General features: G+C 40.1%; 2 protein-coding genes across 3 annotated transcripts; both read right to left on the reverse strand.

The window, feature by feature from the left end:
- Positions 1–24,645: 24,645 nt before the first annotated feature.
- Positions 24,646–35,088, reverse strand: LOC131227158 (probable inactive receptor kinase At5g10020). The gene is made up of 3 exons (XM_058222889.1): positions 33,369–35,088; positions 29,136–30,791; positions 24,646–25,591 (listed from the first exon to the last, which is right to left on the reverse strand). Exons 1-3 carry the CDS (start codon positions 34,267–34,269, stop codon positions 25,002–25,004), a joined length of 3,147 nt encoding a protein of 1,048 aa, XP_058078872.1. The 5' UTR covers positions 34,270–35,088; the 3' UTR covers positions 24,646–25,001.
- Positions 35,089–39,450: 4,362 nt separating this feature from the next.
- Positions 39,451–58,847, reverse strand: LOC131226751 (SUN domain-containing protein 1). Of its 2 annotated transcripts, XM_058222451.1 has the most exons (4): positions 58,691–58,821; positions 58,297–58,364; positions 56,631–57,860; positions 39,451–40,111 (listed from the first exon to the last, which is right to left on the reverse strand). In XM_058222451.1, the coding sequence occupies exons 3-4, from the start codon at positions 57,708–57,710 to the stop codon at positions 39,809–39,811; spliced, it is 1,383 nt and encodes a 460-aa protein (XP_058078434.1). In that variant the 5' UTR covers positions 57,711–57,860; positions 58,297–58,364; positions 58,691–58,821; the 3' UTR covers positions 39,451–39,808. The 2 variants fall into 2 exon arrangements, with proteins under 2 accessions (XP_058078434.1, XP_058078433.1); XM_058222450.1 differs by lacking the exon at positions 58,297–58,364 and having other exon boundaries at positions 58,691–58,847.
- Between the last annotated feature and the right edge of the window lie 2,101 nt (positions 58,848–60,948).

Genomic DNA, 60,948 nt, shown 5'->3' on the forward strand with positions numbered 1-60,948 from the left:
TGGGCCCCACTGGCCTACGTCCAACACCTTATTGATCAATGGTCTATATTGCCCTAAGGGTTGGATAGTGTGATCAGGAGTAGGATTGGTGCGCTACAACTATGTCACACACAAGGATTGGTGCGCTACAACTATGTCACACACAGTGTTCTAGTTGAATTGGGATTATCAAATTCATGTGGAGCCTTAGGGAGAGAAGTTTCTATGGGTTCCAAACTCCTCAATCCTCCAAGTTATATAAACAGAGTTGGTCCACAAGCTTACATACGACTGAAGCATTTCATCCCATCATGGTGCTTCTTTAAAGGTGTAAGGCGAGGAAGATTCTGGCCATCTCCTATGGGTATGGCTTCTCAATCAGGTATACCTTTCGTATTCAGTTCATTGATCTTCATACTTGATGCATAACACGATCCTTTACAAATCCGCATAAAGTTTACAATATCAACCATCATGATAGCTTCCATCTTCCTCATTTCATGAACTCAAGTGAATAATAATAATAATAATAGTGAATCTCATGCTATTTTAGTATGTGAAAAGTCCCGAGCATGTAATATCTGATGCCATCAAAGAACTGTGGCAGCAGAAATAGTAATACTAGATCAAAAGTCCTGAGTATGAAATTTCTAATGCGATCAAAGATATGTGGGAGAAGAAATAGTAATGGTAGATCAGGTAGAGCTTTGCTCCAATTTTAAATGATAGAATGTCATGCTTGGTTAGTGCGCGAACTTTTAGTAGAAAATAACTAGTATTTTGAGGGCCTTTAATGGGTTTTTAGTTAATATACTCTAGAGGAGAGTCTGATTCCGAATCTTCGTTTTGTTGGAAAATGTTTCACAAATAATATTGAAACCGAAAACTAAATAAAATAGACACTAGCTGAATCATGTATTTAATAAGCTGTCCTTAAAGTTTGATTCGTCCCCCTCTTAATTGAAATTGAGACTACTGATTTGCCCATGCCCGTGCTCGAGAATGTGGGTTCATGTATTCTAGTCCACTCCATTTCTCCAAGTAAGAATATTCCACACTCAAACATTTATAAATAATAAAAAATCTCCCACTCTATCTGACGTAGGACTAAACAAAAATAAAAATAAAAAAAACTTTCTTTTGATTTTTTTCAAATTCGTTTTAGCAGGAAACGAAAATTTCAAAAATTAATTTTTTTAAAACCAAAATCTCAACACGTTCTACATGCAGGTCAAGATGACATGTTTTTCCGAGCCAAGAAATCGTAATATTGTAGATGCCAATCCTACCTAATCAATGGTCCAAATATCATACATGCACCCCTCGTTAGCAAGGGAAACAAGTACCCCACTCCCATCTCATGAGCGCCCCACCAGCATTGTTCTCCTCATATTAGTCAGTGATCAGCTAGACTCGCCGCAATTCAGACAATCCTTCCTGTCAAAGAGTTCTCAGAATCAGGAGAACAGGTAATAAGCCTCCATGCTGACTTGACCGAGTCAACTCAGGCTCAGTTGAGTCCGATCTCGAACCCCAAAATATGCCCAACTCGGACAAGCCGCCCCCTTTGGGTAAGTCACAACTCGACTCAAGACGGAACGAGTCAATCTGAGTCGCCGAGTCAGAAAAAAAGGTGAAATATCCATTCATATGGTTTTCTTACTAACTTGCAAAGCAACAGGCAACATGCAATAAGTGTTGAATAGAATAACAGAAAAATTCATTATCCTTGGTCAACTAGCTTGAGTGGCCTTCTGATTGCATATGTATTATAGCAAACCTGCATATGTATTATAGTAAACCGTACTCCATGTTGCACCAGTGTCTAGCACCCACTCCAAGTTGTTTATAAGAAAGACTTCTGACATTACAGTTACTACCATGTTAGACTCATTGTCTATTTCTGTAAAATTAGCATGCGGCTTATTTTTATTTTTCTTAAGCCTGCAAGTTTTAATGTGATGCTCAGGCTTTCCACAATTATAGCAAGTTCTCTTTTTCTTGAATTGATTGTTTGCATTCTTCTTTTTGAGCCTACATTCATTTGTGTAATGTTTAAGTTTACCACAGTTAAGACATTTGCCATTTTCTTATTGTTTTTCCGACTTGATTCCATGAGATTCGCCTTTAAATCTATCTCATTTCCATTTTCTTTTTTGTCCATGTTTCTATTGGCCTCATCTATTCGTATGTGTACGATAATAGTTTCCAATGAAACACCGTTATTTTTATGTTTCATTCTATTCTTATATTCTTTCCAGGAGGGCGGTAGCTTTTCTATGAGCGCTCCTGACAGAAACGCTTCATCCAACTTAATTCCTTCAGTTGACAGTCCATGAACTAGATTTTGAAAATCATGAATCTGATTTGTGACGGTTTATCGTCTGTTATTTCATAATGAAGAAAATTAACAATCACATGTTTCTTAGTGCCCGCATCTTTCAGAATATACTTCTTTTCTAAAGCAGTCCATATGTCTTTAGCAGACTCATAAGAAGCATACATGTCATACAGTTCGTTGGATAAAGAGTTTAGAATATAATTTTCACAGTTATTTTCATCTATTACTTTAGTTTGATTTGCTGGATCTATAATAAATGATTCAGACAAAATGTATGAGACTTTAAGGGTGGTCAGTGCGAACATTAGTTTCTGTTTCCACCATTTAAAGTATTATCCAGCGAACAGTTCGATTTTAGCTAACTCAGCAGAAGCATTTACTGTTATGGCCGTCATAGTCTATGTAATTCAACAATTCGATTTTAACATTGTTGGAATATTTGGTTGAATTAAATAAACTATTAAAAATTGAGAACCAAAAAGAAAAAGAAAACTAGAGATAGAAAACTTATATATTTGAATCGAGGCGTGACGTGACTCACTCGGCTTGAAATCGAATTTGCTCCTCTTGGACAGCGTCCCAAGTGTAACAAGTTTCAAGAGCAATCGACATCCAGGATACAACGATTATCACTTGGTCCCAGCGGTGCACTCACTGTATGCGGGCTCAAACAACTTGCAGTTTAACCGAAAGTGTTGGGTTGACTTAACAACAAACTCATAAAAAAATTCTTAAACCAAAATACAGAGAGAATTTTATAAGAGGAGAGGAGAAATGATTTTTCGTACTTTAGAAATAAGAATGAAAGTCCTTTTACAAACTCCGAAGTGGTGCATTAAGCACCCTTTAGAAAGGGTAGGCCCGATGGGTTTAAACCCAACAGATGTGACCAACTGGAATGGACACATCTCTCTGGTTTAAAACAAAAATGCGCAAGTGCGGGTACACTCTTACAAATAAAGTCCTGCGAGTACCCATACACACTCACTCGAGTACACTTGCACCTACGCCCAGCCGAGCCCATCCCGTCCCGTCGCGTCGCGGACGCGCACATGAACATGGACACAGACTCGGCGCGCGTGCACGCGTGTCGTTAATGATATAGATTAGAACTATTGGTTAATATGCCCCTTAAATGGGGCTCAAGCCCCAAGGCAAAAAGCTTATCTTATATACAAGAAGATTTTCTTTGAAAAATTCAATGTGGACAAAAATCACAACTCAAAACATAAAAATTTTCAAATGTGGAGGGAAAACAAAATATTTCAAATTTAAATATAAATTTAATCCACCTACTTTCCTACCGTACATAACTTACATTCTCAAATCAAATTCAGTTGGTGTTGTCTTCATAATCTCATGCATTTTAGCTAGGAGTACTTGATGCGTAATTTCATTACTCACAATAATACATTTTGAGTCCCCACCATCGTATGAGAAATTCTCATTTTTGTATACACACTCCCCATCATAATAGTATAGGATGGGCCGGAGAGTCATAATCTTCTAATATGAGTTAACTTGCAAAAAAAAGTGAACAAAGTATTATTATGCTTAAAAAATAAAAGGGTCTAAGTTGCGGCATCCATTAAGGGTTGAGGCTGACATATATTAAGAGTCGATGTTGTCATATGTTAAGAGTTGAGTTTGGCATGTGCTAAGGGTCTAGGTTGTTTAGGTTGTCATCTATTAGTAGAGGTCAACCTCAACCCCTGGCAGATGACAACCTTGACCCTTAACACTTGCCAACCTAGACCCTTACCACATGCCAACCTCGACATCCCTTAACACATGTTAACACGAACCCCAAACACGTCACACCCTAAACCCTTAACACATCATAACCTTAACCCTTGCCAAGATAAGGTTATTCCTCAAACTGTAGTTCCTTAAGATGATAGTATAATGTCTTGTAAATTTTCATACAGGAAACTCTAATACATACATGAGCGGAGCTGTTAAAGAGTCATACTAGCCCAATTAAAAGCCTAATTACACTAGAATTGACAGATTTAGGATAATTATAATCGAATACCAATTTTTACTACTCGCGAATAGATAGCGTTACGAACTTACCTAATCCATACATTAACTGTCACTCACAAGAAATCTTGAGGTTTAACTTAATCAAATAATGCCCTGATTAACTAAATTAATTCTAGACCATTCGTCCGTGATCCGCTAAACTCAAAACTACAGAAAAACATATGTCTTGTCGGGCTTGATGTCCATCACAGATATTAAGCTAAGATAGTGTCTTATATCGTTCAACTTGGACTCGCCAGCTAAGTGAATGAAATGTGTGAATGCTTTAAGAGATAACTTGAACTTAAGTTAAATGTTCACCACCTACTCTTTGTCGAAGTTGTGGCTTTCGGATCGTTAGATCACGATCGAACTTAAGACACTAACTTAGGTTTTTACCCTGTACATGTCCATATAGTTGTGGCTCTGATCAATGATTAGTGGTCGTTGAACTAAATTGGAACCTTTTCCATTGATTGGTGCGTCTGATTATCGAGGTGGTTGTATCGAAATTTAGATCCCTAAGTGGGTCACTTATCCCATAGCGTAAATTGACGTGTACACCTTCCGGGCGCCCAATGATGAGAAATAACCTCCCATAGGGTTAGCATACTTACCACATGTCCTCTAGCCCTCCTTCCCTTTTAACCGAAGCCCTAACTGCACCCGGATCCTTCATCAGATCTCTTTCATGAACCATTGGAGGTAAGGATTAAACCACACTTTTCGATTTATGCATTTTTAAATTGAGTTTCTTAAATATTATAATAGCATGTGTGTTGATTATGTTTCGGTGATCTTTCCTAAAACCCTAACCTTAGAAGTCCTCTAAGTCAAGCGAACCATCATAAGGTGTAGACCGTTACCCCTAGGTTACCTTTTATCAACCCTTAAGGGTCTTAGTTAATGATTTCTTGTTATAAATAACTTTTCGTGAGATAACATGACTACATTTCATTTATCACTGTAAATCTTGTTATTACTTGCTTCATATATATTCATTTCAAAGTATATTTCATTATTTTTCTTAATTCTATAATTGTTCGAATATCAGGTTAAAAGTACAATCAATTAACACTTCCGAAAAGCATAAGTGACACCCAGAATATCTGGAATCAAGTTCGTGCTTGACCCCTGAAATATGAGGCATTGAAGATAGGGACACTAGAGAATGGAGCGAATAGAACCAGTTAGTCGGAAAATAGAACATAGATCATGGTGTTGGAAGCGATGAAGGAAGCTTCAAAGAAGATGAGTTTTCGAACGAACACCAGAGACTAATGTTGAAGGCCAATGCCAGATACTAACAATGGAGGGAGAGTGGCGGTAGGTCCCGCTAAGGAAGTTTCACAAGTAAGAACCTCCTGCAAAAATTGAAAAGGAAACTCTTGTCCGTGTGTGGCTTTGCCCTATCTAAGGGAACTTTGTATACTATCTATGGGGCCCACCATTGGCTATGTGTGGAATCTACTCTGTCCATTCTCCTCGGAATTTCATGGAAAGCCATCATTAGAAGAATTACCAACAACTGATCATATGAACTATATTACAAGGAAACAATTCGTAGTGAATGAACACCATTATTGGTTGTCTTGTTTTGTAAGCCATATAGAGATTGCATGAGCGTGAGGTTATTGTCTTTCTTAATAAATGGTGGTCCATAAAGAAAATGAACGAATTGGATTTACCTTCCAATGGGTCACAATATACTTGGGCAATGGTGCTAGTTAGAGTTGTACACGAGTCAATCCGAGCCGAGCTTTGCCCAGCTCGACTTAACTCGGCCAGCTAGAGTCCTCAACCCAAGCTCGGCTCGGCTCGGTCATCGAGCTTGGATTGGAAGCTCGGCTCGGCTCAGTCTAGTTCGAGCCGAGTTTAAGTTGAGTTCGAGTGGAAAATGGACAAACACTGCTCGCCACCAGGCCAGTGGTTGGGTGGGGTCTGCTAATCGGACGGACACTGCTGGCCACTCGCCACGCCTCGGCTGGAGGGCGGAGGCAATGTGACTGATGAGATGAGGAGGGGAGTACAGGAGACTCACCTTTCAGTTACCGGTCGTCCAGACATACGCTGAAAAATGGAGAGAGAGGAGAGGAAGGAGAGTAGTCGCCGGTTGGGTGTTGGAGAATGGCAAGAAAGAGAAGAGAGGAGAGTGGTCGCTGGTCGCCGTTTGGGCGCTGAAGGTGAGAGAGCTAAGTGGGATTAGGGTTTTTAGGGTTGGGTGAACAGCCGAGACAAGAGTAGGCGTTGTGGTTAGGTTTCTTTTTTTCTTTCTTCTTTTTAATTTTTATTTTTTTGTTACCTGTTTTGGGCGATCGGGTAGATATTATATGTACCCGGTTAAAAAATCGATCCGAGCCGATCTGAGCAGAACTGAGTCGAGTTCGAGCTCAAGACTGCGTCGAGTCGAGCTAGGTCCACCTCCGACTCGGCTCAAAATGTTTCGAGCTCAATAAAATTGGCTTGACTAGGCTCCAACACAGTTTCGACCCGAGTTGATTTGAGCGAGCTAACGGGCTAGCCCGACTCGTGTACACCTCTAGACTGACTCGTGTACACCTTTAGACTGCTAGTTAGCTTGTCCCCCACACAACAGCTGGACCGGCGCTAGAATCCAGGCAGGGGCATTTTCATCATTTTTTTCACTTTTCTATTAGATGGTCAAAAACAAAAAGTTTCAGAAATAGACGCCAGAAATGTAGAAACGACCTATATTAGTGTCATTTTGATAAAAATCCTTTTTCATAACTACTGCCCGGGGTCTCACCTAATCTGCTTCCTGTCGTATACGTGCATGTGAGGTAGAAAAAGGGAGCTGATTAGATACGGCCGCGGCCTCACCCACCACGACCCGGCCCTAACAGTGGGTTCAACCTTGTTGTATTTACTGTATATCCAGGCCGTCCATCCATTTTGAAAGCTCATTTTAGGACATGAGCATAAAAATGAATCATATCCAAAACTCAAATGGACCACACATAGAAACTAATGGTGATTTAACACCCACCGTTAGAAACTTCCTAAGGCCCACCGTAATATTTATTTGCCATTCAACCGGTTGATAATGTCACAGGTACCTAAATGAAGGGAAAAGACATATATGAGCTTGATTCAAAACTTTTGCAGCATGGTCAATCACCATTGTTTCCTCTGGTGTGGTCCACCTGAGATTTTAACATGCCTCGGTTTTGGGAAAAACGAATGGACGGCGTGGATATACAATACATACGCAAACATGGCCCCCACTGTCACCGTAGTGGGTGAGGGTGGGGCTGCACGTAATCCACTCCCTTGAAAAAGAACGAGTCATGGTGCACAGCACTCATCAATATCAATACCTGTATAAATATTAGCTAAGGCCGTGCTTGGATTTCCAATCCATATCAGCTGAAATAAATAAATTAAGATTAAATAAAGACCATGGTGTAAGCATGGCTGTCTTATACGTGTATGTGGCATAGAAAAGGGAGAGGTGATTAGGTGCGGCCCTGACGGTGGGGTCAACCTTGATGTATTGATTGTATATCCACACCATCCATCTATTTTGCAGCTCACTTTAGGGCAGGAGCCTAAAAATGTAGCATATCAAAATCTCAGGACCACATATAGGAAACAATGGTGATTAAACACCCACCATTAAAAACTTCTTAGGGCCCACTGTAATATTTGTTTGCCATCCAACCTGTTGATAAGGTCACACAGACCTAGATGAAGGGAAAAAGACAAATATCAGCTTAATTCAAATTTTTTGTTGCTTATAAAAAGTTTTTCATGATCAATCACCATTGTTTCCTCACCTGATATTTGAATATGCCCAATTTATTTATTTTTTGGCTAATTTCTTAAAATGAACTGAAAAATAAATGAATGGACGGCGTGGATGTACAATTCATATGCTCAACATGTCCCCCACCGTCACCGAACCAAGGCTCATAGCGTACAGCACCCATCAATATCAATACTTATATAAATAGTAGCTAAGTCATGTTTGGATTTCCAATTCATATCAGCCAAAATAGTTTAAGATTGTATAAAGACTATAATTGCATGTGGCATAGAAAAAGGGAAGCTGATTAGGTGCAGCAAGGCCTCACCCACCACAGTGCTAATCTTGATGCATTTACTGTATATCCATGCCATCCATTTGTTTTGCAGCTTATTTGAGGGCATAGCCCAAAAATGAAGCATATCTAAATCTCAGGTGGACCACACATGGGAAACAATGGTGATTGAACACCCACCATCAAACACTTCCTACGCCCCCCACTGTAAAGTTTATTTGCCATCTAACCTGTTGATAAGGTCACAGAAATCTAGTTGAAGGGGAAAAAAAACAAATACAAGCTTCATTCAAAACTTTTGGGGCCCATGAGAAGTTTTAAATGGTCAATCTCCATTGTTTTCTTTGGTGTAGTTCACCCGAGATTTGGATATACCTTGTATTTGGGCTCATGTCCTAGATAGATCTGGAAAAAATGGATGGACAGTGTGGATACACGATGCACATGTCGACATGGCCCCCACTATCAGAGTGACACCATATTAGGTGAAGCTGGGCCACACCTAATTAGCTCCCTTGAAAAAGAAAGAGTCGTAATACAGGCACGCATCAAAATCAATACTTTATAAATATTAGCTGAGGTGCGATTGGATTTCCAGTCCATATCAATAGAAATAATTTAATATTAAATAAAGACCTAATGATCACAAACACGCTCCCAACTAGGAACAGACAGGACCTCTGAAACACCCTGATCCATAGCTCAAGTGGCAGATTGAGTGAAAGATACCTCGTTTCAACACTCAGGTCTTGGTATCGATCCCTAGTGGTTGTTAACAGTGAAGTGTGAACTGACCTTGTCGTGTAATAACAAGCTAACAAGAGAGAGAGAGAAAGAGAGAGAGACCTCTGATTAGGGGCTACGGTGGACCGCACCCCAGGAAGCAGTGGTGATAATGACACCCATAGTTGAAACCTTACTAGGGCCCACTGTGATAATTAACCTCTGATCAGGGGCTAGGGTGCGGTCTAGGGTTTAGGGTTTAGGGTTTAGGAAGCAATGGTGATAATGACACCCATAGTTGAAACCTTACTAGGGCCCACTATGATAATTAATTACCATCCAACCTGTTTATAAGGTCACTCTATAAACATGGAATGAAGCAAAAACACAAATCTAAGCTGACGAGGGCCTTGCACAAAACCTTAGGATCTAGCCCCTTGAAACAAACCAGAATTATGGAATAATAATGCAATGAACTAAATCAAAACATAAACCACACCACACCAGGGATTTTTACGTGGAAAACTTTCAAAGAGATAAAAACCACGGGACCTCATCCAGATCAACAATCCACTATAAAGCAGAACGTTCCAACCAATCACAAGCACACACCGCTTAGATTAAATCTTCTTCACTCACGCAGGAGTGGATAAACAATAAGAGAAATAAAGAAGACGGAGATATCTCACCGATTACGAGGATGTGGAAGCGCTGAGATATGGTAGATTACCTCTACAAGTATAGCCTCCCTTCCACAAGCTTCCTCTCTCTCTCTCTCTCTCTCTCTCTCTCTCTCTCACTCACTCTCTCTAACACCTTTTGATAGACCTAAGCCCTCTTAGAGTACTTTTAGAAAACCTTAGAAAACCCTGGAATCACCCAATCCCACATACACCCCTTTATATAAGAATAGAAAGAGGTAGAATCCAAATAAGAAACAAAATCTGCAAAATCTGCATTTTCGCAATCGCATCTGTGGAACTCTTCGATGATATCGACGGGGTCTCGATAACAGCTTCGATATCATCTACAGTCCTTCGAAGATATTGAAACAGGACCAAAATTATCCAGCGACCAGGGGTGAAAATTCCAACAATTATCGATGTCATTGAGCCACTTTCGATGACAGCCTCGATATCATCTGAAGGTCTTTCGATGATATCGGAACAGGACAAAAACTGTCCAGTGACCAACTCAGAAAAATCCTACAATTATCGATGATATCGAAATTGGTTCGATTTCATCAAACCCAACAATGAGGAGAAAATCCCCATCAAATCTCCCCCTTTTCAACTCAGGAGGAATCCACCTTCTTCAAGCCAGTCTGGTTTCTACAAAACTCAAACTTGCCCTTGAGCAAAGCCTTGGTCATCATGTCTGACCCATTATCGTCCGTGTGGACCTTCTCAAGCTGTAACACCTTCTGCTCCAAAGTATCCCTGATCTAGTGATATCGAATCTCTATGTGCTTCGACTTGGGGTGCTGACTTGGATTCTTGCTCAAGTGTATAGCACTTTGGTATTGATCCAAAACTTTGAAAACACAAAGGTAAGTACTTAATCACCACTTGAGCATTGGAAAGCATCATTTTTGAGCTTGTATCCTAAAATAACATGGAAAGATGGATGGACGGAGTGCACAAAACCCATACATCGCAGTGACCACTCAGAGCCCCTGCACATTACTATCTAGGGATCAAAGTACATACCAAATGACCCCGTTCCATCTATAGGCTGCATGGACATGACTAATAAGAATTAACCATTGTGGTGCATGTATGGCATCTAAACCGTCCAACCACTACCAGAAAACAAGCCTTTAGCCATGGTTTTTGGCCTTGCTAAATGTTTTATTTAGTCTTGGTTGTAAATTAACCTGGGTTGCTAAGGAACCGAGTTAAAAATCAACTTCTAGCCATGGTTACATATAAACCGAGGTTCAAAATTAACTTTCAGCGTTGGTTGCTAAGAAATTGAGGGCAGAAGTTAGCCTTTAGCTATGGTTGCTAAGGTACTGAGATTAAAAGTTACCTTTTAAGGTCGGTTGCTAAGTAACTGAAGTTAAAAGTCAGCTTTTAGCCATGGTTGTTGGATTAGCTGGAGTGAATGACTGAGCAATATTTGAAGTAGCCAGAGCGACAAATGATGGAGCAAAAAGAGACATTGTAACCTCGTTGGTTGTGACCCTAACTTTAGGCAAATGCAGAGGTTATTCTATGTAAATCACCAGCTACGTTTGCATAGGCTGCCTCAGTATTCACTCATATGGATACACCCTAGGCCCAGGGATCCGATCCAAGAGGGAGAAAAATCAACAATAATTGTATAGTAATACTCATATGTAAGATTCCATTATTTTGTAATTATTTATTTAGATTATTATATTTAGTAAATTGTACTTTTATAGAAAAATCACAAGTAGTTTCTCGATGAATGATTAGATTGAACAAAAATATTGGATGGATCAAAATGAATGATTGAATTGAACATGAATGAATGATTATACAGGTGAAATATGCACAGGTTCATTCAAATAAATATTAAAAACTAATAAATACTTTTAGCCACGGTTTGTAATTAAGGCAAAAATACATTGTTACTCTCTGTTGGTAAGAACTTTTACTAAAGATGGATTTAGCCTGTGTTGACATGACCGAGGCTAAAAACTGGTGTTAGCTTTGATTGTTGATAACCAAGGTTAAAAATTGGATTTAACCTCAAATTTGCTTTGATTACCTTAATCGGGAATGCAACCCTCGTGGTTAAAAGCCTTAGCCTCAATTATTGAAAATCAAGGTTAAAATTTGAATTCAGTCGCGGTTGAAGGCAACCAAGGCTAAAATTTAGATTTAGTCCCCAACTGAGGCTAAAAACTTGATTTAGCATTGGTTCGAAGCAACTGAAGCTAAAAAGGTTCTTCTAGCCTTGGTTGAAGAATAGAGGCTAAAAGGTTTTTCGCCTTGATTGTTAAAAATAGACCCTAAAGCCTTTAACCTCAGGGGTTACAACACCAGTTTGGGTAACCAAGGCTAAAGGCTTTAGCCTTGGTTTTTAACTTTTTGGCCATAGTTTTGAACCTAGACTAAAGGCATGTTTTCATATAATGCCATTATAAACGGTTAGGATCAGGTGGGTCTCATGGCCATTGATCCAACAATAACAACATTCTTGAAACTTTGATATAAAAGTGTAGACACCCCACTGTTAAGGGTCAAATATTGCATATTATCCCTCATTTATATCTTGGTTTTATGAACATGATAATACTTAATGTTCTATTTTACTCATGTTTGTATTACAAGGTGAATTTAAGAGATTGGATTGAAAATGGTGCTAAAAGCATAGATTTGATATTCAAGAATCACCAAAGCAAGGGATAAATCTCAGGAGACCAAGATTAAAGAATTCACATGCCAAAAATCCAAAAAAAACTAAGTGAGGAATGAAGAGAATCAAAGATTTGAAGTGAAGAAAAAGAATCCTGAAATCGTCCTTAAAAAATATATTTTTAAATTCTGAGTCATTTTATAAAATTGCGCAGAGTAAAGTCCATTTTGAGAAACTGTGCAGAGTGAAGTCTATTTTAATAAACTGCGTAAATTTGAGGCAGTTTCTAGAGTTTTTCAACTAGGTGAGAAAGTTGGAGTTCCATAACTATAAATAGGAGTCTCTAGGATGTTCGTAGGCATCTTCTATGGTTTAAGGAGTGGAGCAAAGGGGTAGAGAAGCCGTCGCCAAGAATTTTTTTCTTCTTCCTTAGTTGTTTTCATTCTTTCTTCTAGAGTTTTAGATCCAATCATGTCTATGGTTGGCTAAACCTCTTAGCTAGGGTTAAGAGGTGAAGCTTGTAGCATGATGAGATGTTTTTATTGCTTTGATTCATGTTTATGTTGAACTCAATGGATTCTAATTTGATATTTAAGAAATATTTTCAGTTTTTAATGGTGACTCAAATTACAATAGATTTGCAATAACTTTGAGTATCTTCTTTTCCTAATTTGAGATTGTGAAATTAGTAAGTCTTGTTATTCACCATCGTCCCTTTGGCATGGTAGGGTGATGGAATCCTTTCTAATCTTCACAATTCTCCTACTTTGAAATTATGGGATTGGTAAATCCTGTTATTTGTCATTATCTCCTGGGCATGGTTTGGTGATAGAATCCCTGCCAATTATCATAGTTTTCCTTCATTGAGAATTAGGTCAATGGAAGTTTAGATTTAGTTTTATTGATATATTTTCCAATTTGATAAGATATGACTCCAATTCTAATTGTGTTACTTGAATCAAGCAAGAGGGCTCCCTAATCACTACAAGTGGATCCTTTACACCCTAATTCACACCTTTAAATTCTTAGTTTTAATTACTCTATTCACAATTACTCTCTCAAATACTTAAGAATTAGTTTCACATCTTCTTTTAGCTGTACTTATAGTTAATTTCAGAAATGTACCAGTTTTAGTCCCTGTGGATTCGACCTCAGTCATATCGAGATTATTACTACATCGCAACCCTATACTTGGGGTTGTGAACAAGTTTTTGGCGTCATTGTTGGGAATTAACGGTTGCGTTTTCTGGATTTGATTAATTTTAGAATTAGGTTAAGATCAGGATTTTTCTACTTTCTATTTTTGGGTTAGGATTTTTTAAAATTATTTGAGAAATTAACTTAGCTTTCTATTTCTAGGTTTAGAAACTTTCTTTTTTGTTTTTAGAAACTAATTTACTTTTTAATTCTAGGATAGAAACTTTCCTAATTTGTTTTTAGAAATAAATTTTTTATTTTTTTAGAAACTTTCCTAATCAGTTTTTAGAAACTAATTTCCTTTCTTTTTTTTGTTTTTAGAAACTTACTTTCTATTTTTAGAAACTTTTTTTTTTCTTTAGAAATTAGGTTGCTATTATAATTTTTTTTATAAACTAATTCACTTTCCTTTTTCTTCTGCATAATTGCAAAATAGAAACTTTTAATTTGGTAACTTCTTTTTAATTCTCATTCTTTCTATTTCTAGATTTAGAAACTTTCTTAATTTTTTTTTAGAAACTAATTTTTCTTTTCTATTTTTAGATTTAGAAACTAACTTTTCTTTCTATTTCTATATTTAGAAACTTTCTTAATTTGTTTTATAAACTAGCTTTCTATTTCTAGATTTAGAAACTTTCTTAATTTTTTTTTAAAAATTTATTTCTACATTTAGAAACTTTCTTAATTTTTTTTAGAAACTAATTTGTTCTTAGGACTAATTTGTTTTATTTTTAGGTTTGGATTTTTCTGGATTTTTATTTTTTTTAAGAACTAACATTATTTTCTATTTTGTAGAATCCTAACATAGAACTCTCCAAACCGGTAAACTCCTTCTAACTTCTCCTCTACTTACTTTCCATATTATTATATGATTTTTCTTTTATTCTATTTTAGGATTAGGATTTTACCATGTATATGTAATAATGGGAACGTCAATATGCTGAGGTAGTTTTAGAGAATGCGAGAAATTGTGAAGGGTTGTCAGATGATTATGTTGGAAAACAACCTACGTCTTAAAATTTTTCTGGAAACATCATCGAGAACCAAATGGAATATAATGGTCCACCAGTTAAGAAATCTTGAAGCGATCATATGTGGGAGAATAATTACACCTCATGGATTAAGAAAACAATGCGTGAGTGTTGGAGTTATCATAACTATGGGAGTGAGAATTATTATCATCCATCATACAAGAAGAAAACAATGAGAGATTATATTATAAGTGATAATATGTATCAACAACTATCATATTCTCCTACCTATGACCCGTATGACTATAATCAGTGGAAACATCAATATTGGAAAGATGAACCAGCAATACATCATAGTGACAATTCTCTTAGGTCTTCTACCTTTGAAATCTAATAAAAAAACAATCTAAATGAATTCACTTCAGGGTTACATAGACGATTTTGCTGGCATTAGAAAAATGATAGAAGCGCTCGCATTGCGCCTCGATAAACTAATAGAGGCTAGTTCACCCCAGCCTCAACCCAATCCAATTTTTCATTCCCAACTCCCTACTTATGATTAGTGGAAACATCAAGATTGGGAAGTTGAATCAACAATGCATCATAGTGACAATTCTCTTGGGTCATATACCTCTGAGATCCAACAAAAAATGATCCAAGAGAATTCACTTTTGAATTTCACACAAACTCTAGAGCTCATCCAGCAAAATGCACTCTAAAGATTATAAGAACTTATAAACGATATACAATAGTTAGGTTCATGTGATGCGATTATGGAGAATACTGAAATTGAGAATGAGGAGTTAGATTCTGTTAATGATCATATGGTTCAGAATGAGGAGTTAGATTCTGTTAATGATCATTATGGTTCAGAATGAAGAGTTAGATTCTATTAATAATCATATGGTTCAGAATGAGGAGTTAGATTCTGTTAATGATCATGTGGTTCAATTTTTCGGAGAGTCGATCTCGATTACAGTCCAAAGTAAAGATCAAGAGATGTGGGTATCTTTCAAATATAATGATACTGACACGATTCACTCACTTGATATACTTGGCTTCAATGAGGAGGAAGAGGCTATAGTTTATTCGAGCCTCAACCCAACATAGAAACAGAATGTGAGGAAAGCGATCACATCCTACTTATGAACTACACTGAATTAGAAGATGATGAGTATTGTGATCACAATCATGAGTTTATAGCCCAAATTCTCCAGGAATCGATCTTAAGTTTGGCCCAGGTAAATGACTAAGAGGTACAGGAAGTTGTCGACCATAATGATCTCCTCCACTTATCTGACATGTCTGATTTAAATATGGAGGATGAGCTCTTTCAATTGACCCTTCCAGCTCTTTTGAGGCGTGTGTATACCACTCCCCTGATTTAGATTATAATATGATTAGAGATATGGACAAGTTGCTCGATATGTCTCTGGAATTTGAAACAACCCAGTTAAGGTTATCATCTGAGCTGTTAACCCTTGACAATAAGTGCCTTTAATTAATACTAGCAATAAACAGAATCTTCACATCAATGTGCCTAATGATCCACAATCTGTCTATGCAGGGCAAGGCGAGATGTATTCGGTGACAATTGACTTTCACCAAGGTGAAGAGTAAGAGATCATGTTTCCTTTTATTCTAATAGAAGACGAAAGAATCATTAGGCATATCATCATAGAACTCAATGTAGAAAATGAGTCTCTCTCAACTGACTATCTTAACTCTCTGAAAGATCGCTTAACATATTTTGCAGATTCAAATGATCTCATGATAAAAATAATAATGAATGTCCTGCAAAACAATACTTCGGTGGTTGTTACTGACTGAGAGAACCGTTATTCTGAAGCCCCTCATTCTACAGATCTTGAATGTTTACCATTAAGGGAGGATGAGCTGAAAGTTAAACCAAAGCCTAAAACTTCGGAATATATTGAGACTACATCATCTACTGGAAATTTCTCTAACTTTTATTTACTTATAGTCTCTGATTCACCATGTTGCGCTAACTCTGAAAGTTTCTGTCTCAGGTGAATCATATGTACTTTGGACACATCAGGAGATTCAAAGGAAACTTTATGTTAAGGTCCACAAATTTCTCTGGAAAATCATGCTCCAGGGCATCCAAGCCTATTGCAAAAAAGGCTTTTGGATGATCTTGTTACAAAACCTACCAAGAAATTTATCAAGATACTGGTGAGAGGAGGAACCTTACGGCATGACTAAATAGCTCTCTCATGTTTTCCTAGTTAGGTTTATTGCTTTCAAAGAATTTAGGATTAAGATAGTTTATTTTTCACCGTTTATGATAGTTTGCTTTTTGGTATTTATGAAAGTTTGTTTTCTAATGGTTTAATCCTCATGCTAACCCATCTTCACATTGAGATATTTTGAAAAAAAAAACCCTCAGAATTCCTTCTTCAAGTATTACCTTTCCACCACTTCCATTTTCTTTTCGTTGCCTCATTTGCATTAAATGCTTATCTCTTTTACATTGAGGACAATGTAGATTTTAAGTTGGGAGGTGTGGATTAGGCAGGCTAATCAGTTGTTTTCTTAGTCTTTAGGCAAAATTGTGAATTTTTTTTGAAATTTCCACAAATTTAAGTGATCTCGGAGTTAATACATGAATTAGAATTACAAGATACTTAATGTTGATGCCTTATGTCTATTAGATTTTAATCACTTGGGAGATCTCAAAATTAAGTTAAGTCATTGATCATCGATTAGAAATTTTAAACATTGATTGAGTCATGATCTCACATGTCACATCTTACTTATACATTAAAGTGTCTGTTTGATATTGAATTGTGAACTTGATGATTATTACGCATGGAAGGAACCAACCTGGCGAATTTGTCCATCGTGTTCAATAAGAAGAATTGAAAAGAAAGAAAAAGAAAATACCCAGCTAAAAAAATAGTTGTCGTCGAAAAGGGCTACCTATTAAAGATCTTTAAAAATATTGACATAGTGTGGAAGTCATCGAGAGAAAAATCAAAATTTGGAGGAATAAAAGAGAGAATTAAAAGATGAACTGTAAGGCAAATTTCGGTTTAGGTTTTGATTGTCCCGAATGCTCTTTTAACTATCAATGTTATCATGAAAGTGAAGAACTGAACCTTGGATTGTGATAAGTTTAGACTTCACTATACACCCATGGAACTTAATGTTTAGAATTGTTCTAATTGGAAGATTAATGCTTTGAACTTGATTATGAAACTTATCGAGTGCTAGAGTTTAGGAGAAGGTAATGCACAACATACGTATTTTAGAATTCTATTATTTGAATTGTTTTTTTTTAACCACTTGAGCTTATATAAATTATCTTGTGGTTTTCGAAATATTTTTCGCATACTTTGCTTGGGACTAGTAAAATGCTGGTTGAGGATTATCTTGAGTGTCAAATATTACATATTATCCCTCATTTATATTTTGGTTTTATGAACATGATAATGCTTAATATTCTATTTTACTCACGTTTGTATTGCAAGGTGAATTTAAGAGCTTAGATTGAAAAGGGTACTGAAAGCATGGATTTGATGCTCCAGAATCACCAAGGCAATGGATAGATTTAAGGAGACCAAGATTGAAGAATTCACATGCCAAAGATACAAGAAAATCAAGTGAGGAATGAAAAAAATCAAAGATTTGAAGTGAAGAAAAGGAATCTTGAAATCATCCTGAAAAAGAATATTATGAGACTCTAGGTCATTTTGTGAAATTGTGCAGAGTGAAGTCTATTTTGAAAAACTGTGCAGAGTGAAGTCTATTTTAGTAAACTGGGTAAATTTGAGGCGATTTCTATAGTTTTCCAACTATGTGCGAAAGTTGGAGTTCCACAACTATAAATAGGACTCTCTAGGATGTTCCTAGGCATCTTCTATGGTTTAAGGAGTGGAGCAAAGGGGTAGAGAAGCCGTCGCCAAGAGCTTTTCTTCTTCTTCCTTAGTTGTTTTCATGCTTTCTTCTAGAGTTTTAGATCCAATCATGTCTACGGTTGGCTAAACCTCTTAGCTAGGGCTAAGAGGTGAAGCTTGTAGCATGATGAGATGTTTCTATTATTTTGATTTATGTTTATGTTGAACTCCATAGATTCTAATTTGATATTTAAGGAATACTTTTAGTTTTTAATGGTTTATTGTGACTCAAATTACAATAGATTTGTAATAACTTTGAGTATCTTTTTGTTCTGATTTGAGATTGTGAAATTAGTAAGTCTTGTTATTCACCATCGTCCCTTGGGTATGGTAGGGTGATGAAATCCTTTCTAATCTTCACAATTCTCCTACTTTGAGATTATGGGATTAGTAAATCCTGTTATTTGTCATTGTCTCCTGGGCATGGTTTGGTGATGGAATCTCTGCCAATTATCATAGTTTTCCTTCATTGAGAATTAGGTCAGTGGAAGTTCAGATTTGGTTTTATTGATATATTTTTCAATTTGATAGGATATGACTTCAATTCTAATTGTGTTACTTGAATCAAGCAAGAGAGCTCCCTGATCACTACAAGTGGATCCTTGACACCTTAATTCCTGCCTTTAAATTCTTAGTTTTAAATACTCTATTCACAATTACTCTCTCAAATACTTCAGAATTAGTTTCATATCTTTTTTTTTAGTTCTACTTCTAGTTAATTTCAGAAACGTACAAGTTTCAGTCCCTATGGATTCGACCTCGGTCTTATTGAGATTATTATTACATCGCGACCCTACACTTAGGGTTGTGAACACCCACCCAAGCTAACAACTTGATAAAGCATGTATGATCCTTAGGAACTAAACCTAAACCCCACACCCAACCTAAAACCGTAGCCACTTCCTAAATCCTAGCCGAACCTGAGTCATTCCATTACCCTAAACCCTAACTTAACTCGAGCCATCACCCAAGCCAAAGCATGCCCAACCTTTACCCAAAATCAACCTGTCTTTATAGCCATTTTCGAGCCATTTTTAAGCCAAATATCCAAAACAGCCTTTGGGCCGCTCTCAAGGCCCAAAATAAGCTCACTGGCTAAACTGGGAGGCAACCATGTGGAAGCGGTAATTGAATTACTACCAACAGTAATCCGATTACCGCCCCCTCTCGAAAAATGTGCATGGAGCCAGCTGGCTGAGTTTCGAACCAGAACAATCAGAGGCGGTAATCCGATAGATGTGCCCGGAGCTGCAGCTGCTTATCTCCTTGAAAGTCAACTCTGTCTGGACCTCTTTGCTAAAATTCTTACTATTTACCATTCTACCATACCCTATAAACCTAAAAGAAAGTGTCATGTGGCATCCTCCTTCCCTCCACCAATCCCAAGTCGCCACATCATCATTTACCTTTCAAAGTCCCTAAAATTACCTAAAGACCATCCCAGAAGGCTGTAAATACCCTTCACTTCTCCTCATTTTACCAAACAACTATAATCACCAACAATCACCAATTAACAAAGAGAAGGAGAGTGAGAGAAAGAGCAAGAGCGAGCAAGTGAGAGTGAGGAGTGCTTGAATCTTCAACCTCCCATCCTTCTAGCCTCCTCAGCCATCACTTAGCCTTCAGCCCGACTTAGATCAACCATTTTCAACCATGGTGTACCTAAACATCCAAACATTTTCAAGTGCAAGTCAATGATCACACATTCGTCATTAGTATTCATATTGCATCATTACTTTCCTTCTCAACCCCCTTAATTCTCTAGGTTACCATTGAATGTATGCTTTGTGACTTACTGGAACTCCGAATCCTGTAACATCAGAAGTTCATGGTAGCCTAGTCCTTTTTAAATAATATTTTAGCATCATCACATCCATTCTAAAAACTCATCTAGACATTTTCCGGACGTATGCTCTGCGGCTTGCTGGAATTCCGAACTTTGTCATGCCAGAAATCCGAGTCTGCCTAGTCTCATTTCAATCTTATCATCATATCCCTTAAGACGATCTTACCACATGAAGTAGAGACTGTACATCCGTACAGGCAGAGAAGGTGCCAACACCTTAAAGTAACCGAGGTTCGTTACTCAGAATCCCAGGTTGCAAATCAAGAGTCAACTTAAAGTAAGAGAGTCTCTGGATTTTCTAGCTTTACATATTCTACAGGTTCTAACCCACTGCGGGATTTTGAGTTAAGTGGCTAGTGGCGACTCTAAGTCTACTGCATCATCAATCCAAATTAGTCCACACAACCCCAAAACAAATATAAATCAGCGTGGAGCCGATTTCCAACGTTCACAAAGAGGTAAACCATCCGAACTGGATTTCGTGCATTTGTTGGGTGGGTAAAACTTGGAAATTATAGTATCACAAAACCTTATGAACTAGATCTCCCAAGTCAAGGTATTCATAGAGGTATGACCTTGATAAGGAGGAAAAGAATGGAAAAGAAACAAAAAAAAATAAAAATGGAAATGATAATGATTGTTTCCATTAGCATATTGAAAAAATGGATTCGTTTTTGTTTCAATTATACATGTTTTACAAGCGAAAATTTTCAATTTATTACACAACAATCACCTTGCATCATTTGCCAGAGAATTATAATATGAAAAAGTCTAATTATTACTTTTTCAAATCATAATTTTCTTTACAAATTAATTGAGAATTGTCAAAGGAAATTGGTTTCTTTTATTTTCTTTTCCTACTTATTAAACAGGCCCTAAACCTCCTACTAAGGTTTCTCATAAGAAACTAAGAAATCTCATGGTCGAGGCAGTCTCACCTAGACTCAAAGCAAACACTTAATAGATCCTTAACCACCTCATTCTAGCTCAAATAAGAAACCTAGCTAAGCTAAGTCTTTCTTAACTTCCCTAATTAGAAATTACTAATGCTAAGTAAAATGTAATTTCTAAGCTATTTATATCTCTACAAACTAATTCCCTAAATCGCCTTGTGTAAACAAGAACATATAGACTGCCTTTTCTAGAATTGGGTTGAATCATATAGCATATTGGCACCCTAAATTCAAGGCAAAAAGTTCAATACCAATTTTTTATATGAGGATGTTTGTGAGTTGACCTTAAATCACGAATCAACGCATGGAACCCACCATGATGTTCTAGTGACATCCACTCCGTCCATCAATTAAGTCCCTTATTTTTCTCCTTGGTGCCCAAAAATCATGTGGGCCACATGACGAGGATCAGTTGGTATGTGAATGCCCACCATTAAGAACCTTCCACATTGTATGTGGGGCCCATTGTGTTTTTTATATACCATATAATCCATTCAGAGGATGCATCCAACTGAGACAAACCATTCCAAAACTTTGGCCACAACATGTGATTGTAAAAGTTTTAGTCATGATTTTACATGGTGTGGCCCACTTGAACTTTGGATCAACCCGAGCTTTCGGATCCAAGGAGAATAGGAGGAGGCACATGATGGACAGATTGGATATAACAAAAACATTATAGTGGGCTACACACTATGATTCGGATTACGATATATGACTTATATCGTTCAAAGGACAAGCTAGATAGACAAATATCAATCTCTAAGTTTTATCTTTTTACTCCCGTTTTTGCTTGATATCTTAGAGAACCTCTTCCCATTTACAAGGGAGAGGAAGGATGGGGAGTTTGGATGATACCAAAAGTCTTATCCTTATCTCATCATCTAAATCTTCATTTAAAGTTGAATTTGTAATTCAACTTCAAACGAACCATATGAACCCATCAACTCAATTGCCTCCCAATGGGCCAGCTTGCCCATGTCCAACAAAAAGTTCAACACCCTACTGTAAACTCATTGTCCGGGATCTTTTTCTTTTTCCCTATTTGATTCATTAACACATGAAAATGGACCACAACTCTCCTTTTTTTTATTTCTAAGCATTTATGAACACACTACAGGGAAAAACCTAGGTGGCTAAGTCGCGAAGATAATTGGATGGGGGATGACTGATCATGGAGCTATTTTAGATTATTATTTACATCTTCTATGATGATTGAGGACTTTCGCTTTTCTGCCAGACTCTTGTGCCTCTCATGGCGACTTCTCGCCGATGAGTGGAACGAGAGTTGGGGTGAGGTATGATTCTATGGAATTCTCTTACACCACTAGCAATTTTGAACCGGTTTGGTTACTATCAATGTTCCACTCCAATAAAGCTCTCTGAATATATTTGTCCAGCTAAGGTATCTAAATATACCTGTATGAATAGATTATTTGGTATAATGTCAAACACCTTGTCTGCACAAGTATATGTGGCTCTTGTACATATTAGGAACATTAGCACCTGCGAATATATAGTGCACTTGTGAACTAATATTAGTATATCTGTCGAGCACATGTAGTGCATGGCGATCAAGACTTCCCATACCCTTACGCATGTAAAGGAATTTCGATGAACGGTTACTAATAGACTATAGAGGATATATGAAGAGGATATAGATTAGGCGAGATAAATTATAAGGAGTTTATAAAAAAATAATTATAATTTAAAAGAAAACAAAATCACAAGATTTAGTTGGGCTAATCTCGTTAGATCTGGGTCTGGATCTCAATCTTTTCCGTATTAGGTGGTGCACGTGGACTGAATATGCAGTGGCACATGTGACATGGGTATAGGTACATGTGGCATATGTGGGGTGGTTGAAAGTCAAATGTGGGAAAGGTGGGGTGGTTGAAGGTTAGTTGTCAATGCTACTATTCAAAAAATGATAACTTCCATCTTCCTCATTTCATGAACTTAAGTGAAAAAAAAAGTAATAATAATAATAATAATAATAATGATAATGATAATGAAAATGATAATGATGATGATGATGATGATGATAATAATGGAAACAATGCCGCAACGGAAATAGTAGTAGCAGATCAAAAGTCTCCAGCACCAAATTTCTGATGCGATGGAAGAAATGTGGGAGCAGAAATAGTAATAGTAGATCAGGTAGAGCTTTGCTCCAATTTTACATGATAGAATGTCATGCTTGGTTAGTGCATGACTTTTCGGTAAAACAAAAGCAAATAGTATTTTGAGGGCCTTAAATGGTATCTGAGTTAATATACTCAGCCGAGTCGTGACTTGACTCGAGAAGGGAGTCTGAGTCCGATTCCAAATCTTCATTCTCCATGAGAATGACATGTTTTTCCAACCCAAGAAATCATAAAATTATAGATGCCAATCCTACCTAATCAATGATCCAGATATCATACACGCGTCCCTCATTAGCAAGGGAAACAAGTACCCCACTCCCATCTGATGAACGCCACCCCACCAGCAGTGTTCTCCTCATATTGGTCAGTGATCAACTAGACTCGCCGCAATTCAGACAATCATTCCTGTCAAAGAGTTCTCAGAATCAGGAGAACAGGTTATAAGCCTGGATGCTGACTCGACCGGGTCAACACAGGCTCAGTTGAGTCCGATCTCAAACCCCAAAATATGCCCAACTCGGACAAGCCACCCCCCTTTGGGTGAGTCACAACTCAACTCAAGACGGAACGAGTCAGTCCAGAGTCGCCAAGTCAGAAAAAAAAAAGAGGTGAAATATCCATTCATATGGTTTTCTTACCAACTTGCAAAGCAACAGGCAACATGCAATGAAGTGTTGAATAGAGTAACAGAACAATCCATTATCTGAAAGGAATACATCAGTTGAAATAAAACTCTTACTGGCCCCCACCACCATAGGACTGTTTCCAACATCCTGTTAACTGTTCACAAGCTGCACATTTGCAGCATCTAGACCATTCCTCAGGTAAAACTACAATGGAGGGTCCACATAAAAATAAAAAGGCATCCAACCGGAAGATCGTGACTGTCTATCTTATCAGCAGCCTACAAATGGGCACTTAAAAGACCCAAAAATAAGGTTTAAGTAAAGATAACAGCCTGATTCCAAGGGCTATGATCGTTCGAGTTTGGATCCGATGGGATTCATCATCAGCCTGATTCCAGATTGTCAATCATGACAATATGAATGGTTAGATACTAGATAGGTCAGTTCTTTGATCAACCAGCTTGCGTGGACTTCAGATTGCATCACGTATTATAGCAAACCTCGGTAAATTAAAAACACAAAAGGAACAAAAAATGAATCCACCCAAGAATTTTATTTACTTCAATTTACTAATACAATCCCAAGATCCTAAACATCACTCTAGAATCATTGTAATGAAAGAAGGTTAGATCAACCTACAAAAATCAAATAAAAATTGATAATCAATTGAAGAACTATTCCAGGACATACAGCTGATCGGACCCGTCCATTCTCCCAAAATCCTTGGAATATACTGTCGAAGAGAGATGCAGCCCACTCCCACCCAACAAAAAAAATGAAGATGACCCATCAATGATGTTAGTAGTATCATACATAATCAACACCTCATCCTGGAAATGGGTTCTTCGGAGTCGTCAACGGGCCATGTACAGAGACGGTCACGGATCATAGTACAATTGACGAGAGATCTTCCAAAATCGTTCTGATATCAGGCCTCTCAGAAGCAGGAAGAATACATCTAAGAGAAACGTGTAGCATGTCTTCCAATCCATCTGGGGGACCTTCCTCACTATCGATTCCAGGAATCATCAGATCAAAGCACTCGATGGACCGGTTCTCGTTTGCCAGTAACTTCACCCAATCGGTCAGATCGACCACACCAGTGTTTCCAGACACTATCTCTCCGGCACTTTTTCCCGTCAACATCTCCAGCATAATCACACCGAATGCGTACACATCGCTCTTCAAAGACGGGCATGGTTTGCTTGTGCTGGCAAATTCGGGTGGTCGGTATCCAAGAGCACCTGCATTTAGAACTTGTTCGGCCGTGCCCGCAGGATTCATGATCCGATGGAGGCTGTAATCAGTGAGCAATGCATTGAGATCCGGAGCTTGTAATAATACGTTGGTTGATTTCAGGTTGCCATGAGGAATAGCTCTTTCATTGTGAAGGTAATATAGGCAGCGGGCGATGTCCACAGCGATTTTAAGCCGTTGATTTGCTGATAAGGGTGGGAGCTTTCTTGGCTCAGTCTCTGGAGAGGAATAGCAAATTCGTAATTGAGTCAGATACTGACAATTCAATTGTAAGCAAAACAGCAGGATACATGCTGACACATTTGAGTTTTCAGTTTGTGGAAGTGGGCCCATGGTTCGGTGTTCAACCATTGATCTGATGGGCCCCACAGAGGATGGACTGTGACTAATGAACCTCCCTGATAGGAAAATCTTAACCCTACAAATAGTGGCTCGCAAATATATGGTCAAGAAAAAAAATGCAGCAACAGTACAATTAACAAATGGAAGGCCAAAGGCAAAAGGATACAAGGCTATGATCTTCCAATCTGGGAGATTTTGTGGGTGTGTCCATCCTCTGTGGGGCTCATCAGATTGACAGTCTGGATCACTGTACCATGGGGCCCAGCTGTACAAACTGAAGACCCAAGGATACTATATAACCTTGGGTCAATCATATATTTTCTCCACGATGACATGGGTGTAGTAAGAAAAGACTTGATGAACTATGGTCTAACTGAAGTCATGGCCATTGATAGAGTGAAATGGCAGAAAAGGATTCATGTAGCTGACCCCAATTAGCTGGGATAAGGCTTAGATGGTGATGATGGGGAGACAATTAGTAATGGGTTTTTATTAGAACTATGCAAATGCTTTTTGTTATTTTCTTCAATTTATTTATTGTATAGAAAAAAATTATTTATTTCTGCATAGATTTTGGGAGATTGTTGTACCAGACACATTGGGTCATTTTGACACTGGGCATGTGTGCGAGAAACCCTGCCACAAGGTATCATCTCCCTGAAAGGCGAATCTTCATCATGTTGTTTTTTCTGTGTTTGGATACACTATTGAATAGCAATAATCAGCTCAAAGAAGTGGAAATGACCAAACTGCAACTCCCTTCTAGGCATAGAAACGAATGTGACTACATCTTGAGTGACTTCCTCATCATTTGATGCAAAGGTAACTATAATAATGTCACTTGAAATAGATTGGACCAAAACGCAATTTGCCATGTTCTACCCAAACAGAAAAAAAAAGGTGAAAAAACTAGACAATCAAAAAACCGAATGCATGGGAATGCTGAACAATGCCTGAATTCTATTAAGATACCACCCGTCTTCAAAGCTAGCGCTTGCAAGGAGGAGGTAGGCATTAGTCAACTGGGTTGTTTGGCACCATTTCTAGACACGAACAAAATGCATGCTTTGTCCTACGAGTATACAACCACATGAGATAGTGGGGATTGTTCAGGGTAGGGCATGGTTCTGAATATCATTATCAGGAGGCGCATCATCGGCTAGGCCAACAAAAAAAAAAAAAAAACGATACGATATAGATGTCGCATAGTGGTAACGGCCCATACCGATTGATTTTTTATTTTTTTAGCCAAAGAATAAAGGAAAATATTAGGGGAAAAAAAGAAGAGAGAAAAGTAAGATATTCAAGAATCCATCTTTTTTCTTTTCTTTTCTTTTTTGCATTTTAGACATTCATATAATGGTTTATAAGACCATTTTTTGAAAAGAATATTGTTTATCAGTTTGACCTGTTGAAAGTCAACGAACTAAATGGGCCTAAATTGAACACAAATCAAGCATGATTTAGTGTCTTAGGACCCTTTTTCCAATTGTGTCCATAATGGTCCTCTTCGCTTCAATTTGTCAAATCCCACTCAAATTATTTGTTTTGATTCCAAATTAGGTCTAGATCCAGCCAAAAATGACTTTCTAAGCTTCCTCCACGGTTTAAATGAAAAGGATGAAGAGGAAACATAAGTGAAATTTTGAAAAGAAAAAAAATTCAAATTTGGATTTTTATGGGCGCATCGGCTTGTATCGGTCTGTATCAGATCGTATAGGCCGATATGGCCCTTTTTTTTTGTAGGGCTAGGCCAATTTGGTCCCATATCGCATATCCTATCAGGCCAATATGGATAGATATGGTTATATCAGCTCATATGATACAGATATTGAAAACTATGGGCCAGGGCATATCAACAGTGAGGCCTAGCTAATTAATGGTCCAAATATCATACATGTGCCATGTTGGCAAGGGAACCACGAAGAACACTGTAAGCACCCAAGCCAATTTGGTCCTATATCCCGTATCCTATCAGGGAAATGTGGATACGATATGGTTGTATCGGCCGATACCATACCAAAATTGAAAATTATGGGCCAGGGCATATCCACAGTGGGGCCCAGCCAATTAATGGTCCAGATATCATAACCATGTGCCATGTTGACAAGGGAATCCAGTAGGCTCACCACAACTCAGACAATCATTCCAAGGTAGAACAGTCAAAGAGTTCTAGGAACATCCAAAACAATTTAAAGTGAAATATCTATTGATATAGCTTCTTGCAAGTCTTCCCACATGCTATAGAACAGGCAATATGCATGTAGGAAGCACTCTACAGATTCAATGCGGTATCAAGAGCATCAAATATTAAGAGAGCAATCAGAATTCAAATCAGAGAAAAGACTAGAATAATCGAACAAGGGGCACACTCAAGCGGTACCGATACCACTGTAAACTTATCCTGGTACCCGGCAGCTGTAACCCCACGTGATGCATGAAGGCCATCCAACCCATTCATCAGATGTGTCACCTCGTATAACCTCCAAGCGCCAAAAATTAACCTGATCCAACAAGTAGGCCCCAAAACAGGGAACCATGTGAGAGGGTACGCGCACCTGACTTACACAGGGGCCCACACGAATTTCAAAACAGCCTGATTTTTGCCCTGACCTTTCATCCAAACCACATGAAGGGTCTAAATTTCTTGGATCTCATACACGACACGGTGACCCCTCTGCGGGACATTCCTTTCCAACTTGTACCCTGTGGTGTGGCCCACCCGATTCACTGATCAACCTGATTTTAGGGTTCTGGGGGTAACATGCACTGATGCATATTATGTATGGATTGCATTTTATGGACCTCACATCTGCCCAATACCACTGTCGCTTAGTGTGGTACCAGTACCACTGGAGCGCCCCCCACAAAACAATGTATCTTGAAAGAATATTACCAATCAAAAAAAAAATATTACTGAGTCCCTACTTCTGTATCTCTCATTATCATAGGACTTTGTGTACAACATCCGGTGACGGTAAACATGCCGCACATTGCCAACAGCTAGACCCTTCTGCAGATGCAACCTACCGTGGAGGATCCATTGGTCAAAATCACACTGATTGGAAAATGACACCCATCTATCTAGTCAGCAGCCTTCAAAGGGGCACTAACAGAAGGAAGGGGGAAAAAAAAGAGTAAACATAACAACCTGCTTCCAACGAGCAAAAAGCTTCTGCTCGGAGGGTTATGATCATTCAACAATATGAGTTTTGATCTATGGACCATCCACCATAGGGCACACCTAACAGACAGTTCGAATCTTGTAAAAGTTTGTCATATGTATAGTTATTGGATTCCTAAAACAAGTCTGTGTGATGGATGCATAAATCTTTCATGGAAGCTAACATAAAGATTTGCCATATTCATTATGTAGACTACAAGGTTTGAATGGAATAGAGGACTGAGAGCAGATCTTACCACAAAGATGACTTGCTAAACACACAGCATCAATATAATCCGATATGATCAGCCTCTCGTGTTCCTTTGGACCCCAATAATAGCCCCTCAAAGAGACTATGTTCGGATGTCTGATGTTTCCGAGCTTCTTCGCCTCCCTAGCGAATTCCTTCTTACCTTTCGAAATGCCTTCCCTCAACCACTTAACAGTCAACACACGCCCAGTATCAAGAGTAGCTCTATAGGACGTCCCATGACAACTTCTACCAATAATTTCCGCTGGGGCACAAGAGAGCTCCTCAGCAGTGAACATGAATGAATTGTCAAAGAAATGTAGATCCCCAACCAATCTATCTGGAGAGAAGACCTCGAGAACAGATGGTTGGTCGGACATACTGGGATCAATGGAAAGGGCAGACACAGGAGAAGACCTCCCGATATTTTTTGGTGGGGACCTTTCTGCTGATGGCCGCCCGCCTTTCAGTGTTGACTCTGGGACAGCTGGCTCTGCAAGTCGCATACCAACCGATGAAATGTCTCCATGCTCAGGCATTGATCTCGAGCCCGAAGAGAGTAAACGATCTTGAGAGAAGCTCAAAGAAGCAGGGGATGGGTCCACAGCTTTTTGAAGCCCAAAAAGACTGGGGAGAGGAGACTTCCCATGATTAGTATCTTTACCTCTGATTTCCCGAGGAGAACTGCGCTGCCCTCTGTAATAAATCAGTATGAACAAAATAGCTACCAAAGCAGCACCCCCAACGAAACCAGCAATTAGTGCCACTTTAATTGCAGATTTCATATGATGCCTTTTCCCCTTCAATGTAATGCCCGGAATGTTTTTTGGCGAATGGGGTGCCTGAGGAAAGATCAGCAATGCATTTCCTGGATGAAATGAAGAATCAGGGAACTTCAACAAGTTGTTGGGAACAATGCCAGATAGATTATTATACGAAACATTGAAGCCTTTAAGGCCGTCCGGAAGGTCATCAGGGATGCTACCATCTAAATGGTTGTTAGATAGATCGAGAAATAACAAGCTGTGAAGCTTACCAATTTCACTCGGAATCTGTCCTGAGATATTATTCTTTCCCACATTTAGCAAATTTAGTTGGTCCAATGTACCGATTTCCGGGGGCAAAGATCCATTTAACAAGTTATTTGAAAGATCAAGAGACACCAAGCTTGTATTTCGAGTGGGTGGCAAAGGGATATCAGAAGACGAGGAAATTACTGTCTGAGAGTCAGGAAGCAGGATGGGTCCTGTAAAGCTGTTGCCTGAAAGGTTAAGCTCCGTCAATCTTGATGACAGGAATAAGCTTGGTGAGAGAGACCCATTTAGCTGGTTGAGGCTAAGGTCAATCACATGGAGTTCTGGGTAACCCCAGATTACTTGAGGGAGAGGCCCCTGTAGCGAGTTGTTTGATATCTTGATAGAAGTCAGCCTCAAGAACTGAGAAGTTACATTCGGCAAAGTTCCCGTCAACGAGTTGGAACTTAGATCAATAACCATTACATAATTTCCCCAGCTTTGAATCATGGACAAGCTCCCTGAAAGCATGTTCTTGCTCAAATCCACAACACCGCAGTGCCCTACCTTTGAAGGCAATGGGCCCGAAAGTTTATTTGAAGAAAGATTGAGATAATTCAGAGTTGAGGAGGTGATGACTCGGATAGGACCTGCATAAAGGAAAACAATAGATATTAGGATGCACAGGGATGCGAACCACTAGAAAATAATATGGATAAGTAAAGTATGGTTTGAGGGCCTCTTTGGAAGCTTCGCTACTTGTAAGAGTTGGGATTAACTCTGGCCAAATTGCAAAGTGGCTAGTTCATATCTCAATTGTAATTTGGAGCGGGAAAAAGAAGGAAAAAAAAAAAAAAAAAAAGAAGAAGAAGAAGAAGAAGAAAAAAAGGGAGCCAACCTAAGCCTATTGCTAATTCGCAAACCGCCCAAAACCAAGGGGGATTAGTTCCACTGAAAAATCGGAAGCAATCTCAATTTCCAAGGCCCCCAAATGGGCTAACATTTGAAGATTGCGGTATCTAGCTGTTTTACAAGACACTATCAAGAACTTACAAATTATCAAGGTAAAGATACCTGATGGGGACATCCCGCACACGCTGTCCACACGTGCATGCACGCTACCCCCCTACGCTAGTATGCCAGAAGAAAGAGGGCCCCACCGTCGATCTGGATCGATGACGACGTCTAGGGAGGACCTCCTAGCTAGAAGATAGAGTTTTGATTCAAAAGAGTGGGCTAGTTAGTCAAGAAAAGCCCATCATGAGATTTCATGATCGTGGCCCACTAGTCAGATTGATTTTATATTTTAGGTTTTGCTTATTAATGTTATTTAGAACATCATGGACGCTTTAGATTTATTTAATTAGTTTTTATTTTGGTTTACGTCATCGCTAAGTAATAGGTTGCGCACATGCCGCGAGTTTTGGGGTATAGGGTTTTCTTATAAATAGGCACCCCTTGTAGCTTTTTTCGTTCATTTAAGATTAATAAACATTTTGCATTTTCCTACTCTCTGAGTTGTGAAGCCTAATTGGGTGCGAAGCCCTCCCTTCATCGAAGGGTTAACTACCATGGTACGAAGTCACATCTATCCCGATTCGCCCCCATCCATCACCATCTTTACTACACATCTTCTACCATCCCTTCTTCTCATCTCACCTCATCATCTACACTTCGAATCAATCATCTATTGTAGCAATTCTCATCCTCACATCAGAATTTCAGAATCTGGCCCTACAGGAGGGCTGAAACTTCGGCGGAGCACCACGCACAAACCGTACATCAGATTGAGCTGAGATTTGGGAGTTTTGGAGTCCATCCCTGGCCAACCAGGGCTAAGGTGGCCTTTTTCTAAATAGTGGGCCCCACACACGTGCGGCCGGGATCACACGCACGTGCGTCTGGGCCATTGTTGTTGTCCATGCGTGCAGTACTTTTCTGGTTCGTTTCTCTCTTCTCTTTCACTCCACTTTTACCCAAAATCCCTAAACCTAACTCTAAATTACTCAAATCTCCAATTTTATGCCCCTTTTCTTACCCTAGGGTTCCTCGAATTGGAATTTCTAAATCCCTTGGATTAGGGACTGATTACTATGCATGTGTGGATGATTATTTTTTATCTTTGAGTATCGTTTGGTTCATAATTTTTATTGATCCAGCCCTATCATGTGTAGGCCTGGACCTGCATAGATTCCCCTTAATTGAATGTTTAGACTTTCATGTGGGATATGGATTTTGTGTAATTGTTTCTGAACTAACGTGATCTTAAGCCTGAAATCTCGCATATCATATTTAATTTTCATGTCCTGCATCAAATTTGGTATCAGAGCCTAAGGTTCTTGTAGGGGAATTCATTACATGTTTAGGGTTTGGTTGTTTATGTCCATTACACATCAATTCTCATCATATATGGCTGTTTAGAGGTCCATAAACCCTGACATAAGCTGATGAAATTTTCTATTATCCCCTTATTTGAATTATTTTAAAAATTAACTTAGCTTTCTATTTCTAGGTTTAGAAACTTTCCTTTTCTGTTTTTTAGAAACTAATTTTAATATGTTTTTAGAAACTAATTTCCTTTCATTTTTATTTTTTAGAAACTAGTTTACTTTCCTTTTTCTTTTTTAGAAACTAACTTACTTTCTATTTTTGGAAACTTTCCTTTTTCTTTTTCTTTAGAAACTAGGTTATTTTTTTTTAGAAACTTTTCTAATTTTTATTTTTTTTCTTTAGAAACTTTCCCAATTTGTTTTTTTTAAGAAACTTTCCTAATTTGTTTTTTAGAAACTTTCCTAATTTGTTTTTCTTAGAAACTTTCTTTTTTCGTTTTTAGAAACTAGGTTGCTTTTTTTTAAAAAAACTTTCCTAATTTGTTCTTTTCTTTTTTTTTAAGAAACTTTCCTTTTTCGTTTTTAGAAACTAGGTTGTTTCTTAAAGGAACAACCATCCTTCTCACTAAAGGACCCAGTAACATCATTTTATGGAAATTTTCAGTTCTGCATGCTGATGAAGATTCAAAAGGCCCCCTCCAACTTTTAAAAAAAAAATGTAACAGAAAATTTCTAGCTCGATAATTGTCTGCAGAAACATAGTCCCAAGTTTTCTTCTCATCTGCCAATAAATTCCTATAACAGATAAAGAGGAGGAAAGCATAAACAGAAACTGAAGTCCCCAACCATCTCATAAGCTATAAAACAAACAACAAGCATAATCAATGACTCATTTACCTTGGAGCTGGTTTTGGCTTAGATCAAGATCCGTCAAGACCATTGAACTCTCTTGCAAGAGAGCTTCTGGCAGAGACCCTGAGAACTGATTGCTTCCAAGTCGAAGAATCTGAAGTGAAACTATTAAATTGAAGGACGGGATCTGACCAACAAGTTGATTATGACTGGCATCAAACACCTCCAAGTTGTCGAATAAAGGAACCACATCGTCAACAAAGATATCTCCAGCCAATGCATTGTGGCTGATGTTTAAATATTGAACCGAGTGGATAAAGGTGGAATTGTCAAGACCCAAATTGAGAGACCCTGTAAACAAGTTGCCACTGAGATCAACATGGGCCACGCCTTGCAATTTCGCGAGCAAACGCCCAATATCACCAGAAAAGCCATTTGAATGCAAATCTAAATGTTGTAACTTCTGCAGAGTTTCAAAACCAGACGGGACCGTCTCATTGAAATTGTTTGATGATAGATCCAAATAAACTAAATTCTCCAACTTCATCAAGTCAACGGGCATTGAACCATGAAATGAATTGCGAGAAAGATTCAAAAGCTCCAGAGACACCAATGTGCCTAGCTCTGGAGGAAGACCACCCGTCAAACGATTGTTTGAAATCGACAAATTGCGAAGCATTTTTAGCCCACTGAGAGTGGACAAGTCGACGCTTCCAACTAAGCCCAAATCATCCAATGTGATTGATGTCACGTGACCGCCGCTGCATTCGATCCCATACCAGTTCTTGGGAGACCCATCAGACGCCAATGAATTGCCATTCCAAGACTTAACACGTTCCAAAGGATCTTTTTCGATTCCTTTTGTGAATGCCAAAAGAGCATCCGAATCTGAATTTGCTACCACAAGCTCTACCCAAAATAAAAAAATCAAACACAGGAACTGCATTCCCTCAACAAAAGAGAAGATGAAGAAGAAAAAGAAAATCTAATCTTCCACACACATGACCTCAAATGAAATTGGGAAGAACCCAGATGTCATTAAAACACTAACCCCAATTCCGATAAAGAACAACGTAAAATATTAAATACATGAACAAAAAAAAAAAAAAAAGCCAACAAACCCAATTTTCAGAAAATCTGCAGATGCCGTAGCAGAAAATATATGAATTTAAGGAAAATTACAACAGAATCGAATAGAATTGAGCTCTAAAAAACCTTAATCTCTGTAAAAAATAAAAATAAAAAATTTGCAAAAGACCCAAAATAGCAGTAAAGAAAACTAAACCTTAGTTTTCAGAAAATCTACAGCTGCAGCAGTGGAAAAACCAAGACTTCATGCAAAATTACAGAAAACCCAAATGCAATTTATCTCCAAGCAACCCAAATGAGGAAAAAAATGCTGAAAGAATCCAGAGCTGCAGCTGTGAAAAGTCCATGGATTTACTCAAAATTGCAATAAACTGAAAACCCAGATCTGATTTAGCTCCAAACACCCCAAAACAAAAACAACATAGAATGTAAAACAACAGTTTTAACTCCAACCAAACAAAATTCAAAGAACCCAAAATGCTAACAACAGAGAGGGAGAGAGAGAGAGAGAGAGAGAGAGGAATGACAGGTAGGATGAATCTGAAAAGGGTGAAATGATGAGAAGAGAAAAAGTAGTCGCCTTTTCCCTCTCCTCTCGATTTCTTTTCTTTCTTGCTATTGATTGGGAAAAGAAAAGAAAGGAAAAGGTACTGAAGAGAGAGAGAGAAGGCAGTTGAATATCAGATATTCAGATATCACATATCAGATATCACATGGCATCAATGGATGCTCTCTGTCTCTCACTAGCGTAGAGAGGGTGTCTGGCATTTTAGTAATTTTCTAAACAAACGTCAACGTCGTTAGAAAAGACGGAATCGGGTCTGTTAAAGTCCCAGCGAAAGCAAGGGTTAGGGAACTCTTTTAAGAAATCATTAGCAAGGAGATTTGCTTCACACGTGCAAGGTGGAACAGGTGTGCCCCACCTAGGGCTGGGCCTAGCAATGGACCAGATCATCTGCTGGTTAGGACGCCAACTCGGGTTCGGATTCCTTGGGTTGGAGAATTCCAGGTTGAGCTAATCGCCTGCATTCGGGTCGGGTATAGATGATTTTGAGTCGGGTCCACGTTGGGCACCTCAGGTAAGTATGTATGTTTGGTTAGGACTCTTTAATGGGTACCGAGACCCGCAGGCACCCGATGCATGTAACCCATCTTTTACCTGTCTTTACATGACCTTTTAGTAAGGGCCTGTTTGATTTTCCATGATAGCTGTAAATCCCTAGTAAATAGGTAATTATTATTTTTTCACTTGTTTGAAAATGAGTGAGTAATCTGTTTTATTAAAATATTTTAAGGCATGAGTTCAAAATTAAGAAAGATCCAATGCTCGACTGGGCCACATGAAAGGAAACAATGAACTTAATTTATCCACTGTTGAAAGTTTTTTTTTATTAGGCCTACATTGAGGTTTATTTACCATCTAACCTGCTCATAGGGTCACAGAGGCATAGATAAGCAAAAAATATAAATATAAGTTGGATCTAAAACTTTTAAGAGCCCTAAGAAGTTTTTAATAGTAAACATTCGATTCTCACAATTTCATGCAGTGTGGTCCACTTGGGCTGTGGATTGCCTAATTTTTCGGGCCATGCCTTTAATTCAGTTGGCATGAAGAGTGATGAATGAACAATATGGATAAGCAACACAAGATGGGCTCCATAGTTATTTTGCAAATTTCTCAATTTCAGTATTTAAAAAGTAACCTGTCAAAACAGCATAGGAAAAGGTGAAGTAATTACATTGGTAAACAATGGTTACTCATCTACAGGCGTGGATTAGCCACTGAGGTTGAGTAGCGAAGCTGTCACCAAGTTCCGTGGGCCCTACCACAACATATGTTTTGTATCCATACCTTTCATTCATTTGTAGAGATCATTCCAGGGCAATATCCAAAGAATGAGTTAAATCCAAAGCACCATTGGACCCAAGCCAGAAAACACAGGGGACAGTGTTTTAGATCAAGCTGAAACTTGTGTTTTAACTTATTTCTTGTCTTTTATAATTTTTGAACCGGTTGGATTTCAAATAAAAATTATAGTGGGCATTAAGATAGTTTCAACGGTGAGAATCATTTTTCCCACGGTTTTCTGTGGTGGGTCCGCTACCTCTTTATATCTGCTTCATTCTTTGGCTCATGCCCTAAAATAATATCTCAAAACGGATGGACGGTTTGGATACAACACATACATCATACTAGGGCCCACATAACTTGGTGACAATAATATCTCAAAACGGATGGACGGTGTGGATACAACACATACATCGTAGTGGGGCCCACATAACTTGGTGGCGTCACTTCAGTAGCCGGCTCGCAATCTCTCAGTACCTAATCCGCGTCCCTCATTTATAGGGTAGTGTCTATCACCTTGGACCCGATTTAAAATTGAGTCTGGTTAGGTTCTGGTGGGGGGCCCACTGTCTTTGGACGGGAGCGGATTAGGTGCGGCCCCGGCCTCAACTAAGACGGTATACCCTTACTGTGGGGCCTACCTTGATGTATATATTCTATATCCACACCGTACATCAGTTTTTTCTGATCATTTTAGTGCATTAGCGCAAAAATAAAACAGATCCCATTATGGTCCTCCGTTCAATCACCACTGTTTTCTATATTATGGTCCGGCATACTATTAAATACTCTTATATTTTAGGCTCATGCCCTGCAATATGGATGGACAGAGTAGATATAGAATAAATACATCTTCTAGGCTCATGCCCTGCAATATGGATGGACAGAGTAGATACAGAATAAATACATCAAGGTGGGGCTGAGAGTAAGGGCTGCACCTAATCGGCTCATTAGGTGGTCCCCATCATGTGCTTTTATTGTGGGGTCTGGTCAGAAACAGTTGCTTTTATTGTGGAATATTAATAAATTGAATTTAGATTACATAATTTTGGTTTGGTAAGCCTCCTGTACGTAAGACAGCCTATTTACACGCCATGCATCATGCATGCGTCTAAGAGGCACGGTGGTCCCCATCATGTACTTGTCATTATTTGACCATGGACTAAGGTTAGATACTACCCTCACCAGGACCTAGCTACTGAAGCACGGGCGGTCCTGTCAGGTTTTCCTTGAGGCCCACCTTGATGTATGTGTTTTATCCACGCCGTTTATTCATTTAGACAGGTCATTTTAGGGCATGAGCTAAAAAAAAGAGGTAAATCTAATGCTCAAGTGGAACATATCACAGGAAACAGTGGAGATGGAATGTATACCGTTGAAACCCTTGGAGGACCAGAGAAGTTTCGGATCATGCGGGTATTTATGTTTTCCCTTCATCCAGTTCTTTCTGACTTTATTAACAGGTTGGATGATAAATAAACATGACAGTGGGCCCTAAGAAAGTTTCAACGGTAAGCGTCATTGTCACAACAGCATCCTATGGTGTGATCCACCCAAGCCGTCAATATACCTATTTTTTTTGGCTCATGTCTTAAAATAACCTGTCATAACAGAAGGACGGTGTGGATAAATCACATACATCACGATGGACCCCACAGAGCAGCTGCCAGGACCGTCCATCTCTAGCTAGGTCCTGGTGGTACCCTATCCGCGCCCGACGTAGATTTCCTGGACAGCTTTCCATGAAGTTCCAGCGACGAGAAGCTAGGTGGGACCCACTGATGTTTGTGAGAAATCCACGCAATGAGGCAGATCTAAAACACAATTGCGCCGTACGACAGGGAAAACAAAAATGGGGTGAGGAAATGCCTACCGTTGAAACTTCCTTGGAGTCCACCATGATGTTTATATGCCATCCCATCCATACCGTTCATAAGCTCATTCCTGCTGGGATGAACTCAACGAAAAAATTACTAGCCTCATTAAAAACTTCTGTGGCCCCCACAATGTTCTAACAGTGGATGTTCAATCTCCACCGTTTACTGTGTTGCGGCCCACTTGATTTTTGGATCTGCCTCATTTTGCGGGACCATATCCTAACATGATTTGACAGAACAGATGGATGGGATTCCCAACGCGAAGTTGCACAACGACCTAGACCGGGGTGCGAGTGGAAAATTCGTAGATTGCCGGCCCATGAGTTACTCATGGGGAAGGAGATTTCTGCCAACCCATTTGCTGGGTTATCAACGGGCCCGGTTGAACTGGGTTGCTATCAATGCCTTTACTGGTGTGGTTTTCTTCTCGGGCCTGGTTATCAGTTTCTATGATCTTTGTTTATCCAAGCCATAGATTTGATGAGCACCGGATCCAAAGAACCTTAGATGCATTTCTTGGTTGAATGTGGGCCATTGTTTCTCTCCGAATCAAGCCTCGTTGTCAGGACCAGGCCCCCGTACTGGCCCTTTCTACCAACCAAGCAGCCTGCAATTCCTGCTAAAACACAAACAGTCATAAATGAGCGGATCCAGGCCGCGGCAGAAGACGACAACAAACCTTAGCTCCTGCCTGGCCCATTTACAACCAGAGCCTGAAATCAAGGAATGGGTAAGGACCCGTGTCCCCAGTAGACCGGTCTGACACTTTCGGACCGTACATCAGGTGGAGCCCATTGAGGGCAGTTTCCATCGGATTTCCCAAAGAAGACAAGATGGGCTAGGTTCAATTAATGAGATGGCCATTCAGACGGACATAATAATTCATATTGATGGCCGTATAAGATCCTACATCTCCGTCTCCGTACACTACAAACCACTGCATCCAGACCGTAGATCCGCTAGGCACTACCATGGGTGGGCCATACCCCAACACCAATCAATCATCACCCCAGCCGGGTGATCCATCCAGCAGCCAGGATTCGATGGGCGGCTATGATCAAATAACAAGTGGCTACCCAACAAAGAAATGGCATAGATAGATCCATCTCACACTAGGTCTATTCAATGCCTGCACCGAGGTTCCATCCACCATACCCCAAATAATAATAATATAATAAAATAATAATAATAATCAACTGAGTTAAGGTTAGGCCAGACACAGGCCCAAACCTGGCCCGACATGATCCGAGCCTGAAAATAGCCGAACCTCCGACAATCCAATGCAGGATACATCATGGTTAAAAGACTGAGGTGACTCAACATTGTAAGCATGCATTAAGGAAACAGTCCAGAAAAATGCGAGCAGCAGCGGGAGCAACAAAACCAGATACACCAATGCCAACAACAATTACAAAACCAGAAACACTAACAACAACAACAACAACAACAATGAAACAACGAAAACAGAACCACAAACAACACAAGCAACAACGGCCACTACAACTACCACTTGAGGATAATTAAAAGATTTACATGGGCAAAAACATGTTTAGTGTAAGGAAAAGAAAGGGAGAGGAATATTGGAATCCCAACCATATAGCTGAAAAATTGGAAAGCTACAACACAGAGACTCAGGTAGGCCATGGTGGCGGCAGGGTGTGTGTGCATGCTCATGACTGCAGTGCCAGAGTTGGGACACATTCAGGCTCGTAGCCATGCACCCTCAGGCGGTATATGCATGTGTGAGAGGGGCTCCCTTGATTGGATGCAAAGTCAAGCCTGACCATGTTGATGATGCCCACATCATCAGCCTTGATGTTGAAGGTCTGTGCGTTGCTCTTATCGAGATCGTAAGTGAACTCCACCAACATAAACTTCTCGTCTGATTGAGCCGAGGGGTCATCATCGGGCCCTTGAAACCATCCAGAGACCCGGCAGTCTTTCGGAGCACTAGACCTGTCGTAAGCAACATTCTGCATGTGCAAGCACACCCGTGAGCAACCACAACCATGCAGGAAAACAGCAGGACATAATCAAAGATAGCCATTTTACTGGAATTAATGCAATCCATGAAAATAAATGATAGAAAATACAACTGCAATAGAGTACAGCAGGCAACAATCCCGAATACATGTCAGATACCTGCCCACCCTCTTTAGGCAGTTGGGAGATAACGGTGGATCCCGGTCATTGCACGCAAGTGCCATGTGTATGGTGAACATGACCAATGCTTGCTTCATGGAAATCCATAAAACATGCGCACCATAGTAGGAACCTTCTTCAAATGAACTTAACAAGTTCCAAATATCTGAAGTGACCTTGTCCCAAGAATATCCTACGCCTTCTGTGGCCGATTGGCTGGCAATGAGGCATCCTGGCTTTGGGTGTAGCAAGATATGGAGTTTTTAAACATGATGCTCAATGAGAGCAGTTCAAAAGTCAGGATCCAGGATGACCTAACTTAATTCAGTTCCAATTGGAAAAAGGAGGAAAGAGAGAGAGAGAGAGAGAGAGAGAGAGAGAGAGAGAGAGAGAGAGATTACAAGATAAGAAATATATCAAAGCGGGATCGATTTTCAACATGAGAAACATATCACGCGGCCACATCTACTAAAAAGATCTGGCCAGTTTGGCATACAACATCTTATTACAGAGATGCAGGGATGAAAAGGAAGAAAAAGCTGTACAAGAAAGGGAAAAAATATCCAAAATGGCTAAAAGATTTGCCAATGATTCAATCCAAAAAAAAATAATCTAATTGCTGTTAGCCATGTTGTCAAAATTGTAATCACATCGTATATATTGCAATTATATACAATAAGAGTCAAACCGTATCAAATTGCAAATCGTAAGGCCCTGTTTGGTAGATGCTTGAATATGAGTTGATCTCATTTTAGTTAACATTAACTGTATTAGAGATCTTCATTTCTAATAATAACGAGTTCATGTTACCAGTAATTATGTATTAGAGATCAAGATCTCTTAAACATAATTGCTGTTAACTAAAACGAGATCCACTCATTTTTAGACATCTACCAAACTGGACCTAAGATTTTTTTTTTTTTTTTTTTCTAAATTTCTGAGAAAGGGGTGAAAAACTGAAAAATTATTAATAAATCGTGAAGAAAAAACTCATTAATAATCCATTTCCCATCAATATGCATCAAGTAATAGATATCATGATATTATTAATTAACAAGCTGTATACGGTAAATTTGTAAGCGCAAAAGTGTCATAAAAAAGTTCAAATCGCATGATTGACGCTATCCTTAACCCATCTTCAATAATCGAAATAGTGGCAAGATGGAAGAGAAAAGAAAAGAAAATACTATTTGTTTTTTCAAGAATTTTACCTTCAAGAACAAATAAATGAAAGATACGGAATCCCTCAATAATTTATGTTATCTTCTACCTCCTTAGCATAGAATCACATTCAAAAACCCAGAGATTGATTCCGCTGAATGAAGGAAATGCTATCTTAATATCTTTGTTTTGGGTTTTCGAATTTACAACCCCAGATCTCCTCTCTTACCTCAAAAGACAAGAATAATGGTTTTTTCTTTTTGTTAGCTTGTTAGTACACCCCACTGTCAGTTCACACTTCACTGTTAGCCACCCCCACTAGGGATCGATACCAAGACCTCAGTGTTGGACAAGAATAATGGTTTGTCTTTAATATGGAGTTCCTTTTATATGTTTTAAAAGCAAAAGGTTAAAAAAGCAACAAAAATTAATAAATTCTATTTTTTAAAGTTTTGGAGATGCCCAAACATATACAAATGAATCTTACGATTCTTACCATTCAATACGATCTATGTATGATTTTTATGGATTTTCAATTTGGGCATGTGATACATATTGTTTGCGAATCAATATGATTTAAATCGTAGGATTTTGATAACATTGTCTGTTAGAACAAATGCAATCAGACATCAAACATTAATCAAATGAGTCAGCAAAGTTTTCATCCTTGGGCACCATAGCCAATCGAAGGAGAACATGATTGATGCTAAGTTCTGAGAAGTAGTTTTCCAAGTAGGACACATCCTAAGCAGACATCTGCTTTTTTTTTATTTTTTTAAAGGGTAACTGGACTTTTATTAAAAGAAAGGCAAAAAAAAAAAAAACCGGAAACAAGGAGGATGGTGACTCATCACATTAATACAAAGAAGTTTTTTTTAAAAAAAAAATTTAGAGATAACAAAATTTTATTAGAAGGCTCACCAAAAGCAAGAAAAGAATACAAAGGAAAGAAAAATAAAAAAGAACAAGATATATTAGCAGCCAAAGCTGCATTTACAGCTGGCCACTCTAAAATCAAAGGAATTTATCTTCCTAATAACATCCTCCACACTCAGGTTCTCATTACAGAAGCACCACCCATTACAAGCTCCCCAAATATACCAAAAGACTGCCGTGATAATTAGCCTCCACTTAGCTTTCTCCGCTTTTCCAGTCCCACACCCGTGCCATGCCCACAGGAGACCATCTACAGATTTCAGCATCACCCATGCCATCTTAAGCGCCCCCAGGAACACTCAAACCTTGTGCACAAAGGGGCAAGTGCACAAATAGGTAGTCAATCGATTCTACATCCTCCATACACAGACAAATATTAGGAAGAACTACAGATCTTCTTTGTAAATTATCAAAAGTGAGGATCCCCTTGTGGCCCAAAAGCCACACAAAGACCCCGTGCCATGCCCAAAGGAGACCATCTACAGATTTCAGCTTCACCCATGCCGTCTTAAGCGCCCCCAAGAACACCCAAACATTGTGCACAAATGGGCAGTGCACAAATAGGTGGTCAATCGAGTCTACATCCTCCATGCACAGACAAATATTAGGAAGAACTAAGGATCTTCTTTGTAAATTATCAAAAGTGAGAATCCTTTCGGCAATCCATTGAGGGCCTGTTTGATCCGTGGGATTAAATGGTATGGAATTGTATTAGATGGGATCAACACCACTATAGCACAATGATTGCATGTCTGGAAATACCATGGTATTTTGTCCATCTAATCCCATGTTTGAGATAAAATTCTCGCTATGGGAAAAACATTGGATTAAGCAAAACCCCATTTGGTGGACCATGGAATTGTAATCAACAAACCAAATTCACAACGGATGTCGATCACTTGTACATGTATTATATAACTAGAATGTCAGTGTAAAAGGAATATATGGATGGATGGCATGGATAAAACACATGCATCAACGTGGGGCCAACATGTGTAGTGGATTTCAAAATCCACCAGAAATCCTGCATGGGACCAAATGCAATTCCATCCCACCTAATCCCTTGTACCAAACAGACCCTGACTAGAACAGAGAAAGAAGCAGATTAAACACAAGCCTGAATCCACCCCCTCCACTTTTCTCCACATCCCAAACGATATAGCATATAATTTAAGAATTCCCAATCAAACTAGCCCCCTCTCCTCTCCCCATGTTGGAATCTATACATTCATGAGCAATCAAAGCGCAGTCCACGATCTGTCTACCAATAACAAAAGCACCTTGATTCTCAAATATTACTTTCGATAGAACCTTCCTGAATCTAGATGCAAGAATTTTGGCCAACAATTTGTACGGGCCTCCAATAAGACTTATCGATCTAAAATATTTAAGGTGTTTCGCACCCTCCACCTAAGAGATGAGGGCTATACAAGTGGCCCCCAACTCCTTAGAAAAGCACCTTGAACTCAAATATTGGTGAAATCAATCAACAAAATTAACTTAATTTAAAAACACACACACACACACACACACACACACACACACATACACACACGAAACTTGCTATCATCATCACAAATATCAAAATCCCCAGAAAAGATCAGGCATCATTCTAGCCTAGGTTATCAAACATCATCCTATAAGAATAAAGGAAACTATAATCTAATGGATGTAGGGACATCCAAATAGCATAGGGTAAAGCCTATTTCAAATGAGAGGATTGAATACTACCTAGGGTGAAATTAGGGTTTAGGGAATTTAAGAAAAACTTGGAAAATTAGGGATTTATAGGTTTAGGTTTACGGTTAGGGTTTGAAAAAGGGAGAGTAGGGTTTTGATGTAAGAGTAATGGAAAGCCAAAGAGACGAGTGTGGCCGTACGGCCAACCCTATGGGTTCACACGTGTGGCCATACAGTCACACGAGTGGGCTAGGTTGTGAAGGTTTGGGTCTTTAGGGTTTGGTTCGTTGATAAGTGTAGAAGGATGAAGGATTGGAAGAATGAGTAAGGTTTGGGATGGAGAAAATTGAAGAACTTGAAGAATACCTCAATGGTTGATGAAGAGATGATAATAAGAGTGATAGATGGAGGCATCGCATCTTCATTGATGAAGATTAGCTTCGCACCAATTTTCCTTCCAAATCACATGGAAGTCACATTCAAATCACATGAAGATGAAAGAAGAAGCAATGAACTTTTCTTCTTCTTCTTCTTTTTTTCTCAAAAACCTAATGAGGAGAGGTCACACGCCCACTCTTCTTTTATAGCTTCAATAAATTTCAAAATTTACAAATTCAACCGTCTTATGAAATTTGACGAAAATGACCTTAATCTAAAGAAAAATCAACTAAATCACTCATAATGTGTCCAAACATAAAGTAATCGTAAACTAATCCTAAAAGATGATAGAATCTAAAAACTAATGAAGACGATCCATGATCAATGGCCCAATCATGTGATCCATACAATCCAATGGCTCAATCGTCACGTCTCTCGAATCTGATGGTCTAGATCACTCCCTAAAGCAGCCCATGTGCATCTTCCCAGTGTGGGGTCTTCCAGATGCTCGCACATTCACATGGGGTCTTCAACATGATAAAGGGTACTCGCCTAGCCAGAGGGAAATCGGTGTGGCCCGCCTCCTCCTCTGATACGTACGCATAGGTGTATGCGAAGTGATGTCCTCATCACGTTTCCTCTCCCAAAACTATAAAATATAATCCATAACATTCGGACTTAATCACCTTCTAAATTTTCTGGAAAAAAAAATAGCATAGGAAAACCACCTAGACCCAGGGTCTTCTCGCCACACATGGAATTTATGACTTCCAAAACCTCCTACTTTGAGATGGAGGCCTCCAAAGAAGATGCATCTTCAAAAGAGAAGCTAGAAAATTGAAGGTTCTCCAACCTTGGCATATTCCACCTGTCAACCAATAAAAGATCCTCATAAAACTTGACTATAGCCTCGCATATCTTGTTTTTATCCGAACATCGCGAACCATCAACAACTAAGGAAAATATCTTATTCACACCTTAGCGATGGCAATGCTATGAAAGAACTTTGTGTTCTTATCCCCTTCTTTCAACCAGACCACTCTGGACCTTTGCCACCATTTTATATCTCTTATTTTGCCCGGCTCGCCAAGGATAGAGATAGGACTGCCCTCCTATCTCTATCCTCAGCAGATATCGAACCCCTCTCCTCTAGCAAGTCAAGATCGTGAATCTCATCAACCATTGAATCATACTATGCTTCCCTTGCCCCTAGCACTTCTTTCTTCCATATGTTGATTTTATCTTTCAACAACTTGAGCTTTCTACTTAACTCAAAACCGGTATTATCTTGCCCATTCGACCATTTATATTTGGCCCCCTCTATCGGAAGGTCCACCAAATCATGAGGATCCACCCATTCAACAAAGCTTCTCATACTTCTAGTCACACGTCTCGCTTCCGATCTTTCATGAGAAAATCTGACAACATTAAAGTCACCCCCCCTTTAATGCGGGGGCATTTTCACACCGGGCTCGAGTGGGGTGGCCTGTGGGATGCGGGGGCACACTCGGGGTGGGCAGTCTGCAGAACCCATAGATTTGGGGCCTATGTGAGGCGGAACACATGGATTTGGGGCCCACAAGGAGGGTTCGGCCAAGGACCTAACCCATGGATTTGGGGCCTGGGCTATGAGATAAAAGGATTAATTCGTCATGTTTTATCAGTTCGAGCTTTTAGAGCAACTAGTTAATTCTCCTGCATCACCCTTTTTGTGTTTTGTGTTGTTAATACAAAGAAGATTCCCCCTGACTGCCCTAAAAAGCCTCTAAATGGCACCCTCACAAAGGCATTATCAGCTCTAGCCCATTGTACTACCAACCGCTTGGCCTTGTGAAATATTTGGTTAAGAGACAGACTTGTCATTGAAGGTCCAACAGTTATGTTCTAACCAAACTGACCATAAAATGGACAACAGCAGCACCAAGTGGCAAATTGTCCTTCTCTTCCTTCTCTAGTGAAGAGACACATGGAAAACAATTCCCCGAGCTGACAGGCATTGACCCAGTTTACTTCCAACAGGGCACGAAACTTTTCCCACTCTTCTAGAAAATGGACAATGTAAGAAAAGGCAGTCCACAGTTTCCTCATCCCAAAGACATAATGAGCAGCCATTGGGGATGATCATGTTCCTTTGCCTTTGGTTGTCTACTGTAAGAATCTTGTTTTTACTGACTAATCACCTGAAAGCAACCACCCTAAGATGTCCTAGATACTTCCATATATGCCAAATCGGATCAAGATTCTGATGCATTGAGGAGTTCTGCAAGACCAAAAAGAGTGATCTGACCATAAACTCTCCGGTGTTGCTTGATTTCAGATCCATCCATCCCTCTAGGGAGGCATTTCAAGGTTCTAGAGTAATTCAATCATGCTGGAATACTAGATGATCTCTGTCATGTACGTTCCTTCTAAAAGAGGATTCCCAAACTACTTGCTCCCCAACCCTAGAGATGCATTGGGCAATAGAGAATTTTTGTCACTCACCACCTGATATAACCAAGGGAAGACTGCATTTCTAACGTCCTTCCATGTTCTTAACCATCTCAAGGTCATAAAATCCAGGTTATTTGGAATAGTAGTTTTGGTTTCAAGGTTTTGTTGGGTCTGGCCCACGATCAGTGGCTGGCAAGGCACTTGGCCAACTGGAAGTAAGAAGGTTAGTAAAATTATCCTATTTGGAGCAGCATTCATGGCCAAACATAAGTGCCACCAACAAAATCAGAGCATCAGAGACAGCCAGATATGCTTCCAAGTAGTCATACTATAAGCATTTTAGTCATCACCATTGGGTGCCATCTTTATATTAGCAGCATGGACACAACTAATCATTTGTTCATACACTGATTTCTCAAGAGCAATCTGGCAGAAGGATGATGATGCATGGCAGCACCCTGAGATGCTTCAGTTCGTTTCTCCATGGTTTTAAGAGCATCTGATGCATGGCAGCACCCTGAGATGCTTCAGTTCTTTTCTCCATAGTTTTAACACTGCTCGCACCGATAGGATGATGATGCATGGCAGCACCCTGAGCATCTGATTCTATGCTAGGTGAGGGGATCTGGGGCTGCTGAGCAAGCTTCTTTGGATTTGGTTTTCTCTTCTTCTGTTGCTTTCAAGGTGTCCCGTATCGGTATCGGTTGGCGTAATGGTAACCTCCAAAACCGATACGGATATGAGGTCGTAACGGCGATACGGGGGCGTAACGGCCCGTAACGGCGTAAAATTTTTTTTTTTGCCAAAAAAATATGTATTAAATCCGGAATGTTCTAAGCATTCCAAATATGCATTCATTTATAAATTGGAACATGTTTATGGTGGTGTAACGGTCCACTCTTTGGTGAGAAGCTGTATCGGACTGTCTGATTAATTTTTGAACCAGGTAACCTGAATTTGACTACAAAATGTATATATTTAATTTTCTAAATATCTAATTTATATACTTAACAATTTAATATCTTTCTCCTAGTAGTTCTTTAAAAAAATGAAATTAAATTCAGGTAGATGGCGTTGCCAATTTCGGGCTGACTTGGAGGACCAATCTATGCCCCAAATTAGCCTCAAATTCATGCAATTTATTGTCATTATCCCACTTATGTATTAGTGGACATTTATTGGATAGTGAATCATGAAAAAAATCAAAAGGCCCTATTTTAAAAAATAAGAGTACACCAAATAACAATTAAAACTATTCAAATAATTTGATTTTGGCATTGTGAGTTAGCAATTGCAGTTTATAATTTAATTGGTAAATTTTAAATTAATATGTCTTTGGTACAATTTTTTAAGGCCCCAAATTAGGCGGGACTCGGATTGTGAAGTGTAGCACACATGTCAAAGTTTTTTGGGCCCCACGCATGATGAATGTGTTATATCTAAACCGTCCATTCATTTGACGAGATCGTCTTAAGGCTTGACACGAAAAATAATACAGATCTAATTATCAAGTGGACCACACTGCAAAAAGCAGTAGGGGATTGAATGTCTACCATTGAAAACTTTTTTGGGATCACAGAACTTTTAGATCAATATGAAATTTGTTTTTCCTCTTCATTCAGGTCTTTTTGACCTTATGAACAGATTGGATGGAAAATAAATGTTACGGTGGGCCTACGAATTGTTTAACGGTGAAATCATCATCTCCGCTACTATTTTTGGTGTGGTCCAGACGATCTTTGGATACGATTCATTTTTTAGGTAATGCTCTAAAATAATATTTAAAAATAGATGAACGGTATGGATATAATAAATACATCACTGTGGAGCCTATAAAACTTTGATCTCCTTTGAACCGTTCGTACAACTCGGAGCTCGAGGAGTGTCAGCGCTTGTCTCAGCGTGACATGTACCTACAGCAGCTTACGCCTGCAAAAAAAAAAAAAAAGGAGAGAGGGAACCGAAAAGAGAAAAGAGGGAAAGAAGAGAAGAAAAAAGAGGGAAAGAACAGAGAGAGAGAGAGAGAGAGAGGGAGAGAGAGAGAAGGAGGAGGAGGAGGAGGAGGAGGCCGCAGCTGCAGTAGGGCCGTAGCAGGCCGAGAAGAGGAAGAAGAAGAAGAAGAAGAAGAAGAAGAATAAGAAGAGAGAGAAGAAGAAGAGGAAAAGAAAGGAAAAAGGTTAGGGTTTTTTATTTATTTTTATTTTTTTTTTCCCAAGGCCCGTAACAGCCATTACGGGTCAGTAACAGCCGTTACGCCCCGTTTTGGGACACCCTGGTTGCTTTGCTTCAGCTCCTCTCGTAACGGCCGATACGTAACCGTTTTGGGACACCCTGGTTGCTTTGCTTCAGCTCCTCTCTCCATGAACTCAGCAATCTTCTCTGGGCATGCACTGAAATGATGAAAAAGTAATGGTCGATAATTTGACGATCAACGTTTAAGAATGGTGGCTCTCCAGATCTCTTACCTTTAATTTTCGGATTATGTGATTTTATTTTGTGAAACGGACAAGGTAATGGTGGATAATTTGACAATCGACGTTTAAGAATGGCATCGAAACAGGACCCTAAACGACGTTGGGGTGACTCCTCCACAAACGAATCTAGTCGGAGTAACGGAAGTAGTAATCCTCAAGGCGATGTTGTATCGCTGATTGGTCAGCCCGAAGGAGCTAATCCGGTTGTCGAGGAGCGGATAGGCAAGGGTGAGAAGGGCTGGCAAGTAGCTGGTCGTCGGAAAGCATCTCACAATGCCTCTTCATTAAGAAATCGTACCCCTTATCCCACTCTGTTTGTTAAAGGCTATCCTAAAGGGTGGTTCCCCCTCAATATTGAACGTATTTTTGGGCAAGCTGGTGTAGTAACGGATGTTGTGATGCCACGTGATCGTCATTCCGGGGAATACAGAGGCTTCGCTCTGGTGAGAATGTCATCCAAGGAGGAGCTAGCTCGTGCTGTAGGTATGCTCCATGGTGTCAAGTTTGCCGGCTATTTGATGCTTGTGCAACGTGCGAGGTATGGTCCTGCATTCGCCAATATCCAAAAGCCTTGACCCGCTCCCTCTAAGATATATCGTCCCAAGCCTTCCATCCCTCCACCACTCCTGCCTCCACCCTCAACCTCACCCCTTTCCTCTCCTACACTACCCTTGTTGAGCGAAGCTCCCACGTTTAAGGAAGCCCTCCTACAACATAACCCCAACTACCCCTCATCGAACAATCCTCCTCAGATCCCCCCTACCCGCCCTTCATCGCCCTCCGTCTACCCCCACCCCATATCCCAACCGGGCATTCCCGATCCTCCCTTTTCCAAAGTCGGCATCCCTGTTATTGTCGACCAGGAACATTTTCGCCGAGCATGTGATAATCTCAAAGATTCTGTGGTCATCCTCTGCAAGGAAGGTGCTTCCATCTCACAGATGTGAGATTGGATATCAGAGACTACGGGCTTCCGACCGGGTAACTATCAAGTTAAACCTTTGGGTTACAACGAGCTGTGGGTGAAAGTCTGTCTGGGCATCAACCAGGAAATGCCGTTGATGGCTGGTCACTTCCACTCTGGCGGTCCGATGGCCTGGGTCATGAGGTGGGAGAACTTTTCTATCTTCGAAATGGAGAATGTCTGGTTTCAGATCTGGGGCATCCCACTGGAGCTCTGGTTCGACGAATTTTTCATTTCGATGGCGGCTTTCCTCAAAAATTATCTCGAGCCAGATCCGAAGACGAAGCTAGGGGAGGAGATCTGTGTCATCCGAATCAGAGTTGGACGGAAGAAAGGTACGGAGCCACCTTCTTCACTGAAGGTAATGGTAGATGACCGAACCTTAGAATTTCCGCTCATTAAGGAGTCACTAGACGAACTGTTCCCTAGGTGGGGCGATCTGGGGCGTTCGAGGGAAGGTCCTCCGCCATCATCGGAGTTGCAATCCAGGCCGGCCTCCATTGATGAGCGAGCACAAGCGCAGTGCTCCCGCGGAACTCCTCCGCGCGATCCTGCCAGCAGTGCAATCGATGCCCATCAGCACATTGACAGCTCCGTGCCACGTGGTGCGCCTCCGGCTACGAAGCTGACTTCCCCTGCTGACGCGGTGCATCGAGCGGCACGCACGCAGACATCTAATGTTCCCCTTGTGACGCGTGGCGAGCAGGCTCGGGACTCGGGGCCACTCTGGACACGTGGTGCGCCTCCTGCTACGCAGCCGACTTCCCCTGCTGACGGGTTGCATCGAGCAGCACGTGCGCAGACAGCTTATGTTCCCCTCATGACGCGTGGCGAGCAGGCTCGGGACTCGGGGCCAAAAGACAGGGAGGGGTCTCTTTATCCGGGAGTCAATTCGGCGAACCCTTCTGCCTAGCAGTCTCTCAACTGTTCTTTGTCAGAAGCTTCTAATCCCCTTCATACGTCTCCCTCCTCAGCATGCTACTCTGGACGCGTGTCTCCTCATTCGGTCCGCAAGACGTCTCCCTTACGCTCTGCTAGATGTGTCGCATCTCCTAAGGTGGGACACGTGGCTATCCTTATGTGCGATCCCGCTAAGAGTTTGGGTCCACCTTCTGCGGAAATATCCTCATCCCTCCCCGCTCCCTCTCCTGTCCCTCCCTGTTCCGTCCTATCCACTCACCCAGACTCCCCCGTCCTCAACTGGAAAACCCCAAACCTCGCACTATTCTCCCCTTTTACCCTCCCCATTCTCGGATCTCGAAGACGAGTTGGGGGAGAGGGATTCGTCCACCTGCAGCCTCTCTGAGTGTGAGTCTCACTCGCCCTCCTTCAACTCGCCTCCCACCTCTTGCCCTAAATCCATCGACTCTATGGATCTTGGACCACTTACCATCTTCGATGAGAACTTATCCGGCGAAGTCTTAATGGCGAAACCACTTTAGATGATCGCCGACCCCCAGTTAGCGGCCTTGACCTCGACTCGGGCAAGAGAGGACTTGTTTACGAAGCTTCAGAATAAAAGATGGATTAAGAAGGCCATTGGGAAGGTTGGCAAGTCCCTAGGCCTGTCCTTTGGTGATCGGTTAGAAGACTATGTAGCATTATTCCAGTGTATTGAAAACAGTGGTAGACCGATTGAAAGGTGTAGATCGCCAGCTAAACAGCTATCAAGACAGCCCAGCAACCGTGAGCTCCAGCATCTTGAAGCGAGTCCGGGGTACATTACAGCGTCTAAAGAGTCCTCTAGAAGGCAGGGTATCCGGGGAAGCATGATTATCCAATGAAGATAATCTCTTGGAATATTAGGGGGGTCAGCTCCAAGCACAAGAGGAGTCTGATCAAAGCAACGATTTCAAAAAGAAACTCGGACATTGTGTGCTTTCAAGAGACCAAGGTCACCTCCTTCAAGAATAGTCTGCTCACGTCCTTATGGGGTGTGGCGGATGCGAAGTGGTTTGCCTTGGATGCAGATGGATCTTTGGGAGGGATTCTGATCGCTTGGAAAGCCTCTTCCTGGGACCTCCTTGACTCTTCTCGGGGAACTTACTCGGTGTCTGTTAAACTCAAAGATAAGTGCTCTTATTTCCATTGCCTTATTTCTATGGTCTATGGCCCCAATTCTGACTCTAACAGGCCGTCTTTTTGGGGAAGAGTTAACCCGGGCTAGACTATCCTTTGCAGGGCCTTATTGTGTGGTAGGCGATTTCAACGCCACATGCTCCGTGGACGATCATTCTAGAAGAAGACGTCCGCCCCCCGCTATGTCGCAGTTCTCAGACTGGATCCAGCTTCACCAGCTCATTGACCTTCCCTTATCAAGAGCTAAGTACACCTGGACCAATGGCCGTGCTAATCCAGTCCTATCCCGCTTGGACAGATTTCTTATTTCCCCGGATTGGCTCGACGTTTTCCCAAATATTCAGCAAATCGCGCTGCCAAAAACAACCTTTGACCATTGTCCGATTTTCCTTTCGGTGGAAGAGGAGAAATGGGACCCGAAACCATTCAAGTTCAACTCCTCCTGGCTCCAGTCAGAGTCTTTACGGCAGAACATTAAAGATTGGTGGGCCGAATTCAGGGTAGAGGGGTTCGTTGGCCATAAGCTTATGTGCAAACTTCGATATCTCAAATCCAAGTTGAAGAAGTGGCATCAACAGGAGGTGAAGAAGAAAGATGCAGAGGTGGTGGCTCTTCAAGAGGAACTCCAGCGCATCGATGCTGAGGCCGAATCCACTCCTTTGTCGCCTGATTCTCTTTCTAGGAGAGTTGTCATTATTCAGCTACTTTCGAATAGAGCCCTGGAAGATGAAGCCTCGTGGAGGATTAAGTCCAGAGCCAAATGGATTGCTGAGGGCGATAAGAACACTAAGTTCTTCCACAACTTGGCTAATATGCATGCTCGCTCGAAGGCCATTCTCAGCATCTTTGACAAAGGAAGCAGAGTTGATGATAGAAACGGAATTGAAGACCTCGCAATAGCCCATTTCAAGGATCTTCTGACGGCCGAGAAGTGGGTCAGACCGCGTCTGGACTACGCCCCTCTCCCCTCTCTAAATGCCACTGTTGCTGACTTGTTGGAAGTCCAATTCTCTGAGGAGTTGAAAGCTGCGGTTGATGCTTTGGGAGGGGATAAATCGCCAAGCCCTGATGGTTTCCTGCTCAGTTTTTTTTAGACTTTCTGAGACTCGGTCCGTCTGGACCTTCTCCTCTTCGTCCAAGAATTTCATGATCGTGATAAGCTGTCTAAAGGGCTTGGAGCGTCATTCATCTCGCTTATCCCCAAGGTGGCTGGAGCCAATTCCTTTTCAGATTTCCGGCCTATCAGTCTCATTGGGAGTCCATACAAGATTCTTGCTAAAATTCTTTCCACAAGGCTCTCCAAAGTTATTGGGCAGTTGATCTCCCCCAACCAGAATGCCTTCATTAAAGGAAGACAGATTACTGATGGAGCGTTGATTGCCAACGAAGTCCTCCACTTGTGTCATAGGTCTAAATCAATGGGGATTTTCTGCAAATTGGACGTGGCCAAGGCTTATGATCATGTTGACTGGAGTTTTCTGCAATATATGATGCTCAGGATGGGTTTCGGGGAGAAGTGGAGACAGTGGATCGCTGCTTGTATTGGATCCTCACACTTCTCAGTTCTCCTCAATGGATCCCCCAAAGGATTCTTCAAGAGCTCCAGAGGCCTGCGCCAGGGTGACCCCCTTTCTCCCCTCCTATTTCTGATAATCGCAAAGGCGCTCTCGGTCTTACTTTCTCGGGGTCAGGAACTCTTCTACGTGGAATTGCAGTCCCTGGCCTGCCCGATCCCCTAACGCACATCCAGTTTGCGGACGACACACTTATCTTCTCGAAAGCCTCTGTGGAGCGCATCGACAATCTCCTCATTACCCTGCGTTGCTTTGGTCTGCACATCAACATCTCCAAATCAAGATTGCTTGGTATCAATGTCCCAGCCCCTTCGCTTCAGACCTACGCTGACTCTCTCAGATGTCAGCTCGGATCCTTCCCCACCCTTTTTGTTGGTCTTCCTCTATCGGCAGGACGTCCACCTCTCTCTATGTGGGACAAGATCATTACCAAATTCCACAAGTTCCTCGCTTCCTGGAAATGTCGTTACTTGTTCCTCGGTGGTCGTTTAACGCTCATAAAAGCTGCTCTATCCAGCCTCCCTCTCTATTTTATGTCGCTATTCAGGTGCCCCGGGAGCGTGATCAGCGTCATTGACAAAATCAGAAGAGAATTCCTTTGGTTTGGTTCTGATAACCAAAAAAAATTCCACCTTCTTGACTAGAATGAAGTTTGCCAAAATTTTAGGGAAAGAGGAGCAAATGTGAAGAACTTGAAAGCCATGAACCACGCCTTGTTAGGGAAATGGACGTGGAGACTAGCCACTGAGAAGGACGCGTTGTGGGCTAGAATCATCAAAGGAAAGTATGTGTCTTCTATTGGGGATTGGTGGCCTAAATCCTCTTCCTATTATAAGGCATCCCAGATTTGGAAAGGGATCCTCAATTCTAAAGATCCGGTTATTCAAAACAGTGCTTTCGAGTTGGGAAATGGCACGTCAATCCGTTTTTGGGAAGACCCGTGGATTGGTAATAGGCCTCTCATGTTCCAGTTCCCTCTCATTTATCGCTTTTCCCCTAAGAAAGAGATTTTCATCAGTGAGTGCTATTCCGCTTCTTCGGCCCAAATCGTCTGAGATATCAGAACTTGTTGAAATCTCTTGGACAACGAAACTGAGGAGTTTCAAGCCCTCATGGCGTGCATCCTTCGATCTGCCCCCAACAGCAATCACCCTGATGGTCTCGTCTGGCAGCTTGACAAGTCAGGCCTCTTCTCCATTAAATCCCTTTACTGTGTTATGCGTTGTAGACAACAACACCCGCAACAGGCCTCGCCTTTTATCTGGAAGTTCCCGGCTCCTCCTCAGTTTATTTGCTTCGCCTGGTTAGCAGGGCAGAACAGAATTTTGACGATCGATAATCTCATCAAGCGTGGGATGCACCTGGTGAACATTTGCTTGTGTTGTATGAGCGACGCGGCTAATCACCTGCTGATCGATTGTTCATTCACGACAAAAATTATGGCCAATTTCTGTCAAATTTTTTCAGTTCCCTGGTGCAATCCTGAGTCGACTTCTAGTTTACCGCAGGATTGGAATGGTCTCAACTTGGGAAGGACTAAGTCTGCCATCTGGCTGTTATTGCAATCTGGTGGGCCATTTGGGAGGAAAGGAATGACCGATGCTTTAATAATGTTTCTTCGTCTGTTTTAGTGGTTGGGTCCAGGTCTAAAAGACTTGTTATTGAATGGGCTTCTATTGTAAACGATCTTAAGTCGGTCGATTTTAGCTTTCTAGGCTTTTAGGGGGCCTGTCTGCTATCTCAACAGTTGGGTCCTCTTCTCCCTTTGTCTTGCTTTTTCTTTTGTAGCTCTTTCCTCGTTTCAATGAAAAAAAAGAGAGAGCAATCTGGCAGAAGAAGTTCAGACTATTTGGTGTGTCGCCGGGGTGATGCGGAGATAGATGAAAGAATTCCTTGTGGCCTAGCACAAGATGCAGATGGGAAGTACGAACACCCTATGGTTATCCATCTTAGCTATCATTTGTTTGATCAGGAGGGAGCACAACTCTAGATTTTTCTGTAATATGTCCGACTAAAGAGAAGCGATAATCCAGAAGACTAGAGGAGAGGATTCTCAGCTAAGCACCGCGGTTGGGAATATGTAATGGAGATTAGAGTTTTGTATGGCGGGATGGGGCCTTTGATTTAGATGATTCCCATCATCTTTTTGTGCAGACATGGAGTGTGTGCATATGTTTGATAAGGGATTTGATCTTTGAGTTATCCGGGAAGTTGTCCAGCCATGTAGATCAAACTAAATGCTAATGAAAGGTTGCATAAGTAACAGACTTGTTCCCTAGTATAGTATGTTCATGGATGTAATAAGGCAGCAAGCACAGATCAAAGGGCACCATTTGGCATGTCACCAGGTGATCAATTGATGAACTACAGAAGAGCTTCAAGGTCCAAACAACACAGAAATGCTATTCCTATATGTGATATTTAACCCTATTCCAACAAACGTTCAGACACATACAGGGTGTTAGGGACATTTAGAGACACAACAGAGAAATAAAAGTTCATGAAAATCAACAGGTCCCCCATAGAACACCCATTCAATTTGAACGACATGGTTGACTGCCAAGAAGACCATTTCAGCCAGTCTCTTGATCATTTGATTCGAACCAATAATTGCAAAGTAATAAATCAAATTTGAGTTTAAAGAAAAAAAAATTAAAAAAATAAACATTACCTTGGCAACATGTTCTAAGGTAACAGCCTCAGGAACGATAGCAGCCCTCAGCCTGATCTCAACAAAACCATTACTCCCTTTCAGTGGAAAGCAGTGACCAGGTTCTCCAAAACTCGGCTCTAACATCTTTTGGGCAAGAAAGTGTACTCCATTTCGGCTTCTAGCAGAAACAGAGGGCAGCCAACTGCTACCCTTATCGAAATAAAATGGTTCTGAATGCCTGATAACCTTGGCACCACTAGAAGCCACTGCATAATCTACCCTTCCTAGACCATCTGCAGCGTGCTTCTCAATCTCCTTCTCAACAATCTCCCTAGCAACAGCCCTAATTTCGTCCAAACTCAAATCCTTATCACCTTCCCCTACACCTTTACTCTTCAACTCGTTCAAAAAATTCTCAAACTCTTCCTTTGAGAGGTAACCCTTATCCCTCAATTCAGCCAAAGACTTGTCCAAATTGTCTGTTCTATCCCCTAATTTCTTCAACTGATCCTGGATCAAAATGTCTTTCTCTTCAACTTTCTTTGTCAATTCCTTTCTCAAACTCCCAACCTCATTCCCAATCTTCTTATCCACGATATCAACCTGAACCTGCATCATTTTTGCGGTACTCTTTACCAAGGCCTCAATATCTGAAATTCGCCCTTCAAAATCACCAATTGGAGCCCCAATACTATCTTCTGGCTTCCAGGTTGATTTCCAAATCATATGACCAAGACCAAAAAGCACAATAAGAAGCAACAGATTCTTAGTGAGAACGCTGAGAACAGTTTTCCACCTGGGTTTTTCAGGCTTTGTCACAGCCTTCCGGCGCCTAGGTGAGACAGTGGAATTGACCAACTCTTTCCTTACGTGAGATAATTCTTTTGGTTTCTGGACAACAGTTTCTCCCCTCAATGAATGGCTCAAATCCTTGCTGCCAGAAATCCCTCCTTCGGAGACCATTTCGATATTTGATCTCTTCTCTGCTATGGCAACCGTTCTCCTCCTCACATTTGGATTCGAATTTGTATCCAATGCCAATGAAGGGCCATTGGTGACCACGGGATTCGCAGTGATCGCAACGGTTGAAGCAGACATGATTCTGTCCTACTCTTGCCCTAACTTCCTAACAAGAAATTTTCTTGCAATTTATCCTCTAAATCAAAACTTGAAACCTTAAACAAAGGGGGAAAAAAATTATTAGACCCTAGTTTCCAACTCAAGATTCTTGACAGAGAGCCGTGAAACCTGTAAAAAGAAAATCAAAACCCAAATGAGAAAGAAGAAAATAGAAAGAAAATCAAGATTGCAATGAAAAACGGTTCTATATTCAGAAACAAGAAGTAATTGCAAGAACAGTATGATATGTGTGTGTGTGTAAAGGAAAATAAAGTACCACAATGGAAACCCCAGAAACTAAGAAACAAATCAATCTTTCATAATTATGGCGAGAAGAAGAAAAAAAAAAAAAGGCCATAGAAAATTCAAAACACAGATTGAGATTTCAAACCCTGATTCGGGATTTTATTTTTATTTTTTTTAAAATCAAGAACAATTTGAGATTTCAAACCCTACTTGCTGCGGCCAAAAAACAGAAAACCAATAAATCAAAAACCAAATTTTTTATTTTAAAAATAAAAAAATAAAAAAATAAAAAGGCAACAACCGAAAACTAAATACAAACCCTAGAAAATTAAATAACAGTTGTTAGATCCCAACCCCTCATCTTCTAGCAGCAAGCAAACAGAAATCCTAAAAACACAACCAAACAAAAGAAAACAAGCAGAATCAAAACAAGATTAACAAAGATCCAACACAAAATTCAAAACTCCAACGACATATCGAGATCTCAAACCCTAATTTTCAACAAAAAGAAAACAGACCCTAGAATAGAAAATCAAAACGGGCAGAAATCGTTCAAAAACGTGAAGAATCGCATGAAATTCAAGCAGGGGGAAAAGGGGGTTTTGAAACCCTAACTTCCAGAGAGAAATTACAAACCTCAGAATATCAAGAAATGAGATCTTCCAATCGAAGGAGAGAGAGAGAGAGAGAGAGAGAGAGAGAGAGAGATGTACCGTAAGCGCGGTATTTAAAGAGATCAGACAGCGTACGCATACGGTCCGTATATACTAGTGCAAATACGCATTTTCTGCAGAGAGTATACAAAGGAAGATGAGCGCGAACGTGAGGAGATACGGAAGTTTTGGAACGATGAGGGTAGAATGGGAAGAAACGAAGGAAAAGAAACAGAAAAGATTTAATACTACGGCGGCTGACGATTAAACATACACATGCTCTTAAAGATTTCACACGTACGTAAAATTAACTCAATCTAAACCGTTAATATTGTGGACCCATATTTAGATGGATGATAAAGCTTAAAAAAATAGAGTTAAATAATTCCTTAAATATCTTAATATTGTAATATATATATTTACAGATAATGTTAGTTAATCGGAAGTTAGGATCCTTTAATCAAAACTAATATTGAGATTAAGACCCTCTCTACAGTGGGTTCCACAATTCTGACGGTTCTCTTTTGGTTATATGTGGGACACGTTTGAAATCTCTAACTGAATCCATAAAAGATGATTTTGCTGTATCAAAGATTCAAATAATTCCGCAAAATGTAACCCCGAATCTCCGATATTTGGGAGGAGAGACGTTCATGTACAACATTGTGTATGAACATTCCTATACAGCGCTTTGTTTTCTCATCATCTCATCACTATTTAGAAAATCCGAACCGTAGAAAATGGGAAATGCATGATGAAGTTTATTTTTATATATAACATACGTCGAATAATCTATAAATATTCAGCATTTAAATCCTTGGAAATTCAATGGACATAAGAAGTCTAATGACAGGGCCCAATTGAATAATGCTTTCGTACTATTTAGCTTTTTATGATCTAAATGTTGTATCATAATTTTTAGTGACGGTTATGATGTGACATCAAAGCACAGATCAGGCAGGAATGAAGACGTTGTATCTGAAGGCTCCCATTCAATGTCGTACCATGTATGTGAACATTTCTCATATATTTTGATATACACATGCACTATTTAATGAACATGTCGTATATATTCGCATAAATCTAAACCGTCCAAATAATGCAATGAACTTTAGATGGGGCAGATACCTAAAATTCGGATTGATTATATTACTTTGTATCTATTTTATTTTATTTTTTTAAAACACACACACCCTCACACACTCACGCCGTAGTGGCTTTCACCACCTATGGATGCTCGAACCCTTGATCGGGTGTTGGAACTCCAGAGAGTCTACCACCGGCGTGAGGATCCATATTACTTTGTATCTGATTTCAGTGCATAGTTTCAATAGATCATGTTCGTAATTTGGAAATGGGTTAACGGGTTTGAACGGTTTGATATGGATATACATGGACAATGGCCAATTGCATGCGTATGTGGATTAGGTGTTACCCTGGTAACACCCTTACCGTGGGGCCCACCTTGATGATTTGTTGTATATACATGTCATTCATCTCTTTTGCCAGCACATTTTAACATGTGCTTCAAAAAAAATAAGGTTGATTACAAACCGAAAATAGTGGTGATGGAACGCCCACTATTCAAGACTCCCTTATTTTCCATCCAACCGGTTGGTAAGGCCAGCCAGATTCAGGTGGACTGAAAATACAAAGATTGGCTTGATTGAAAACCTTTGTACCTAAAAAAAAGTTGTTTTCTATGGTCATTTACTTGAAAATTTAAATATGTGTAATTTTTGGCATCATATTCTAAAATGAGCTAGAAAAATGGATGGACATATTATATATATAACACATTCATCAAAGTGGGCCCCGCACGATAAGGGTAAGACTAGTTCGGTAGGAGATGATCAAAAATTATTTTTCTTAGGAGAATGATAGTTGAGGTGAGTTCGATCATCAGTTCTGTAGATGATAGTCAACCATTTGTGCGACTTGTGCTCATCTATGATGTATGTGTTTTATATGTGTTAAATTAAAATTCGGTCATGTTGTGCATGTGTGTAGTTTTGTAGTCATGTTGGAGCTGATCGTAGTTTAATTCATATTGAATGAATGTGAATCTTAGCACTATGATCGAATGGCGGAATTAGAGAGTAGTAGGCTAATCGTCTATTCTATCAATTGTCAAAGTGCACTTACTAAACCATTTGTGAATGAAGGAAATTTTCCTCCAATAAATTCTTTATGCCTTGAAAATCAAGGACATTCGAAAGTATTATTGTCTTAAAAATCAAAGACATTCGAAAGTATTGTAAGTGTTATTCGAACAGAAATTAACAACGAAGCTTGAGATCATAAATAATTGAACTTAT

Source organism: Magnolia sinica, chromosome 15 (genome assembly GCF_029962835.1).
Source record: "Magnolia sinica isolate HGM2019 chromosome 15, MsV1, whole genome shotgun sequence".
Lineage (NCBI taxonomy): Eukaryota > Viridiplantae > Streptophyta > Magnoliopsida > Magnoliales > Magnoliaceae > Magnolia > Magnolia sinica.

Bases quoted from the DNA above. Each gene is read 5' to 3' on its own strand.
- LOC131227158 (XM_058222889.1), bottom strand. From the start codon at position 34,269: ATGCAGTTCCTGTGTTTGATTTTTTTATTTTGGGTAGAGCTTGTGGTA. The intron at 30,792-33,368 runs GTAAATGAGTCA...TCCTTTATGCAG, and splicing joins AAGCCAAAACCAGCTCCAAG to GTCCTATCCGAGTCATCACC. The intron at 25,592-29,135 runs GTAAGATCTGCT...ATTCCTCTCCAG, and splicing joins TTTAGCAAGTCATCTTTGTG to AGACTGAGCCAAGAAAGCTC.
- LOC131226751 (XM_058222450.1), bottom strand. From the start codon at position 57,710: ATGTCTGCTTCAACCGTTGCGATCACTGCGAATCCCGTGGTCACCAAT. The intron at 40,112-56,630 runs GTAATGTTTATT...TTGCACATGCAG, and splicing joins CCTTAGAACATGTTGCCAAG to AATGTTGCTTACGACAGGTC.